This window comes from Quercus suber, unplaced genomic scaffold (assembly GCF_002906115.3).
Source record: "Quercus suber isolate HL8 unplaced genomic scaffold, Cork oak 2.0 scaffold_1022, whole genome shotgun sequence".
Classification (NCBI taxonomy): domain Eukaryota; kingdom Viridiplantae; phylum Streptophyta; class Magnoliopsida; order Fagales; family Fagaceae; genus Quercus; species Quercus suber.
Window position 1 is genome coordinate 73540 of NW_027070433.1, and position 72089 is coordinate 145628.

General features: G+C 35.1%; 1 protein-coding gene and 1 pseudogene across 2 annotated transcripts; one reads left to right on the forward strand and one right to left on the reverse strand.

Annotated features, from left to right (window-relative positions):
- The first annotated feature begins 21483 nt into the window (after nucleotides 1–21483).
- Nucleotides 21484–23364, forward strand: LOC112033004 (protein NLP8-like; annotated as a pseudogene).
- A 9626-nt stretch (nucleotides 23365–32990) lies between these two features.
- LOC136065558 (uncharacterized) lies at nucleotides 32991–54852 on the reverse strand. 2 transcript variants are annotated; one of them, XM_065768911.1, is made up of 8 exons: nucleotides 54622–54852; nucleotides 53723–53840; nucleotides 51063–52882; nucleotides 50874–50964; nucleotides 50649–50789; nucleotides 50467–50565; nucleotides 50302–50383; nucleotides 32991–33727 (listed from the first exon to the last, which is right to left on the reverse strand). In XM_065768911.1, the coding sequence occupies exons 5-8, from the start codon at nucleotides 50763–50765 to the stop codon at nucleotides 33168–33170; spliced, it is 858 nt and encodes a 285-aa protein (XP_065624983.1). In that variant the 5' UTR covers nucleotides 50766–50789; nucleotides 50874–50964; nucleotides 51063–52882; nucleotides 53723–53840; nucleotides 54622–54852; the 3' UTR covers nucleotides 32991–33167. Both variants share the same exon structure in this region; 1 of them encodes a protein (XP_065624983.1).
- Between the last annotated feature and the right edge of the window lie 17237 nt (nucleotides 54853–72089).

Genomic DNA, 72089 nt, shown 5'->3' on the forward strand with positions numbered 1-72089 from the left:
ATATTCTTATTAAAAATTATGCCCAATTAAAACAAAAACAGTGACCAAAAAAAAAGTGACCAGAAAGCAAAAAAGAAAAAAAAAAAAAAAAAAAAAAAAAAGGAAAGAAGGGGCAACAAGGGAAGAAAAAAAAGAGGCAACGCCTAGAAGGAAGGAAAAAAAAAGGTGGCAATGATGTCCAGGAGGAAGGAAAAAAAAAAGTGAAGAAGAGCAATGTACAAACAAAGCCCATGTGCAAGTGCATAAGGGTATTTTTGTCCTTTAAGTAGCCTCATTTTCTCCCTTCAGTTTTCTCTTCATTTTGGAAAGAAAACTTTTTGGTGGACCTGAAGAGAAAGCACTTGAGTCCCACCATTTATTTTTCTTCCTCCTCATCCAACCAAACACAATCCAAAAAAATTTCCCTTCCCATTTTTTCTCCAAAGTTTTCCATCCATCCTATTTCATCTCCAAAAAATCACACCCTATATGATTGCCCATTTGACATGTGGTTTGAAATCACGCTATTTCAAAGTATGACATTTTTAGCTACAGTTTTTTCAAACGTACTCTTTTGAAAAAAAAAAAAAATTACCATTTTATAACCTGGTTATTCTTTTTTGGGTGATGGTAATTCGTACATTTATTCAATATATTGTTTCAATGATTCCGATCATATGCTTATCACATTAGTAGTAAGTTTTTTATAGAAAAATTTATAGTAACTCTAACATTTTCCTTCCTTTTTTCCGTCAATCTTTTCCTCCGGAGAATGAGTCTTGAAAATAATTTCAGGACTTGCCCAATGTGTTTAAACTTTTCCCACTAAAGAAAACATATAAACCCTAATTGTACTAGGTCAATGATTCAATCTCATTCCCACCGCACCTACTTAATAATTACCATCAAGTAAAGTACAGATATTACCTAGATATAATGATGTAAATTAGACTCATTTTCTAGTGACTATATATACTTTGAGGTTTTGCCCACTTTTAGGTCTAAATATTGACTTTAGGGTTAGAAAGCTGCTTGCTTTGGTCATGATAGACAATGCCTATTATGTGAATTTTTTTTTTCTTTTTATTTTGTCTATCAAAATTCAAAACTATTGGTTAAAATTGGTAGTTGCCCCAAAATTAAATATATAAAAAATTCTTGATAGACATAAATTTGGAAAAAAATTTCATCTTCATTTGAAATGGATCGATTTTATTATTAAAATTAAATTTTACAAATTTAACTATGTGCAGGTTGTTAGATCATTTAAAATTTCAAAATTCTACGCAATTAATTTGTACATTGTTAAATCTAGAAAATAAAATCAAAATCACCCTAATATATTATTAAAGCTTTTTTTTTTTTTAACTTTAATCCAAAGTCTCCATCTATTCAAAGCTTTTAGGGTTTCAATTATAGAGAAAACATCATAACAGAGTTTCTACTCAAAAGATACACATGCATGGCAAATGAGAAAGTATATGTGCAGATACACTTTGCCTCAATTTTACACCAATATATATGGTTTGCTCCTAAATTTTCTGACACTACCCCCCATAATTTGGACTAAGATGTGATAATTAAGTTTTCAATTAAATTTGATGAAAATTGTTGTTAATTAGCTTCTCGAAATTTGTTCAAGTGCCCGTTTGGTTGGGCGTTTTGAGCCCACTTTTACTATTTATGCGCATTTGCAAAATGCTGAGACAATTTTTGCGTTTGGCTCAGCCCAAAACGCAACTTTTTAAAAAAAGTTGCGTTTTGGGCCAAGGCAAAAAATAGTCCAGGAACGCGCAACAAATATGTAGCATCAGAGCTCCATTTTGGAAAACGCCCGTGCACATTTAAAAGCTATCCGTTGGACTCACAATACAATTACCAAATTATCCTTTCACATCATTCCTCATTTCTCTCATCTCTCTGCTCTGCATTTTTTTTTTTTTTTTTTTTTTTTTTGGCCGCACTTGCTGACTTTGGAGACAAAATTTACTGTTCATGTACTGTGCTGCACTGTTCATGTACTGTTTATGCACTATTCATGCAATATTTAATATTAAAAGTGGGTCCCACAATACTATTCACACATTTAAAAATTATTTTGCTACAGTGTTTTCAGCAACAATCAGTTTTTATCAACTTTCAGCAACAATAAGTGTTATCCAAACCGACCCTTTGCCTCAATTTTACACCAATATATATGGTTTGCTCCTAAATTTTGTGACACTACCCCCCATAATTTGGACTAAGATGTGATAATTAAGTTTTCAATTAAATTTGATGAAAATTGTTGTTAATTAGCTTCTCGAAATTTGTTCAAGTCCTTTTTGATGAATTGAGTAGTTGAGAAAAGCAATGCATTAATTATTGGGTAATAGGGTTACAGTGTGTTAACAAAAGCTATGGTGAAACGTACAATTTCAATTTCAACATGCATCAGGTTCCAAAAAAAGGACACATTCCTCGCACTATAGGATCAAGAGCTTCCTTACACTACTACAGGATCAAAATGCAAAAAAAAAAAGGAAAAGAACATATTTCTCGAATCTGAGGACTGATATTCCCATAGATGATAGACCAAAAGCTACATAATTTTTTATGACTATTAAACTTTGTGTTGAACTTTCATTTGTGTAGGGTTTAGTTTCCTTGGCTTTTGGAGAGTATAAGCTGAAGTAATGATTTTGAGTCTTTTAAGACTAGTCTTAGATTCTTTTGATATAGTGTTTTGTCTTCTAAAACTTAAATTATAGTTTACACGTTGATTTGAACTGGAAATCTTATTTAATCTTGTTCAATGAAATTGATGGACTAGACTATAAATCTTTTATTGCTATTGCTAATTCCTCTACTTGCCTTTGTGCAGCATCCTTGATGCTCCTTCTATGTTCTTGTATTAATTGTTGGAACTATATATATATATATATATATTACATCTTCTTTAGTGATTTTGCCGGAATTTTCTCCTCTACATATAAGGAACAGTGACCATTGGGATGGTTCTTCCTAGACAATTAAATTTGACATTTCTTTCCTTGTTTCTTTGTTGCAATTTATTGTGGCCTATAAGATTCTTTCCTAGTTTAGGTTCACATTTTTTACAGGCTAAGTGCTCTACATTTGTACCTTTTCTTCTATAATTTGATATCTTTTTATTCCCCAACCAATGTTCTGCTTTGGAGCAACTTAAAGGAAGAATGAACTTTGTAGGGATTAAAGGCATATTTGAATTCTTCTTTATAAATAGATTACTTAGTAGAGTTTTAGTATAAGCTTAGTGTTTAACACACTGGTGATAATGAAGCTTTTAACATGTTGGGCAACATATTCCTTGTATCAAACTTTTTTTTTAAAATTGGAACCATGATAGTAATATCAATGTATCAAATTTAGCTGAACTTTGGGCAATCTTGTGATTAGTTGTACAAGTAGTTGTTTCTTCTAGAAGATACGATATTGATGTATTTTTCTTTATACTTGTGCAGATATGAGGTTGGTGGCAAAGAGACAGTGTTTGTGGTGCTACTTGAAGTCAAATCACTTTTTGTAAAGTATGAGAAGACATCATTTATATATAAATGATTGTAATTACTTTGTGAACAACTTGATTCAATGGTTTTAAAAGTATAATGGTTCTTTATTTCCTTTGTAGATTGGATGATTTTTTTATGGATGTGGTTGGAAATGAATGGATGATTTGTTTATGGATGTGGTTGGAATTGTATGGATGATTTGTTTATGGAAGTGGTTGGAAATGAACAAGTTAATGTAATAGGTTAATGTAATGGCAAGTAACTATAAAGAACATTAATAAATAAAAATAAATTGGTGACCAAAATTTTTGTCATCAATATCTGACTATAAGCAGAAATTGGTGATGCCAAACTTCGTCACCTAATCTATTGAATTGGAAAAAAAATACATTTGGTGACGAACTATTTCGTCACCTATTATTTCTTATTGGTGGCAAAATATTTTCGCCACCTATCATATTTTTATTGGTGACGAAAATTCCAAGAAGTTTTGTGATGGGGCTTAGGTGTCGAATGTGGTTTCGTCACCATATATCTTTGGTGGCGAAATAAGGACATATGGTGACGAAACGTTTCGTCACCATAGCCCACTTTTGTTGTTGTGATAATATCTCTAACAAAATTAGTTTTTAGTACAATTTTAATGTCTTTTAAACTTTTTCCATTGTAATAGAAAAATATAAATGTGACATTCAAAAAACAAAAAGAAAAAATATATATAAGTGTGACAAAATTACTCTTTTTTATTTTATTTTTATAGTGAATGCAAGCTTTTCGATCTTTTATTAAAAGTAAATAAGTGATTTGACCCTGTAATTAAACCTCACTCATACAAATGTTTATATATATAAAAAAATATATATATATATATATATATGAGAGGATATACACTTGGATGGTGAAAATTATTATAAGAGAATTTGTCCAAAGCTCTTTTATATGTGAGATGTGAGAAAACATTAATAAATAAAAATAAATTGGTAACCAAAATTTTTGTCATCAATATCTGACTATAAGCAAAAATTGGTGATGCCAAACTTCGTCACCTAATCTATTGAATTGGAAAAAAAATACATTTGGTGACGAACTATTTCGTCACCTATTATTTCTTATTGGTGGCAAAATATTTTCGCCACCTATCATATTTTTATTGGTGACGAAAATTCCAAGACGTTTTGTGATGGGGCTTAGGTGTCGAATGCGGTTTCGTCAACATATATCTTTGGTGGCGAAATAAGGACATATGGTGACGAAACGTTTCGTCACCATAGCCCACTTTTGTTATAGTGATAATATCTCTAACAAAATTAGTTTTTAGTACAATTTTAATGTCTTTTAAACTTTTTCCATTGTAATAGAAAAATATAAATGTGACATTCAAAAAACAAAAAGAAAAAAAATATATAAGTGTGACAAAATTACTCTTTTTTATTTTATTTTTATAGTGAATGCAAGCTTTTCGATCTTTTATTAAAAGTAAATAAGTGACTTGACCCTGTAATTAAACCTCACTCATACAAATGTTTATATATATAAAAAATAAAAAATAAAAAAAAATATGAGAGGATATACACTTGAATGGTGAAAATTATTATAAGAGAATTTGTCCAAAGCTCTTTTATATGTGAGATGTGAGAATGTTGGGTTGTCCTCTATTAGTTTTTTGGCTTGAAAGTGGCTTTGATATTTTAGGGGGAAAAAAAATTCCCAATGTTTAAAGGATGCAAAGTAGGAAGAGGCTTAAAAGGAAAATAAGAAAAAGAAAAATGATGATAGGATGTTGTTAGGATTGAAAATGAAGAGAAGGTAGCAAGAAAAATATACAAAGATACACAAACTAGAAACTAATAAAAACGAGAAGATGGCGGCCGGTTCAATTTTGCTACACTAATTTTTACATTAAAAAAAAAAAAGAAAAAAGATTGTGTATAAAAAGGTCAGAGGTCTTTTATAAATTTTTTTTTAAAAAAAAAGACTTTTTTTTAAAAAAATAAATAAATACTTCACATGATATGAAAATACACTATCAAAGAGACTATAATAAACAGTTTTAATAATTTTAAAATTGGATTCCACATCTAAACTCTAACACTGTACGACTCCCCAAATTAAAATAATTAACTAATTAAGTACACTTTACTTGATAGCTGAAATTTGACTCTTGTAAGGAGAATCAAAAAGAACTTCATCAGGGGATCTTAAGGTAAAGACAATCGTATCAACTTCCAGCTGTGCTGTCATCCCACTTAGGCCACGTCTTCCCTACGTACTCTTGTTTTGATCATGACATCAATCTATAAAAAAAAAATTATTTAAATTGATATGAAAAAAATTTTGTTCTAACAAGTAATTACGTACTAATTAATCCCATATTACTACAAATACAATTTTCTTTTAAATTAGTTTTGAAAGAATCTCTTCCAATTTATTACATGACGATTATTAAAAACATTCATATATATATATATATATATATATTTTTAGTCACATGAATATATGATTTATTAATAATTCAAAAAAAAAAAAAAAAGATTGTGCATAAAAAGATCAGAGGTGTTTTATAATTTTTTTTTTTTTTAAAAAAAGACTTTTAAAAAAAAAAATAAATAAATACTTCACATGATATGAAAATACACTATCAAAGAGACTATAATAAACAGTTTTAATAATTTTAAAATTGGATTCCACATCTAAACTCTAACACTGTACGACTCCCCAAATTAAAATAATTAAGTACACTTTACTTGATAGCTGAAATTTGACTCTTGTAAGGAGAATCAAAAAGAATCCAAGTTTCTTATCAAAAAAAAAAGAACTTTAGGGGATCTTAAGGTAAAGACAATCGTATCAACTTCCAGCTGTGCTGTCATCCCACTTAGGCCACGTCTTCCCTACGTACTCTTGTTTTGATCATGACATCAATCTATAAAAAAAAAAATTATTTAAATTGATATGAAAAAGATTTTGTTCTAACAAGTAATTTCGTACTAATTAATCCCATATTACTACAAATACAATTTTCTTTTAAATTAGTTTTGAAAGAATCTCTTCCAATTTATTACATGACGATTATTGAAAACATTCATATATATATTTTTAGTCACATGAATATATGATTTATTAATAATTCATCATGTGATTTGTTTAAATAATACAAGTACATGGTTATCTAGGGAAAGTTTGGTTCCAAACTGGTATGAAGATATCTTCTTCCAATTTACTATATGGTAATTAAAAAGACTATTTATTTGTAATTTTAGTAATATTAATTTTTTTAATGAGAAATGTGATTTGCTTAAGTAATACACATAAATGATCTTATAATTCGCCATGTAATGAATTGAAAAAATAAATAAATAAATAAACTGATTTAGAGCCAAACTTTAACCTTATCAACCAACACCTAGTGAGTTGGAGGAATTTTCTTCCAAAATAATTTGAATGTAAACTTTTTAAATTGTTGGATTAGATATTCACTTAAAGTATAACTTTTTAAAATCTCACTTATATACTTTCAATAAAATTTATTTAAACCCCACCCACTAAAGTGAGTTTCACTTTTAAAAAAAAAAAAAAAATCAAATAAACCATAAAAGTTTACCTAAAAAGACCATAAAATGTAAGATTTATCAAATAGGCACTAAAAACATATTATTTTATTAAGTGTATTTTGGGGATAGTTTATTTTTATTTAAAAAATAATTTAGGTAAAAGTAAAATTATATATTTCAAAAAATGAGGCTTTGAAAAGTTGCATCTAGGATTACTTTAAAAAAATCAGCATATAAACTATATCAAAGAGGCCCTTAACCAACCAAAAAATTAATTGAAAAATAAAAATTAAAAAGAACAAAAATATTAGGACATATAAAAATATTAAGAATCTTACAAAATAAATGTGTGAGGATAGATTCTTGGGGGGTTTCAAGACTTCAAGAAATGAGGAGATCTTAGAGTCGTAGATTTTATCTTATAAATCAATATCGTATAAATTAATGAAAATTCAAATAATTTTTTGTTTCATCTAATTAATGATCATAACAATTATCCTTACAAAACATTCACACTCAACTTTCCTTTTTTTTTTTCTTTTTTTTTAATACTAAGTATTTTAACACACATATGGAGAGAGTGAAGAAAATTTTAAAGAAACTAACAGTGATATATATCCAAAAGGGTCTAACTCTTAGATATACAGTACAAACTTTAAACTTTTTTAACTCACAGTTATTTTCTGATATGGGATTAACCCATTGTTTTTCCTTTTGAGAATATTAAGTATTTTAACACAAACACACACGAAGAGAGAGGAAAATGTCTTAAAAAAACTGACAGTAGTGTATATCCAAAAGTGTCTAACTCTTAGATACACAACATAAACTAACTTCCCCTTTTATTTAAGTACAGATGATTATAATTTAATTATTAAGTGCAAAAGTTGCATGAATTTGAATATTTTTTTGTAAGGAAAAAAAATATTAGTTGTTGATGATGCTAGAGAGAGATGCAAATGCTGAAGATGAAGGGAAGAAGTAGGGGACCACAAAATTTAAATATTTGATTCAAATTACTAACTTATGGAGAAAGTTAGATTCCGAATAGATTTGAAGTTATTTTCTTCAACCCACTATGTAACGATTGAAGATGTCATCCATGTATAGTTTTAATCACAACTTCCCCTCTTATTTAAGTACAAAAGATTATAATTTAATTATTAAGTGCAAAAGTTGCATGAATTTGATATCAATATTTTTTTGTAAGGAAAAAAAATATTAGTTGTTGATGATGCTAGAGAGAGATGCAAATACTAAAGATGAAGAGAAGAAGTGGGGGACCACAAAATTTAAATATTTGATTCAAATTACTAACTTATGGAGAAAGTTAGATTCCAAATAGATTTGGAGTTATTTTCTTCAACCCACTATGTAACGATTGAAGATGTCATCCATGTATAGTTTTAAACACATTACTTTTTTAATTAGTCATATAATTTGTTTAAGGGTCATTCTACGGTACCCCCTATTTTTTTTAGGGGTTATGGTACCCACACAAATCATGACCATATATTTGGTGGAGTTTTAATCCTGACGGTTCATTTTATTTTAATGGGTTACAGGTTACTGGTAGGGTAGGTCAGATATATAAACCTAAAATAAAATTCAGATTGTTCCTTTCATGCCGCTCTCTATCCTTCTCTGAGTTTCTTGCCGATTGCTTCTTCAGTTCTTCTCAAAAAACCAAATTGCTTCTTCTTGCATTCTTTCTGTCATTCCCCTTTAGCACCGCTTCGACTTACTATCCAGTGAAGGTTTCTTGAGATGATCATAATCTCTTTGATATTGTTAAAGGTAAGGATCCAACGATGAAACCTAGTTTCATTGCCATTGTTTTGTATCCCTTTTTCTTTGTTGGTTTTTCAAGGCTACCCATTTGAAAAGGTAGATATATGCAATTATTTTAAAGGATTAATGTCGATTTTTCTATGGGTATTAGATATGGGGTGGGTTAGGGGGGGATTTTTTTTTTCTTTAAAAATTAGCACGCACTAAACCCAGCAGTTTACACATTTTTAAAATCCTAAATTTTAGCTTCTTAAAAACTCCTTCACATGTAACCTCACTAACAATAGAAAATATCACATCAAATTTACATTAAACTTAAAATAAAAAAGAGTCTCATTGCATGTGCAAAGCACGTGTGATGATATATCTATACTATATATAAGAAGATTTCTCTCTTTGAACTAAACTTTTATATGGTTCAAAAATACCTTTGTTAATGAAGGGTAATTTCTTTTAGAAATATGGTCATAAATGTCAAATAATAAATTTCATTTTAAAATAAAAAGAGAACTCCTAAAATTTAGAATTTTTTTCCTTCATGTTCATCTTTTTATTTCCTAAAATTTAGCTTCTTCTTCTTCTTCTTCTTATTTTTTATTTTATTTTTATTTTTTTAATTTATCTTTCTTTTCCATAATAGATACCCAAATTATTACTAACTTTTACTCAAAAAAAAAAAATAGAAAAACTTCTAAGTATGCGCGTTACGCGTGTTTAGAGGCTAGTAAACTATTAATATGGTGAGTAATTATTTATTAATAAGTAAAAAAGTAATGTTAGCAATGAGTTTAGATTAGAACTAGTATGAATTTGTCACATCAATAGTTTGTAAAAAAATGTTGTAAAATAATTTGTGAATATAACCTTCTTTGATGGAATTATCGCGTAAAAGACCATGCGTTACACGTGTCGGGTCGAGAGTATTTGAGTGGCCATAGGTGGCACTATGTGGGAGAATTTAGAATTTAGAAATTGCTAGAAAGAGAGAGAGAGGGAAAGAGGAGAGAGAAAATATGAATGTATTTGTTCAATCTCCAAAGGCAAAAGCATCGTTAGCGTATGGTTGCCGCTATCGTGCGCACCCATCTTCTCCTCTAAAACGCTTAACCTTCACCACTCTTCTTCTCCTGCTTCCCCAATCCCAAAATCGCTGTTACTCTCTCTCTCCTTCTCTGTTCTTATCACGCGCTACCAAAAATCTTCATCACTCTCTCTCTCCTCACTTCCCAAACCCTAATTTCCTCACGGGCAACTCTTTCTTCTTCCCCATGGAGGTACTCTCTTTCTCTCTCTATAAACAGTTTCTTGTTTGATTTTACTGTTTGGTTTCTGAGAAAACCCTGAGAAAAAAATTTTAACTTGCGCGAACATTTTGATTAAGAATTTTTTTTTTTTTTTTTTACTTTTGGGGTTGGAATCTTATCATTATCATATACATTGCGATTTTCCAATTATTTTAGGTGTGATATAGTATTTCAACTCTCTTTTTTTGGATTCTCTGCAATTGTCATATTACAGTCGTTAAACACGTATCACACCAATCTTCTTATTAGTCAACAATTGATTTTCTTTGTGCATGTCAAATTACTTCATTCATGTCCTTTTTGTTTCCTTACTTAACTTATTTGATCATTTGTAATATAATTAGAATGTTTAAATTAGTTTGTTTTTACTAGTGTTAAGGTCCAAACTAAGTTTGTTAACCATAGAAATCTAGAGGGAAATTGTATATATATTTTTATTGCCATTTTAAGCTTCAATAAAATTGAAACTACCCCCATTTTCAACTCTCATTCTCGTTTAGAAAAAAGCAAACAAACAAACAAATCAGGTTGGGTCGGGTGCCCATTACCCAACGGGACTGGAAGAGAAAAATTGTTGTTGAAGTGGTTTAGGTATGAGTGTAGATATTAAAATCGGGTGCAATGGGTTTGTGCTGGTGGGGTAGCGATGTGGCACGCTACCACTAATCATCGTTTGAGAAACACCAAAATTGGTCTTTACTCTTTAGAACCTCTGAGCTAAATAATTTGCCCCAAAGCGAGATTTTACTTAAAGAAATTCTATTGATTTTTTTTTTAAAAATCCTCGAAGCAATATTGTTATCTAAATTTTGTGAGCACAATCATCACATTTTAGAAAGAACTTGAAGAAATGAACCTACTGTCTGCTGCTCAAATCTCTCTTCGTTAAAAGGCTGGTTTGTTTTCCTTTTCCCCCATTCTTTTATTAGTTTCTTCCATGTTCTACTTGCTTCATGGGTTTTTGGAATATAATTGAATTAACTTTTCTCATGTTTGTCTCTATGTCTTATTCTCAACATAAATCTTCTTCTTCTTTGGGTAATATAAATGTATGATATTGACTCACTCAATAAATATGTGAGAATTGTAGGTTGCATTTTCTAACTTGGAGAATCTACACATCGATGACGTATATAAGCTAAAGATGCTGTGGCACAATCAACTCGATCCAGATTCTTTTTGCAAGCTAAAACAATTGCGTGTTGATGACTGTGAAAATCTAATAAACATTTTTCAGCCTAATATCTTGAGAAGACTCCAAAATCTTGAAGATTTGCAGATAAGAAATTGCAATTTAGTAGAAGAGGTATTCGAAGTTCAAGGGAAAAATGGTGATGAAATATGTGATATGGTGGTATCCACTCAGTTCAAAGTCTTGAAGTTAATCAATCTACCGAATCTTAAGCATGTATGGTCTTCGGATCCCCAAGCAATTTTAACATTTCAAAATCTGCATGAAGTTGAAGTTTCTAACTGTAAAAGTATGAAAAGTCTCTTTCCAGCTTCGGTGGCCAAAAGTCTTAAACAACTTAAGGAGCTAAAAATACACGATTGTGGATTGGAGGAAATTGTTGCTATGGAAGAAGGATTGGAAACAGTGACTAAGTTTGTGTTCCCAAAACTAGTCTCTCTAAGTCTTGAATTGATGCCTGACCTCAAGTGTTTCTATCCAGGAAAACACACTATAGAGTGGCCATCACTGAAGCAGTTGATGATACACAAATGCGAAAAAGTGAAAATTGTTGCTTTGAATGAATTAAGCTTCCCAAATACAGATGGGTTGGGCCATGATGTTCCGATTCAGCTGCCCTTTTTCCAGATGGAAAAGGTATGGACTTGTACTTGTTTCTTTGTTGACATGGATATAAAAAGTTTGCATTGTATAGCTTTTATACTTGATGGACATTGTTCGGTTGACATTTTTTTTCCGTTAAAATGATCTCCACTTTTTTTTTAATGGGAAAATGATTTCCACTTAGGCTGTGTTTGTTTTGGGTGAAAAGCATTTCCGGAAATGCTTTTCTGAATTTACGGGTGTTTGGTTGCATTGAAAAATCGATTTTCCGGAAATTAATTTCCGTTGACTGTCGGTCAAAGGTGAAAATGGATTCCGTTCCTATTTTCACTTCAAATCATATTTTCCGGAAAACCAAAAAAACGGAGAGCACGAAGCGGGAGAGGGAGAAAGAAACAGAGAGCACGAAGAGGGAGAGGGAGAAAGAAAGAGAGAGCCCAGCGCCATCGTCGATCCAAGCCCAGCGCCCATCGCCGGCGGCCACGAACCGCCGATCCAAGCCGAGAGACCATCGCCGACGACCACGAACCCACGATCGCGCCTTCGATCCAGTCGCACCTTCGATCGCGCCGCGCCGTCGCCGTCGATCGTCGATCGTCGATCCTTCGAACCCAGCGCTCTTCGCACCGGCAAGTCGCACCGCGCCGCGCCGCGCCGTGCCGTCGTCTTCCTCGATCTCTCCGTTTTTTTTTTTTAAGTTTGATTGTTGTTTTTGTTTTTTTTTTTTGATGAACTGATTGTTGTTGTGGTTGTTGTGTTGTGGTTGTTGTGTTGTTGTTGCCAGAATTTGGTGTTGTTGTTGTTGTTATTGTTGCGTTGTTGCCGGAATTTGTTGCCGGAATTTGTTGTGTTGTTGAGAAAATGTGAAAAATTTTCCGGAAAATAGCATTTTTAGAATACATCCAAACACATGAAAATATTTTCCACAACAATTTTCATAATTCAACCAAACGCTTAAAAATATTTTTCTTTTCCGGAAAATAACATTTTCGGAAAATATGTATTTTCCGGAAAACGTTTTACACGAAACAAACACAGCCTTAATGCTTCATATAAATCTAAATGGAGCTCTGCCGTTTCACCTCTACAAAACTGAATGAAGTTAGTAAAACTGTTTTTTTTTTTTTTTTTTTTTTAGATATTGGTGGGAAAAAAAAAAAAAAAATTGGAGCAGTACAAAAGCACCCACCACCCCCACCCCCCCCANATATGTTGAGAAGACTCCAGAATCTTGAAGAATTGGAGATACGGGATTGCATTTCTGTAGAAGAGGTATTTGAAATTAGAGGGGCAAACGTTGATGAAATTTGTGATACGGTATCCACTCAGTTAAGAGTCCTGAGGTTATCCTATCTTCCGAAGCTTAAGCATGTGTGGAGTTTGGATCTCCAAGCAATTTTGACATTGCAAAATCTACGTACTGTTGAACAACTTGAGAGTCTAACAATAGACAATTGTGGATTGGAGAAAATTGTTGCCCTGGAAGGAGTGGAAACAACAATTAAGTTTGTGTTCCCACAAATAACCTCTCTATATCTTGAATCGCTGCCTGAACTCAAGTATTTTTATCCAGGAAAACACACTTTAGAGTGGCCATCGTTGAAAAGGATGAGTATAAAGAATTGTGACAAAGTGAAGATTATTACTTCGAATGAGTTAAGCTTCCAAGAAAGAGATGAGTTGGGGCATCATGTTCAGATTCAGCAGCCCCTCTTTCCAATTGAAAAGGTATGGATTTGTACTTGTCTCTTTGTTAACATGTATATGACACTAGCTAGTGTAATTATCATAAAATAATAAAAAAACTAAATTTAATAACAAGTTTTTAATACTAAAATGACTAGTGGGAATACATATAAATAGTTTGATTAGGTCATCTATACAAAACTTAAAAAAAGAAAAAGAAAAAAAGTAGTAGTAGGATTAGGAGCCCAGTTTCCAGCTGTACCGTAGCTGTGTTGAAGTTATACGAACTAACAAGTAAATGTTCAGAATAAGAAATTAGATACATTGGATAGGTTCATGACTACCTTAACGATATTTTTCAGATTTATTTTTTGGAAAATGAAGGGCATAATTGAGATATCCAACTGACTAAAACCTTATATGAAATCATCTTCTTTAAAACTAATTAGGGTATCTTTTTTGTGTTTGATAATTTATATAGAGAAGCCTTTCATTTTACTAGTCAATAGATAATTTTCAAATTAATTATGGTTGGTAGGTCGGATTCCATATTATTGTTTAATTTTCTAAACTTTTATTTGAGTTTGGATCTAAAATAATTTCAGAATTTTGGGTTTGACTAATATGTTTTGCTGATCTCGTGATAGTTTCAAATTTTTTGTTTCAGTTTATTAAAAGAGTTTTTTTTTTTTTTTTTTTGAGAAAGATATTAAAAAAGTTGTTGACGCATATGAATTAGGGAACAATTTTGATGGGTATCTCGACCCATTCTAACATAATTTTGCATATGATTTGTCACATGTTGGGTTTAGAGTACTCTTTAGACCACTGTCAGATATGATTATTAATCACATTTAAGGCCAAATTGATTATTAGATTTATTATGAATAGCCTTTAAAGATAAGATAAACATCAATAGCATGCATAGAGTGGAAAAGTAATTAAAAAAAAAAAAAACATACGATATTATGATCAAGGAAAAAATCTGTAAAACAAACTAATTACACAAGAAATTTTTTGAAGGACTTGACCTTATCACTCACGAGGTGAACAAGTCCACTATTAAATAAATGATCACAGACTGGATAACTCTATTCTTTGTAAACTTAACTATAGTTATCAAACTAAATTCTGAGATCCTCAGACATCTCTAATAGCAATGCGCTGCAAAGTGAACCTCTAATCCTCGAATGCAATATTCCCTTGAAGATTAGATTCAGCATCTTTGATGACTGATTTGTAGCAACTTCAGATTCATTGATTTTGATTGTATGAGAATGAATACTATTAGTGACTTTGGAAGCAGTAGACATCAGTGGCGGCTCTAGGATTTTTTTTTTTCTATAGGGTTTAGTAAGAAGATAAATCTTGAGTAGGAGAAGAACCTTGCGGTCCACATGGTTTCCTTATTACGAATTTGTTCATAGTACTAGCAAGATTATAAAAGATAAACTATAAGTTCATTTGGTATATTATTTCTCAATATAATGAACATATTAATTATAGAAGGAAGTTGGAAGGTGCGAGTAAGAGCCAGGTTCAAGTCTCTAAAAAGAAGCTTAACACGCATATATACTCAGATTACTAGAATAGGATTTCAATCTAAGATTAAAATATTAATTATTGTTGTTAAGTGAACTTTAATTATTATTGCTTATAATATTTTTATCTATTAGTTTATATGTTTACTCTTTACAATTCTTTTATTTAACAATTCAACTTAATTTTGACAACTATTTGTCTTTGTAATTATATTAAGAAAATTTTTGTTGTGTTAACTTTTGCTTTTGTCTTCACTCAATCACTCCCCTGTCGTATGCCACTTGTCTAATGTTTTTATATTTATTTTTTTAGAATCACTCGTCTAATTGTTTAATTGTCTTTTAGTATTAACATTTGCTAATCACTGATGAATTGACTAGCCCAGGCCTCAATCCCCATTAAACAAACAACAAATTAAAAGCACATTCAAAATTAGCTATTCCATTCACAAATTTAGTCAGAATTAAAAATTAATTGCAACTTTTATTTGCAAGAATAGACTGTTAATAGGATCACATTCAAACTAATTTCAGTTGGACTTAAAAAAAAATTTAAGGTGAAGGAATTGAGTAATGCTATTTTCATGACATTTTCACAATAAATTCTAGGTGGTAGGTTGTTACAATTCTAATTTTAATCCACCACTAAAATTACTATTTTGCCCACTTTTGTAACAACCATTAACAACCTGTTACTTAGAATTTGTTGTGAAAATGTTATGTACATATCATTTCTCTAGGGACTTAGGGTGTTCAAAATTTTATTTAAGAAGGTCAAACAAAAGAAAAATTAAAATTATTTCTTTTCTTTTCTTTGCCAGCTTTTGGAGTTCATTTGAACACCCTAGACTAAAGCAAATGCCACCCCTAGTAGGCACAAAATCTTTTAGATCTCAAATGAGTAGCTCCAAAGTTCTTAAAAATGTTTCTTAAGGTTTTCTTTATATATTGAGTAAAATAGATTTGAAACCATAATCACTTGACCGCTAAGCTAAAAATTCTTTTAGTGAAAACGCATTTCAATTGATCAAAACTACAAGTTTTTGATTAGTCGAATGAATCGAATTTTCATTCTTGCACATTGAGAAACAAAACCTTGAGCACCTGTCTTAACATACCTATACACTCTAAAGACTACAAGAAGACAAATTTTGATTCACATGTTTGCTCATACAAACTAAGATATTTAAATCCTAACATCATATTTTGTTGGTTATTTTTGTCTTTGGCTTACAATTTTTCTAGTAGCTTCCAACTACATTAACTGATGAAATCTATTATTTAAAAAAAAAAAGAAAAAAAAAAAGATCTAGGTTAAAATTCCACATACACAAAAAATCAGTAGGTGTCTTGACCTGATAATAAGGAACTATAATAATGCAATCAATACTATAAATTGAAATCTATCATATTTAAAAATTAAAAAAAAGGGTAAAAAATTCAACTTTTAAACAAACCTCTAAAACCACAAGTGGCAAATTCTAGTTGAATTGGATCTTTTTTACTTTTTATATTTCCTTAACACCTTGTGCATGCTTGTACTCAAACTGCGCGAGTGATCTTGTTTGAAACCAAACCTCTCAAGTTGTATACTATGCCTCTCTCACATACAGATTAGTATTTCATTTTTGGGGTTTACTCCAGTGTGAGATGGTGTTATATGCAATCATTACACAAGATAATCAATCATGACATATTTTCTGATGTTAGAAAATCATATATAAGCAATTGCCCCACGACCTCCCCAAAATCATATATAATATTATCTGATGTTAAATTGCCCCTAATAACACATACATAAAGCCCCTTTACTCGAAGAAAGAAACAAGTACCATCATACCAGTTTTTGTCTTTCCATAGTGGGCGCACTCCTGTCTGGTTAGAGTATTGGTGTTTTTTGTTTTCAAAACAATGTGAAAACAGTCATCAAAAAAGTAAAATCAAAATTTGTCTTCCAATTCTCATAATACAAAAGTGTGTTTGTCACCATGTTTTCGGGTTAGTTTTTTAAGTACTGAAAACACAAAAATTGTGTTTGGAAATATAACTCAATTTTTTAGAATAAAGTGAACTTTTTCTGACAAAGAGTTATGAAGAGAGAGAAATCTCGCAATACCCAAATGGATTCATGAACACACCTAGCACCATCTATTATTTGGACACGCCTAAACCAAAACCACCCCTCTTATCTTAATGAAATCACTTTCTACCTAATTAGATTTTAGTTAATCTCTAAGAGACCAATGAGACACTGCCTCCTCACCACCTTCTCTCTTTTGTTCCCTTTTAATTTTAACTCATATCAAAATCCTGAACCCACTTTACACATGTTCAAGCATAAAAGACAGAATATCCTTTGACCCTGCGACATTCGCACCGAACTCATCGAGTCAAACGATGACTCTAGAAGTACGCCGACATAGACTTTGCTTGTCGACGGACTCTCTTACAATCACAATATCATAGAGATTTGTATGACAATAACATATCATATTATTGTGTACCTATTTTGTTATTCATACCCATTATTATTTTTCCAATTGAATTATACTTTCAATTTTGTCATTTAATCTTCCCCCAATTGAGTTGATATCCTAACTTCACCACTGGTTAGATATATTCAATCCCTACTTGAAATAGTTGGGAATATTATCCTAAACTTGCTTAGAGAACACTAACTTTTCCTTTCTTTTGTTCATCTTTTGTGAAATAAAGATCCCATTAGCTGATTGTACTACTTCAATGCCAAGGAAGTAATGCAACATACCAAGATCAGACATTTCAAATTCAACCATCATAGATTTCTTAAAGCTTTCAAACATGGCTGTATTATTTCCAGTATAGATTAGATCATCTACATATAAGCAAACAATGAGCATCTTTCCTCCATCTTCAATTTTTATAAAAAGTGTATATTCATAAGGACATTTTTGAAATCCTTCCTTCAAAAAATAAGTCTCTATACGATTATACCAAGCCCGTGGAGCTTGTTTTAATACATATAGAGCTTTCTTTAACTTATACACTTTATGCTCATTGTCAAGTTTTACATAACCAGGAGTTTGATCGATAAATACCTCTTCTTTCAAATCTCCATGGAGGAATGCTGATTTCACGTCCAACTGGAAGATAGGCCATGAGTTTTGAGCTGCCATAGCAATCACCAATCTGATTGTATCATGCCTTGCAACCGGAGCAAAAACTTCTTTATAATCAACACCAAACTCCTGCTTGTAGCCCTTAGCTACCAAACGTGCCTTGTGCTTGTCAACCTCACCATTCTCCTTCAGTTTTGTCTTATAAACCCACTTTACACCAATTGTTTTCTGCCCTTTTGGAAGATCAGTCAGCTCTCAAGTATCATTTTTTTCAATGGTTGTAATTTCAGCATCCATAGCCTTTCTCCATTTTGGTTCTGTGACAACCGCTTCAAAATTGGTAGGATCACAATCTGAAAACAGAGCAAAGTGAATGAGTGGATCTTCAGATTGATCAATTCCAGTTACATCATAATCATACATCCATGCTGGTCTTTTTCAAACACGTTGAGGCCTTTGTGATTCAGCTGCAAGTGGGCTTTGATCAGCTATTGAACATTTTGAGTGGCTTCCTCTTCTTGCTCATTCTCCATAGGCTGCTGCCCTTTCTCTTCATCATCAAAATCTGCTAGAATACTTTCTTTAACACCAGTTTGATTCCATAACCAAGTGCCTTCTTCATCAAACACGACATCACGGCTGATGACAATTTTCATGGTGCTAGGATTGTATAGTTTATAAGCTTTTGACTTATCACTAACACTAAGAAAAATGCATTTTTCTCCCTTGTTATCTAGCTTCCTCCTCTTCTCATCTGGAATATGGGCATAGGCAATACAGCCAAAAATCCGAAAATGATCTACAGCAGGTTTCCTTCCGCTCCATGCTTCCTCTGGTGTCATATTTTGAACAGCAAATGTAGGACTTCTATTCAAAATGTGAATACTCCAATTTACAGCTTCAGGCCAAAAGGATTTTGGAATTCTCCCTCTTGTCAACAAGCTTCTCACCATATTAAGGATGGTTCTGTTTTTCCTCTTTGATACACCATTTTGTTGTGGTGTATAAGCAGCTGTCAGCTCTCTTCGAATGCCATGATCTTCACAAAAAACTTCAAATTCGGTTAAGCAATATTCTCCACCACGATCTATTCGGAGGGTCTTAATGGTGTTTCCAGTTTCATTTTCCACACAAGCCTTGAAGCTTTTAAATGCACAAAAAGCTTCTGATTTTGCCTGTAAAAAATAAACCCAAGTTTTTCGAGTATAATCATCAATGAAGGTAATTAAGTATCTTTTACCTCCATTAGAACATGGTGTTATTGGGCCGCATATATCGGAATGAATTAGCCCCAAAGCTACTTTTGCTCGCCATGACTTCCCTTTGGGAAATTGAGAACGATGTTGTTTGCCAACAACACATTCCTCACAAACTTGGGAAGGAATACTAATCTGAGGAAGACCTGCCACCATATTTTTCTGTTGGAGGGTCTTTAATCCACCAAAGCTCAAGTGGCCATAACGAAAATGCCACAACCAAGAAGAATCTTTTACTTCAGCTACCAAATAAGATTGCACACTTGTAATCTTCAATGGAAACAACCTGTTTGTACTCATTTGCACAACAGCAATGGCTCCTCTAGTAGGATCATAAATCTCACAAACACCCTTTTGAATAGTGATTATATAACCCTTTTCTTGCAATTGACCAGCACTTAACAAATTGCTTTTCTAGTCAGGAACGTAAAAGACATTAGAAATTGTTTCTACAAAACCATTCTTGGTTCTTATCTCTATATCACCCTTTCCCATCACTTTCACAGTAGAACAATCACCAAAACGTTAGATAGAATGAAAGCATTCATTTAAATAAGAAAAAGAAGACTTACTTCCACACATGTGGTTACTGCAGCCCGTATCCACATACCAAACATTAGATTCAGGTTCTTGATTAGCTTGAACAGCCATTAACAAAGTTTCTACTTCCTTCTTTTCAGCAAAATTCGATTGTGGTTCCTTTTCTTTGTCTTTAGGCAGCCTAGTATAACATTCAGAACGATAATGACCAAATTTATGACATCTAAAGCACTCTACCTTGGATTTGTCAAAATGTTGATCTCGTCCTCTGCCTTTGCCCTGAAATTGTCCATCATCGGCTTTGAAATGCCTGCTGCCATCTCTATTGCCTCGATCTCCCCTTCCTCTAGAGTTTGAGAAATGAGTAGAGATAGAAGCCTTTAGAGCTTACTCCTCTGAAGTTGAACTTCGGTTCATCTTCTGTTCATGGACCAACAAGGAACTCTGCAGTTCATCAAGAGAAAATGCATCTATGTCTTTCGATTCTTCAATGGAACACAACATAATCAAACTTTGGGGTCAGAGAACGCAATATCTTTTCAACAATGGTGACATCTTCCATCTTCTCACCATGAAAGCGCATTTTGTTGCTAATCTCCATAGTCCTGGCACAATAGCTAGTGATAGATTCTCCATCCTTCATTTGTAGAGTCTCAAAATCTCTTCTCAAAGCTTGAAGCTGTGCACGCTTCACTCTAGCAGAGCCTTCATATTCTTCTTCATGGAATCCCAAATATCTTTGGAAGTTTCTTTGCTAAGAATTGTTTCCAAGATGGGACGATCAATTGCTTGGAAAAGATAAGTTTTTGCCTTTAAATCTTTGAGCTTTCTCCCTTCCAACTCTGTTTTCTGAGCATCTGTCAAGACTGTATTTGGTGTTGGTGCTTGAATTCCAGGTTCAACAATTGGCCAATACTCTTTGGACCGTAGGAAATTCTCCATCAGCATACTCCAATGGTCATGGTGACCATCAAAACGTGGGATTGCCGCCTGCACAAAATTTGAATCTGAAGTCATCAATACTGTTTGGGGACTCTCTCTCTCTTGCTTTTCTCACTGGCTCTGATACCACTGATACAGAGTTAACAAAAAACAAACTGATACAAAGTTAACAAAAAACAAAAGAGACGTGTTGAATGGTAAAGCTCAATGAATTTTATTGATAAGGAAAAGGGCCTATAAATAGGCAATACATCAGAATGCTTTATTTGGCATTAACCATAACTTCTATAAAATAGGAAAGCACTATCCACAACTCCTACAAACTAGGATAGCAACGTGAGGCACTTTCTCAGCATGAAATCTGGCTGAGATCAAATAACAAAATATCTAAATTAAGACTTGGTCAAACTACCAAATATCTAAAGATACTTCCAATAAATATTATAAAATAAAACATTTAAATCTTAACAAATGGCTTGGCAACTGAACAAAATAATTGTTCTTTTCCTCAAAATAGCGTCTTTGATATGGGAAATTGTATGATACCTAGGCCACTTAGTATGTCAGTTGATGAGAAGATGCTTAAGGCATTGTCTTTGTTCAAAGCTTCTTCTGGTGGGGGTATTTTGGCACAAGTTTTGGGTTCCCATGAGGCTGATCAGCACATATTAAGCACTTGTGAGCAACCCTATTTGCTTGATGAAATGCTTGCAGGGTATCGTGAAATTTCAAGATCGTTTGTTTTTCCTACTGAAAGGAGATCAGGTTCATTCCTTGGGCTTCCTGGTTGTGTGTTTATCTCCAAAGTTCAAGAATGGACTTCAAATGTTAGTTATTACAATAAGATTGAGTATCTGCAGGCAGATCAGGCAGCTTAGCATGAAGTCCATGGATCTATTGCTGTGCCAGTTTTTGATTCTCCTGAGATGGCATGCTGTGCTGTGTTGGAACTTGTCACTCCCAAAGAGAGGTCCAATTTTAATGCAGAGTTGGAAACTGTTTGCAATGCATTCCAGGTTAGTATCCCTTTTCCTTTTCTTTACTGCTAGAATTTTCTTTTAATCTTTTTGTTTGTTATCCTGTGATAAATCCTTTGGCCATGTTCAAAACCGCATAAATTACACCATTAGATCATCAGTGGAAAGTTCTGCTTCAATGCTATGAAGCAGCTCCTGTATTATTTCTTGTAGGTGCATTTCCAGAAAATATACTACAAAATAAATTACTTGTATTCTTTGCATGAAATAGTATTAAATTAGAAAGGGTTTCAAAATTATTATTAGATCTGCTCTGATTGCGACACTCTGCAGGCTGTGAATTTAAGGACTACCGAACCTCCTCATCTTCGTCCCCAGGTACAAATCATTTGTCTTCCCTGCCCTCTTCCCTGCATATACCTGTTTTAGTATCTATTAAGTACAGTACAATTTTGGTGCTTCTAATAAGTAATTATGTTATTTGCAGTGCCTGTCAAAGAACCAAAGAGCTGCCTTAGTAGAGATAATTGATGTTTTACGAGCTGTGTGTCATGCACATAGATTGCCACTGGCTCGGACATGTATACCTTGTTATTACACTGAGGGAGCTGGTGATGAAATGACAAGAGTACTGGTTAGAGAGGGCAACACAAATTCTAATGAGAAATGTATACTGTGCATTAAGGAAACAGCTTGTTATGTGAATGATAGAACGATGGAAGGTTTTGTACATGCATGCTTGGAACATCATCTTGAGGAGGGCAAGGTATATCTGGGAAAGCACTTCAATCAAATCATCCCTTTTTCTACGCGGATGTGAAGAATTATGACTTAAGTGAGTATCCACTTGTCCATCATGTGTGCAAATTTGGTTTGAATGCTGCAGTCTTAATCAGGCTAAGGAGCACCTACACTGGTGAAGATGATTATATATTAGAGTTATTTCTCCCTGTCAATATGAGGGGGAGTGCAGAACAGCAGCTCTTGTTGAACAACTTATCGGGTACCATGCAGAGAATATGTAAGAGTTTGAGGACAGTTTCAGATGCAGAATTATTAGGGGTGGAAGTCTCTAAAGCTGCATTTCAGAAGGAAGAAAAACGAAACTTTCCCCTGATGGCTATGCCTGGGGAAAACCCTCAGTTGACATTATCAGATAATGATGTGAATTCGACCGAGAAGATGCCATTGGAAGTGTCTAACACAAGAAATGATGGAATTGAACCAGATAGTCTTCATAAGCAAGTAATGTTCTTAGTCACATCCGCCTTTCTTTTCTTTTTTTGGGGGGTGGGTGGGGTTGGTGGGGACGCGTGTTCTAACCCTTCTGAAACTGAAAAGAGCATGCCTTGGTTAATGGCTAGTTATGTGTAACATTCTAGCATTAATTGTTCCAAGGAACTCTATGGTTCCTAAAATATTGCCGTTGTACCAGTGGGATGTGGGTTTATCCTTGTATTACTAGGTTAACTATGGATGAAAGTAGTAGGATACTTCATACTTGTTGCTTTTATACTGAGGAGCAATTTATTTTTTATTGGGTTCTGTAGAATTTGATAGATAACAAACTTCTTCTTTATCCCTTTGTTGATACCCTCTAATGATATGCATCAGACCAATAGATTGTCTGATTGAAACTTAAGCATATACTACTCTCCCTAGGATATACTTTTTAGCTAATATAGCTGTAGCAATGTTGCATTAGGTTTCTCTCTCGCTTGAGATAGGTGGGTTCCATCTTCTCCAGTGGGTGTAGAATAGTGGTCCCTTCTTTGAAGGTGCTTTTGTCCCTCTCAGTGACAAGTTCACCTGGAGGCTAGTGGGGTTGTTTTTTTCTTGGGTCACTGGGAAACAGAGCCTCTCCATTCATCTTCTCCTTTCTATTTTTCTTTCTTCGTTAGCTCTCTTATCACGTTTTTTTCTTTTTTCCTTGAACTATCTCGTTAACACACAAATGGAAGACCTCACAAATACATGGAGCAAGCTCAACCTATCAGACTGTGAAGGGTCTAACGTGAGATTATCGAAAACATTAGCGGTGTCAGAGTGGGGATTAGCAGCTAAGTTTTTCACCAGACGAGCTCTCAACTTAGAGGCGATTGAGTATGACGGATCCAAAGAGGTAAGAGACATGAACTTTGAGCTGGCTACTTTTTGGGTTCAAGTGCATGACCTCCCACTTAGGTTCAGAAGTAGATGCGTAGCAGAACAACTCTGTGAAGCCATAGGAACGGTAAAAAATACAGAGGAAAACTCGGCCATGGAAGGTGCTAGGTTTGTAAGAGTTAGGGTAACCTTGAATATCTCTAAGCCCCTGTGTAGGGGGAGGGTGATTACTTTAGATGATGGAAAGGACCTGTGGATTCCGTTCAAATACGAACGGCTCCCAAACCTCTGTTTCTGGTGTGGTTGCCTAACCCATGATGACCGAAGTTGTGATTTAAAAAAAAAAAAAAAAAAAACAAAACAAAACAAAACAAAACAAAAAACAAAAAACAAAAAAACTACCAAATAGGTTGATAACTTTTAGGAACTCAAAACAGTACTTTAGCTATTTTAATGCTCTACTTTATAGTACAAACAACATCAAAAGTTTTTGGGTAAATTTCATTAACCTCTCTTGAGGTTTGGGCAAATACTACTCAGGTCCAAAACATTTCAAAATCGACCAATTAAGTCCCTAAACGATATATTACTATTAGTCCCTAACACCCTTAACACTGTTACCCTTCTGTCAATTTTCTTTCCCTCACTCAGAACTCTCTCTAGTCTCTTCTCTCTGGTTCCTCTCCCTCTTTCCATACCAGCCAAAGCCATAGCAAAAAAACTCAAATCCATTTTTTTTTTAAAAAAAAATCCTCAGCCAAATCCACAACAACAAAACTCAAATCTTACATCAAAACTTAAATCCAAAAAATTCAAAAAAAAAAAAAAAAAATCCCAGCCAAACCCACGAAAAAGCCCAAATCTGAAATTTGAAGGAAGTCCATTTAAAAAGTCCAAGTAAACAAAGGAACAAAGTCGGAAGGTGCAGAAAAGTATCTTGTCCAGTGCTGGTATTTATAAATGGTGGGTATATGGTTTGCTTTGTTGAACTGTAAGACACCCAGAGAAATGGTTGTGCAATTAATTAATGCGAATTACTTTCCTACTTCTGCCGACATATGGACTCCTTGCAGAAGCAGTACCATCTATGGGAAAACCTAACTGTGAAAGTAGCTGTGGAAATCTTGAAATTCCATACCCGTTTGGAATTGGACCTAATTGCTACATGGACAAGTGGTACGTACAAGACTTCACCTTTACCTATTTTGATAATTGATGGGTATTGGATAAAGACTAAAAAGAAATTAGGATTGATCGAGGAATCCTTGACCTCTACAAATTACTTTGCATAAATAATTCTTATCTGATGATTTTATTCAAATACACCACTGCTCCTTTTATACAAGATAAGCCCTACATGGTCGTTTAACCTATGCCATATACTAAACAGGGTTTCTCTCTCGCTTGAGATAGGTGGGTTCCATCTTCTCCAGTGGGTGTAGAATAGTGGTCCTTTCTTTGAAGGTGCTTTTGTCCCTCTTAGTGACAAGTTCACCTAGAGGCTAGTGGGGTTGTTTTTTTCTTGGGTCACTGGGAAACAGAGCCTCTCCATTCATCTTCTCCTTTCTATTTTTCTTTCTTCGTTAGCTCTCTTATCACGTTTTTTTCTTTTTTCCTTGAACTATCTCGTTAACACACAAATGGAAGACCTCACAAATACATGGAGCAAGCTCAACCTATCAGACTGTGAAGGGTCTAACGTGAGATTATCGGAAACATTAGCGGTGTCAGAGTGGGGATTAGCAGCTAAGTTTTTCACCAGACGAGCTCTCAACTTAGAGGTGATTGCAAGAACTTTCTCCCCCCTGTGAAGAACCTCAAAGGGTTTTAAAGTCAGGTTGGAAGACGACCATATTGTGCTCTTCACTTTTGAAGACAAAACAGAGATGCAGCGGGTCCTAGCAGGGGAACCATGGACCTTTGATAAACACATGGTGATTTTACTAGAGTATGACGGATCCAAAGAGGTAAGAGACATGAACTTTAAGCTGGCTACTTTTTGGGTTCAAGTGCATGACCTCCCACTTAGGTTCAGAAGTAGATGCGTAGCAGAACAACTCTGTGAAGCCATAGGAACGGTAAAAAATACAGAGGAAAACTCGGCCATGGAAGGTGCTAGGTTTGTAAGAGTTAGGGTAACCTTGAATATCTCTAAGCCCCTGTGTAGGGGGAGGGTGATTACTTTAGATGATGGAAAGGACCTGTGGATTCCGTTCAAATACGAACGGCTCCCAAACCTCTGTTTCTGGTGTGGTTGCCTAACCCATGATGACCGAAGTTGTGATTTATGGATGGAAAGTGAGGGTAATCTGAGTAAAGATAAGCAGCAATATGGCCCCTGGATTAAAGCTCCGCCTTTTGTACCATCAAGAACCAAGATTATCACGGTTCCGGGAATATTTGAAAAAAATAAGAAAGATTACTATCCACTAAACCAGGATCAAGGTTGCAAAAGGCCTGTAGTGGTGCTCCGAACAGACAAACCTTCACCTGAGGTAGTGTGGCCGGAAAAGCAGGTAGAGTTTCAAAACCCAACTGACATGATGGATCCAAATTTTCAGTAGACAAACCCGGCGAATCCAGAGGAGAGTCAGGTTGACAAGACAGATGGAGGTAATGTGTACGCCAGTTCAGTGGGATTGGAAGTAGCATCTGAGGCAGGAAAGAATTTCGAAGTGACTTTAGATGAGCTGGACAAGGAGATTGCCATGTTCGACGGCCCCACTGTAAGCTATGATGAAATATTAAACCCATTGGGCCCTCTCATCTCAGGCCCATCAGATTCCATTCCCCTGCCGAACTCAGTAGGCCTACTTGCCAATATTTCTAACTTAAGCCCTTCCCATGATAACCCAGTACCAAAAACTTCTTCGCAATGGGCCAGGATTAAAAGACAAGTGGGCATAAGTGATGAATCAGAAGCTCTCAACGTTACACTAGGTAAGAGAATTTCTCTCCTTCCTCACAGTGACGAAAAACCACCAAAACGCAGAGTAAATCATGTCTCTGCTCAGAAAGAAAACATCATCCCAACAGTGGAGGCTGGTTCCCAGCCCCGCCGAGAGCAATGAGTTGCATGTGTTGGAATGTGCGGGGGCTTGGGAACCACCATACGATTCGAGAGCTTGCTAACATTGTGCGAGCACAAGACCCCTCTGTCCTGTTCCTAGCCGAGACTTGGGCAGATAATGCTAGGCTTGATAAACTGTGTGATGAACTAAATTTTGAAGAGAAGTGGGTGGTGGAAAGAGTTACAAGAGCTGGTGGTTTGGCTCTTCTTTGGAAAAATTCAATAAGTATCAAAGTTGTGGATTCTTCTCCTAATTTTATTGATGCGATTGTGAATGCTGGACAAGTTGATTCCTGGAGGTTCACTGGCATTTATGGCTTCCCAGATTCAAGGAGGAAGGTGGAGACTTGGACTCTTTTACGTAATCTGAATAGTAAGTACAATATCCCCTGGGTATGTGCAGGGGACTTTAATGAGATTCTAAGAGGCCATGAGAAACTTGGTGGCTTGGCAAGGGGGGATGCTGAGATGGAAGCTTTTAGGGATGTGGTGGATGAACTCAGTTTTGTTGATCTTGGGTTCTCAGGTAGAAAATACACTTGGAAAGGTAAAAGGGGGAATTCAATGATTTTAGAGAGGCTGGATCATGCCTTTGCTACTCCTTCTTGGCTGGAGTTTTTCCCAGCAACACGGGTACAGCACCTGCACACTAATGCTTCAGACCACGACCCCATAATCATCAAACCGGAAGGTATAGTGCCCTGTCCCAAGAAACCATTTCGTTTTGAGAGCATGTGGATAAAAGAAGAGGGTTGTAGGAATACAATTGTAGATGCTTGGGGAGTGCCTTCTTTTGCGAGCAACATGCTACTGGCCTCGTCAAAAATAGTACATTGTGGGGAAAAACTGACTGTGTGGAGCCGGTCATCCTTTGGCAGCATTAAAAGGCAATTAGCTGAGGCTTCAAAAAGGTTGGTGGTGGCTGAGGAGGCAGCAGCTAGGGGTGGCTCATATGATCAGGTCCGTATTCTGAAGTTAAGCATTAATGATCTTCTTGACAAGGAAAGCATGATGTGGATTCAAAGGGCACGGTCCCTGTACTTGCAAACGGGAGATAGCAACACCCGTTACTTTCACAATAGAGCATCTCAGAGATATAAGCGAAATCGAATCCATGGGCTGCGGAATGACCAGCATACTTGGTGCACTGCTGAGCACCAAATAAAGGGGATTGCTACTGCCTTCTTTCAGGATCTTTTCACCACTAGTTCTCCCGAAGAGGGCCATCCCATTTTTGAGTCGATACTACCAGTGGTTACTTTGGATATGAACAGAGACTTAACCCGTAGCTTCTCAAGAGACGAGGTGGAAGCAACTCTCAAATCTATGGAGCCTCTCTCGGCACCTGGTCCGGATGGTATGCCTCCTACTTTTTTCCAATCTTATTGGTCTATTGTTGGTGATGATGTTTCCTCTGCTGTTCTAAACTGCATTAATAATTGTTCATTGCCCGCTGAAATTAACCATACCTTTATTACACTCATTCTTAAAGTTAAGAGCCCTGAAAAAATTTCTGAATTTAGACCTATTAGTTTATGTAATGTTATTTATAAATTAGTGTCTAAAGTGCTAGCCAATAGACTCCAGGGAATACTTCCTGGCATAATATCAGAAAATCAAAGTGCTTTTCAGGCTGGGCGGCTCATAACAGATAACATTTTGATGGCGTACGAAACCCTCCATTATATGAAGCACCAACCCGGGAAAGCTAGATTTATGGCTCTTAAACTTGATATAAGTACAGCCTACGACCGGGTTGAGTGGTCTTTCCTTAATCAGATAATGTTACGAATGGGATTCCATAAAAAATGGGTGGATTTGATGATGATGTGCATCACTACGGTTTCTTATTCCCTTTTGATCAATGGAGAACCATCGGAAAAAATAGTGCCTTTTAGGGGAATTAGGCAAGGCGACCCAATCTCACCCTATTTATTCCTCCTTTGCTCCGAAGGTTTACATGCTCTTATTGTGAAAGCAGCCAATGATGGACTTATCCGGGGTATCTCATTATGTAGAAACGGTCCTCGCTTAACCCATCTATTTTTTGCAGATGATAGTCTTCTCTTCTGCAGGGCTTCAATTCAGGAGTGCAACCACATTCAAGCAATCCTTGTTGATTATGAGGTAGCCTCAGGCCAAAAGCTTAATAGAGACAAAACCACCCTCTTTTTCAGCAAGGCTACCTCCTCAGAGACTCAGGAAAATATCATGAATATGCTTGGTGTTCCAGAGATAAAACAGTACGAGAAGTACCTGGGTCTCCCGTCTTTTGTGGGAAGGGGAAAGAGGGCTAGTTTTGCTTACATAAAGGAGCGGGTGTGGTCCAAATTGAAGGGTTGGAAGGAGAAGCTCCTTTCCCAGGCTGGCCGGGAAATCCTCATTAAAGCTGTTATCCAAGCCCTTCCGTCTTTCGCGATGAGCTGCTTTAAACTTCCCTCTACTCTCTGTCATGATATTGAGGTTATGATTCGCAAATTTTGGTGAGGCCAAAGGGGTGGCCGGCGTAAGGTGCATTGGGTGAAATGGCACTCGCTATGTCGGTCGAAGCTAGAAGGTGGCATGGGTTTCCGAGAGCTCCAGAAGTTTAATGATGCCTTACTGGCAAAACAAGTGTGAAGGCTAACCACCAATCAAGACTCTCTATTTTATAGATTTTTTAAGGAAAAATTCTTCCTTCACAGCTCAATCTTTGAGGCTCAGAACAACCGGGGGTCCTTTGCTTGGAAAAGCATCCTTAAGGGCAGAGACACCATCCTTTTGGGTGTGAAGTGGCGGGTTGGTAACGGTCGGTCTATTAAGGTGTTCAAGGACCATTGGCTGCCTGGTGTGGGCTCGGGTAAAGTTCTATCTCCCACCCTTGATCATGACCCGGACATGTTGGTGGCGGACTTAATTGACCATGAGCTGCACTGCTGGAAACGGAGCCTAGTTGATGTTATCTTCCTCCCTTGTGAGGCAAAAATGGTTAGTGCTATCCCTTTGAGTCTTGCGGACTCTCCGGATTGGTTGTTTTGGCCAAAAACCAGCAGTGGGACTTACTCAGTCAAATCTGGATACAAGCTGCTTCGTGAGGTTAATGATATTGAGACGCCGAGTGCCTCCGACCTTTCTAGAAACAGGGATGTGTGGAAGCAAATATGGAAGCTCCATGTTCCAAATCGCATTTGCACTCTCCTCTGGCGTGCTTGCTGCGAGTCCCTCCCTTCAAAGGCGAACCTAGTGCGTAGAAAGCTCCTCATTGATGCCACCTGCCCCAACTGTTCTCTTGAACCAGAGACCATAACCCATGCATTATGGTCGTGCAAAAAACTTGACTCGGTCTGGCTCCCACAGTTCACTATCCTCAAGGATGCTACTTCGCCCAATACATCCTTTTTGGAGTTAATGCACTTAGCATTCAAAGACCCCAGCTGCATTGAGACTTTTGCCAATACCATGTCTTTGCTCTGGATGTATAGAAATAGAGTTGCTTTCGGTGAAGGCGGGTTGTGCCTTGAAAAAATTCCAGACCAGGCCAGGGCGTTGGTGCAAGAGTTCAATCACCTACGCCCCATCCACTCTAAGATTCCTCGTACAGCTCGCTCGGTTCGGTGGAAACCTCCCCCGCCTGGTTTGGTGAAAGTTAACTTCGACGGCGCTTTATTCTCGACCCAATCTTCAGTTGGCCTTGGCTTGGTTGTTCGGGACTCGGCTGGATTGGTTTTGGCTACCCTTTCACAAGAGATTCCCCTGCCTACTTCGGTAGAGACAGTGGAAGTGATAGCAGCACGTAGGGCCCTATTATTTGCTAAAGAACTTGGTTTTGAGCGAGTAATGATTGAAGGAGATTCTGAAATTATTATCAACGCAATCAGGGAGCAAACTCTCCTTGCCTCGGACCTGGGTCATATATTAGAAGACATCCATGTTTTGTCTCGCTCCTTCTGCAGCATTTCTTTTCACCACGTTAAGCGTTTGGGTAATTGTGTTGCTCACCGCTTAGCACGGAGATCATTTTGTAATCCTCTGTTAGTATCGATGGAGGAAGTCCCTCCTGACATTGTGGATGTTTACAACCATGATCTCAGTTTCATTCATGAATAAATTTCGGTCCTCACTTGGGGGCTGGTTTCTCAAAAAAAAAAAAAAGGATTTAAACATACTGAGCAGTCTGAGCTGATATTAGCTTTGCGGAGCCCACTAGGTTCAGCTTTGGTTTGTTAAACTTCTGAAGAGCCCAGCTTGGGCTTGTTTTGTATTATATGACCTTGTGCTGGTTCTTGGTCTCAGCTTAGCTTTTCACTTAAGAGGTTCATTTGGGAATGTCAATAAATATTTTAGGGAAATGAACTTAGAACATGAAAAAACCAGGTGAGTATATGAATGCCTGATTTTCTTTTGCCTGATGCATATTATTGGGTTCTGTGGAACATGATGAAAATAAAAGTACATTGCTTACTCTAGAATGCGATAGCAAGGGCAGAGGTTCATTTAGCACATATTAGGATGTGGTAAAACTGGATAATGTGTTTTCGTTCTAGCTCTCATTAGTTCATTCTGGAAAACCAAACATGGAGCATAATCTTTGACCCCAAATTATCATTTGTGATAGACTTTAAAATTGAGCAATCAACACCTATATTTTTACAATAAACGCCAATAGCCACATACCCTTTAAAACTGGTGTGAAAATTGATATTTCTTTAACATTTGAGTATCATGTTACTCTATATCAAATTAAAAAAAAAAAAAAAATGTATTAAATTAAAAAAAACTGCCATATAACTTTGACAATCACATGCTAGAAATGCCCAATTAACCTCAATTTTCAACAGCATGGGGCTATGCGTATTTTGGGTTTAACTTCGGAGGCTAATTGCTTGATTTTGAAGTTATCACATGCTGAAAATGCCCAATCATTTTCAACAGCAAGGGGCTATGTGTATTTTGAGTTTAACTTCGGAGGTTAATTGCTTGATTTTGAAGTTTAGGGAGACACCACAAATCATCTGATACTTCAGTATGGAGAAATTCAGTTTGCGCAAAATAAAGAGAGAGAATGTTAGAAAATATACACAAGACAGGCACAAACCCACACATGGTATTATCAAAGCCATGTTTGACTATGTGGATGTAGGTTCAACTCTTATTAGTTTTACAATTTCTTCTAAGCTTCCAAATTTCTTCTCTTCTACTTGCAGGTATTGGTTGCATTTTATGTTTTAGCCTGTTCTTTCTTGGGCTACATTCCTAAGAGATTAAACTTTTGGGATGATTGTTTTCCTATTTTTTTTTTATTTTTAGTAAGTTACACAGATGTGTCTGTTGGTCTCACCCATGATCTTACCCTCCATCATGTTCTTGAGGTGGATGAAAAAGTCAATGTTTTGACTAATCCCCGTTAGGTTTAGTCAACATTGATCAAACTTAGTCAAAAATGGAAAGTTTGAGATTTTTAACTATTGAATCATTGGACTGATTGATTCAAGGCCTGATCGGATTAAAAAGACTTCAATTTGTTTATATATTTCCCTATTTTCTTACATTTTAAGGCACAATTTTCATTTTTTAGGGTTTGATCCAACATTTTGGCATGCTAACCGAGGCCAAACAAAATACAATATCAACAACAAAGACCAAATTGAATGCTACCAAAATGTAGAGATCAAATTAACTGTGATACCAAAATGATATTTTCACCATAAATAAATGAATAGTATTTGGCTAAATGTGATAAACAAGAAAAGAGATACTGGGTAAGTTGTAAAATTATATGTTAAAACTTAAAATAAATAAAATAGTTGCTAAAAACTAAAAGATTTAATAACTAGGATACGAATGCTCTAAGAGTTCTCTTTTGCGCTTGTGTAATAGTTTTTATCCGAAAATATTATGAAGCTAACCGAACAACAATGACAAAAAAATTTATTTGATCCCCTTCTAAACACTCAGAAACACAATATCTATGCATACAATCAATCTTTACAAAGACATCCTTAGATCACTCTCCAGCATACTGTCAAACACAGCTAGGGCCAATAAAGGAATCCCCTTTAAACCAACCAATGGGCAAGATTCCAGAGAACCCATTTCTAGAGGCCCATTTAATACAATCATAAACCAAAGAATTACAACTTTTGTGTACGCAAGAGAAATCCACAGTCGTATCAGTAAGAGTATCCAGCGTAGTAAATACTTCTTGAACAGTACCCTTAATTTCCAACTGTGCGTCTGTTTTCCTGTTCAAAGCATTAACTACTAACGGTGCATCTCCTTCTATGATGGCTTTTCGCACTGAATATTGTTTGATTAAATGCACCCCACATTGGAAAGCAAGAGCGTCTGCCTCTAGTGAGCTAGTTACATTACCAATTGCTGTTTCTGCATTAACGACATTACCTGCTTCATCTCTCACTACCGCTGCTAAAAAAGCGGAGTAGTGCACTTCGGCACCTACATTGAATTTGAGCCATGAGCTTGGGGGAGGAGACCAAGAATATTCCTGAGATCTCATGCTATTATGCTGTAATCCCTGGGCCTCATTTCTTCCAAGAATTTCCCCCACTTCAGGCGCGGTACCTTTGAAGATTTTGTCATTAGCCTTTTGGGTCAACAATTAAATGCTAAAACATTAATGTAATGTATGGTTTGGGTGTCCAATATGTGCCTCCTAGTCCCACATCCAAATGATCCGGAATGTAGTAATGTGTAGGAACCTAAATGCTCAAGAATGTAGATATGTCCATGTTTAGTTTGATAAAGAATCTAACAAGATTCTCATACACATCGGGTTCTCATGTTTGATTTATCTTATAGGAATTATTTAGTGTTACTAAAATATTTTTATTTTTATTTTCGATAATTCAATAATTGGGAGAGAAATACAAACCCTGAATATTTTTGTAAAAAAAATTCGAGTGCTAACTAAGCTCCTGGCAAAGTATTCTTAGATTTTAAATGTAATGTAAGTATTATTCACCACCTTTTTGAAGGACTCTACAAATAAACAATAAGAAAAATAATGAATCACAAATCAAGTCAAATGTCTAAAAATAATAGTCTAAAACTAACACATATAAGACCAATTTTATTCTATTTTTCAATTGTCAGGACATCACGTACGGCGTATCAATTAAAATTATTTTCTTAACTAAAACAATTCCAAATTGGAGATAAAAAATCAAAGTTAAAAATAATCCTTAAATCTTAATATAACCAAAATATCAACAAAAAAAGTTACTTTATTAGAAAAAAGTTTTATTTTGGGTAATCAAACGATATTAAATTGACAACATAAACTTTTCCACAGGATGGGAACATGGATACTAACCTTTTAGAAAGAAAATCCACATTCCTCAATCTATTTGCAACCAAACATTTTAGTAATACCGATCAACCAAACAGATCATTAAATTTCTTCTTCAAAACATCTGGATTTGGATCAGTCCCTAACCCTTCTCTCTATACCACCCTCAAATGTGTTCTTTATAATTTATTTAATTTTGTCATTTAATTCCCGTTTCTCTCTCTTGAACTCCTCTTCGCCAGGGCTAAGAATGCAATAGTCGCCACTACTATGTTGTCTAGTTTTAGAGGAACTAGTAAGTTACCCTGCGATGCTTGGATAATATTGTAATATTTTATGTAAGATGATATTGGAGAATGTTGCATATGTATTATAACATAACTATTATAAAAATTTATTAGTAATGAGTTCATCATAAAAGGTAACAATTATAAATTGCACACACATATCCATTATAAGTATTCAATTGAACTAATGAGAAATAAAATAAAAAAATAAAAAAAATAACTTTGAAGGAAAATTATAGAATAAAAGTTTATATAGAATGTGTTTTTCTCTTTTTCCTTAATTCTAAAACAAAATACATATTCCAAACACTCACAATCAATCACATCATTTACAAAACCCATAAATCCACGTCTGACCTTAACACAAAATCGTAATTGTCATTGTCACTCAATATAAAATGCAAGTCCCTCTTCCTTGGTTGTAGCTAATTTATACGGGTTAAGATTAGATGAGACAATAATGTTAAAGTTAGGTAGGTGTCGCCGAAAAATTGAAGATAAATGAAATTGTCTTTGGTCTGTGTGTATTTAAAAAGGGATGGCATGAAGGACGATGGCATGAAGGACTATGATTAGGTATATATAAAGGGGTAGAAGTGCAAGAAGTGAAAATGATGAATTAAAATGCAAAAAGTTTTGTATGTATCTATGAGAAACATTGAATCAAAGGATACAAAGAATATTTATTTTTCAATTAAAAAAGTCTTGAAACATTGAACAAAATGAAACAAAAAGTCAATATTTAATTTGTTCTTATCTCCGATGTGGCACTTGAGAATATTTTAATTCTTTTTGCATAGAATGCGTCACTTGGCAGAATCTCATACTTTCCCACATGAGGTCTCTGCTTTTATATATATATATATATATATTTGATTTGAGGTTTGGATCTCTTTCACTCAGGAACCGTATATGTGTGTATGAAAAATGTCTCTCCAAACTTTCTCTCCAAATTAGTTTGGAGAGAAACCCTTCAACTCCTATTATATCTTTTTATTGTATGTAAATTTTGAAAACACTTCAAACTAGCCTTGGCAACTATTGCATTTGGAATAACATAATATATTATTATTATTATTATTATTATTATTATTGTAGGGACACGATTTGCGGCCCAAGCCCATGATGTATGGGATCTTGGTCCAATAAGACCAGTACAATAAATTTGTAGGGAGTGGGTCAAAGAACTAGGCCCTAATAAGCTGGACAATGGCTAGTATTGGATTAAATGACAATCAAACACAAATAAGAGGTTCTGATATCAATAGACTTTCAGTCCGAGGAGGTCACACTTATATAAATTGATCACAATTGAATACAAGAACCATTTAGATTGCTACAATGTTCTCTCTCTCCTTTTTTTTTTCCCCTCTTGGAAGGTCTCTTACATTATATAGCTCTCTTTGGACCATCTTGATCCTACACTTATTGATCATTTGAACTCTTACTTGAGTACCTATCCCATTAGACACCCTCTTTGGCTTTCTGTGAGTTATGGTAGCCAAGACAGCACTGTTCAAAGGTCTTCTCCACATAAATGCGGCCAGAAAAGTAGCTACAGTGCATTTAATACGGTGGTAGCAGCTTTTCCTTAGATATTTTTGGGTTCCCTTCCTTCTCATATATTCATGAGGCACGTCCATATCATTGGAGCTTCCTGGAGGGTCATTCTAATTGCTAGAATGGATACTTGAGTTGCATTCATCATATCTAAGGAGGAGTTCCTCCTCGGACCACCTTCCATTTGTTCCTTACTCATGAGACTTCAAATTGAAACCCCTAATAATTATTTGTTCCTCCTGGGACAATTCAACGTCCTCGGAAGAAGCCCAAGGCCCAATATATGATCTTGGGCCTTCATCCCTAAAATAGCCCCTCAAAATTCCGGTTTTTCCGTCTCATCCAAGGAGAAAAAGTGGGGTTTTGACTTTTAAGAGATAAAACCAACTGATTCCTTGATTCACTCGTGTGGAAGTGCGGTTTTATGCGCCTCATAATTTCTACTGATGCTTTGTAGCCCACGAGGCATCATTAATTGCTCCAGGCAGCATTATGTTTCCCACATCCAACGGTGAGGTGCCAATCCAACCGCATATGTTTTTCCCAGGATTTTGAGCAGGAGTATTCCCACTCATTTTCTTCCCCTATATAAAGCATACAGGGAAATCATTTCCTCATTTCACAAATCTTCAAGCTTTCCAGAGATATCTAACACTCAAATTCTTAAAACTTTCCAAGTCACCAGACTTTTCTCACCCGTTCCTCAAGAAATCTTTTGAAAACCTTTCTAAAGGTATCAGGGATTAGCACACGCTTTAGTTCCTATAAGTTTATATTCTTTCAAACATTTCTTTTTCTACTCAGCCAATCTCCTCGGCCATCCAGTTCTTATTTCTTCACTTACAAATTCCAGTTGCTTTTTCTTAGGTTGTCCAAATGGGTAGATTCACGAGCCTAGTAGACTCCCCTATCTTTAAAGATAAGTACCACATACCCCAGGAAGTTGGCTTACGATATTGTTCTCTAGAACAAATCGTGTCACACAGAAGGGAAAGGGAGGTCATCATCCCCATAATAGGTTTTATTGAGGGAGGGATGACTCTTCCCATGGGTAGGATAACATGAGACTACCTCTTTAACCATAGCTTATGCCATCACCAATGTGCACCTAATATGTTTAGGATCTTAGACTGTGTCGATGCTCTTAACAAGCATCTCCAATTGGGACTTACTTGGCACGATGTGGTCCACCTATATGAATGCCATTCACAATCCAACTGAGGGTTTTACCTCAAGTCTCGATTTCCCATCGTCAGGCTTATCTCGTGCCTCCTTAAATCTAACAAAGGGATGAAGGACGATTACCTCATCGCTTTAGGGGCGTGGCATGATGGTCTTCATTGCCCAGTCCGAGAGGGAATGCCAAGTGGGATACCTTAGGTTTCCTAGCAAGAGACTTAGATTCTCTAACCCTAACCATATCATTATCTCTATGTCATTCTACTGTCTTTTGATGAAAGAATTCGATTTTCTAACTGTGTTTTGCTTCTCGGCTATGTTTGAGATAAGAATCACGTTGCTCCTCGCTTAGCTTTACCAACGTTGTAGCTCTTAATTACTTACTCAAATTGGAAATATCTATAAGCGAGGATGGACAGCTACAAGCCATCCACCTGATTCTAGAGTTTGAACCCATATCGAAGATATTCCAAGAGATCGAACACGCCATTAGAGCAGGTGACCCACGATTGGCTAGTATCGATGTATCAAAACCGGACTTCCTTACTCGGTGCGACCTTCCTCCAATCGTACTACCGCCCTGACAAAATCCTCCACTGTTCGGAATACCACTCCAACAGATTCCGCCTCAAGCAACTGTAGTAGAAGAAGAGATAGTATCTTCTCGTTTATCTCTTGAGGAAAAGATGGACAAATTATGTTTTGAAGAGGAAGGAGGAGCGCAGGAAAGGCCCGTACAGCTCTCGGATTCTGAAACCGAGTCTGATAGATTTTCTATAGCTCATCCTCCGAGAATAATTGTTGCCCAAGTCACCACTAGCTCAAAGGAAGAAGAAGAAGGCATGGACCTGAAGCAAAGGACCGGCTTAAGGGGTTTAATGGCTAACAGGAACAAGGGATCAACTTCGAAAGAAGTCCCTAAGACCCAAGTTCCTCCCAATCTCCCTCCTCCTCCCCGGCTCCCTACTGACCTCGGACTGCAAGCCAACTCGAATCTAAAGAAGAAAATGCCAGTTGAGGACCTAGAGGAAGGTGAGGTTGCCCCTAAAAAGGGGGCTAAACAACAGAAGAAGGCTAAGGACCCCTAGGACAAAAGAGCCAAGTCTGTGGAGAGTCGGGACGAGGCAGAAATGCGCCAAGGGCCGCGAACCTAGGCCCTTCAACTGGAGATGGAGGGCGCTCCCATCCCTTGGGATGCAACGATTTGGGAGTCTCAGAAGGGGCACACCACCTACCTTGCCGAGGCTTTGAAGCAACCACTTCGTCTCTCCCGAGACATGGAGGGTCTCAGGCATACTAAGTAACCGGACCTCTTCATGTCATTGAAGAGGGACCTTGCAATGGTAAGCCAACCAACATCTCTTTTCACTAAAATACTAAGGTACATGTTCATTCCTATATGTATTTATTTTTATAACCCTTTTGCCACTTCTATGCAGGTTACCCAACAAATTTATGTAGACGAGGAGTGGGTTAGGAACACCCGTAACGAGGTTAAGGCTGAGGCCCACTCCCACCTTGAAGCTGAGAAGGCTCTTGGAGCCGTTAAACAAGAACAGACGCAGTTTTCTAAGAAGCTTAAGGAAGCTATCTAGGCTCGCCAGAGTGCCGAGGTGGGTCTAAAGACCATGGAAAGGCAGGCAGAGGACATGCGCCAAAAACTGCACATAACAAAGATAAACCTGGCCACCGAAAAACAATCTGTTTTGGACCTTAAGGCGAAGTTGCAGAAAGCCAAGGATACAGCTCGAGTGGCCAGGGAAGTAGCTGAGGCTACGGTGAAGGCATCCTACTAACGTGGGGTGTGGGATATGGAGACCCGGCTGGCAGAGGAGGTGGCCGTAGTATGTAGGGACTACTGCACCGAGTTATGGAGAATAGCGATGGACCGGGCGGGAGTCCCTGCAAACTCCGAGCTAAGGAAGGCCAAGAATATTTTCTTTCCGGAGGATATTCGAGAAATTCTAGAGTCGGACTCTTCTCCTGAGTAGCTCCTTACCAGCCAAGCTCCGCTTCCTGTTGCTAAAGTTTCTAAAGAAGCTAGAGTGGGTAAGGAGGCTCAATCACCAATGAAGGCCAAGCCCTCCGAGGATGCCCTCACTATTAGGGATGTGGTCTCTCAGGCCAAGGATGCTGAGGCTAAGTCTAAAGTTAGTGATGTCCACTCCGAGGCTACTGATCCCAAGAAAGACCCTCCCCAAGCCAAGGCCTAGAATCCTGGATATAGGATTTTCTTTTGTAGTTTTTATTCATTTATTATTATTATTATTATTATTTGTATAACTTTTTGTGATGGCATTCTACCCTCAGACAGTATATTCCCTTTTTTGTTTAATGAAAAATGTTTTTCTTTTTATCTTTCATACCTTTACTTTTGTGTGCTTCGAAGCTTATGACTGTCATAAATAGTATTGAAATGTTGCTGCTCTAACTTTAATAAAAACTGGAAACAATTATGTATCAGTAACAAAGTGATTTAATCCATACTTGCACTATAAAATGACCCTTCTGCAATGAAGGCTGGATCTACTAAGGATAAGTAACGGACTTTGAAAGAAAGAATGGAAGGGGGAGATATTCTCGATTCTGCCCAACACTTGTATAAATAATCAAGGTCATTTAACTTATTCAAAGCCATCAGTCCGAGGAGTTGGTTATAACCTCGAATCTACTTAAATACTCAGATAGATGTCATAGTGTGTTAATTTTTAAAAGCATCTGGTCCGAGGACCCAAACATGACTAAAGTTCTATTTAAACACTTATAAAGATGTCATAGTGTGTTAATTTCCTCAAAGCATCTGGTCCGAGGACTCAGGCATGACTAATGTTCTGTTTAAACACTTATAAAGATGCCATAGTGTGTTAATTTTCCTAAAGCATCTGGTCCGAAGACCAAAGCATGACTAAAGTTCAGTTTAGACACTTATAAAGATGTCATTGAGTGTTAATTTCACCCAAGTATGTGGTCCGAGAAACCTGACATAACTTAGGATCTGTTTAACACTTATAAAGATTGAACAATAGGAAGTATAATGCCTTTATACAACAAATGAACATATTGACAAAGGAAACTTTCATTAATAATAATACATTTTCATGTTGATTACATTCCAAGGGCGCGGTATTACATGCTCATCTAAGTCTTCTAGAAAATATGCCCTCTATACCAGCCACTGAGATGATGCGATATGATCCTTCCCAATTGGGCCCTACCTTTCCCCATGCTGGGTTCTTTGCAGTGCCCAAAACTTTCCTCAATACCAAGTCGCCGGGCACTAATTGCCTTAGCTTTACATTGGCATCATAACCTTGCTTGAGTTTGTGTTTGTAGTATGTCAATTGGACCATTGCACTTTCTCTTCTTTCTTCAATAAAGTCTAAGCTCTTTTCTAGCAACTCATTGTTACTGCTCGGACTAAATGAGCTAGTCTTTAGCGTTGGGAAGCCCGTTTTTAAAGGAATAACACCTTGGCACCATAAGTCATTGAAAATAGAGTCTCCCCTGTTGATCTGTGAGGTGTGGTTTGATATGTCCATAGGACATGTGGCAGTTCTTCCACCCACTTTCCCTTCGCATCATCCAACCTCTTCTTGAGTCCATTCACTATGACCTTGTTAACAGCCTCGGTTTGTCCATTCCCCTAGGGATAAGCTGGGGTAGAATATCTATTCGTAATTCCCAATTCACATCAATATCTTCTGAAGAACTTACTATCAAACTAAAGGCCATTGTCCGAGATGATGGTGTGAAGGACCCCGAACCGGGTGACAATGTTTTTCTAGACAAACTTCTTGGCATCCACATCTCTGATGTACCAGCAGATACCTCTTATTCCCTGCTTCCGTGGGGAAATGGCCAACTATATCTAAGCCCCATTGAGCAAATGGCCAAGGGCTGAATAGGGGGTTAAGGACTTCTCTTGGCTGATGTATATTTGGTGCAAATCTTTGTCATTGATCACACTTCTTCATATATTCTGGCGCTTCTCTCTGCATATTTGGCCACCAGTAGCCCTGAGTGATGGCTCTGTGAGATAAAGATCTGCCTCTTGTGTAGCTTCCACAAATCCCTTCATGTAACTCTTCAACAAGTACCTTTGACGCCTCAGGGTGAATGCAAAGTAGATATGGTCCAGAAAAAGAGCGTTTGTATAATTTTTGCTCCTCGAACAGCCAAAAACGAGGCGCCTTTCTTCTTATCTTATCAGCTTCTGATTTGTCTTCCGACAAAATGTCCTCTCTCAGGAATAGTACTATAGGATCCATCCAATTAGGCCCTACTCTGACTTGGTGAACATGGACCACCTTTCCCGTTACCTCTGTGGGTTTGCACAAGTCTTCTATAAGAATAACCTATAAGAATAACCCGAGGTAAGCTTTGCGCCGAAGAGGTTGCAAGTGTGGCTAGGGAATCGGCATGTGTGTTTCCACTTCTAGGGATGTGCAATAGGCTAAAGGATTCAAATCCTTATTGCAAATGCCTAACCTGACTTAAATACCCTTGCATTCTCTTATCTCTTGCTTCTAGTTTACCTTTCACCTGGCCGACGACTAGTCTTGAGTCCAAGGACATCATTCCTGTCGTTCCTCCAATTCTTTGAACCATGGATATTCCCTCCAGCAAAGCTTCATATTCAGCCTCATTATTCGTGGCTGAGAAGCCCAATTTTAACAATTTCTCAATGGTAAGCTTTTCAGGTGAAATCAGAACTAGCCCCACTCTAGAGCCCCTTTGATTTGCACACCATCAACGTTTACCTTCCAGAGTAAAGGTTCTTGTAGGGAGATTGTGCCAACCGATTTTCCATCCATGTGTTATGTCACTGCTACTTCTTCTAATAGGGGTTCAGCGAACTCAGCCACTAGGCACTACGAGGCATGTACTTGATGTCAAAAGCCCCTAGAACTATGCCCCATTTAGCAATCCTCCCCGTGTATTCAGCACTTCGAAGTATGACCCTGAGTGGAAGTTGAGTTAGGACGACGACTGTATGTGCTTGGAAGTAATGGGGAAGCTTTCGTGTACCATGCACCACTGCTAGGATGGTTTTCTCTAATGGTAGGTAGCGAACCTCGGCCTCATGTACTGACTTACTCACGTAGTAAACTGGCATTGTATGCCACTGTCAACTCGTATCAACACCAAACTCACAGCATGAAGGGCCACAGCAATATAAGCAAATAGAATTTCATCCATCTTAGGGCTGGACATGATAGATGGATGAGAGAGATATTCCTTAAGTTGCTAGAAGGCCAAAGAACACTCCTCGGTCCACTTAAATCCCTTCCATTTATTCATCAACAGGAAGAAGAGTCTGCATCTATCCGCTGACCGAGAGATAAACCGGTTCAAGGCAACAGTCATTCTGGTTAGTTTCTGAACTTCCTTGAGATTCTGAGGTGGTTGTAAACTGTTTATTGCCTTAATCTGGTCGGGATTAACCTCGATTCCCCGGTAAGTCACCATATAGCCCAGAAACTTTCTTGATCCCACACTAAATGAGCACTTGGAAGCGTTAAGGCGTAGCTTGTGTTTCCACAAAATTTCAAAAATGTTTCTGAGGTCTCCCATATGCTCAGACACCACCTTGCTCTTCACCACCATGTCGTCTATATAGAATTCAATACTCTTACCAAACTGTGGTTCAAACATCTTAGTCAACATCCTTTGATAGGTGGATCCTACATTTTTCAAGTCAAATGACATCACTTTGTAATGGTAATTTCTTGTGGGAGTTGTGGGAGTGACAAAGGCTGTCTTCTCCTGATCATCCAGAGCTAGTGGTATTTGATGGTATCCTTGAAAGTCATCTAAGAAGCTCATCTGAGGATGGCCTACAGTAGCATCTACTAGCTGGTCTATTCGAGGCATAGGGAAGGGATCTTTTGGGTAAGCCTTGTTTAAATCCGTGAAATCTACACATACTCGCCATTTCCCATTCTTTTTCTTTACTACGTGATCTTTTGGGCCAGCCATTCAAGGTAGAAAACTTCCCTGATAGCCCCTGCCCGCTTAAGCTTCATCACCTCATCTTTGACGGCATCGGAATGGTCTTTAGATGAGCGTCGAGGAGGTTGTTTCTTGGGGGTAACAGATGAATTAACATTCAAATGGTGGAAAATGAAGTTGGGTCCACCCCTGAAGCTTCATAAGCACTCCATGCGAACACATCAACATTTTTTCTAAGGAACTCAATTAGCTCTTCCCCTTCTTAGAGAGGTAGCCGGAGCCGACTTGAAAGAACCTCTTCGAATCGTCGCCAACAACAACCTTTTCTTGATCTTCACATTTCACTTCCTTGGTTGATCCATTGTCAGGCAGCACCAGAGTTTTTGATTACTATAAGCCACATTCAGCAGAAGCCGAGGACTCAGCTTCGGGTCAATGTAAGATGGCAGCCACCATGCATTGCCTAGCCATAGACTGACTCCCCACAATCTCTTTAACCTGGCCCTCTAATGGATATTTCATCTTCTAGTGCAGGGTAGAAGAAACAGCTCCTAAGGCATGAAGCTAAGGCCTAGCCACAATAGCTGTGTAGGGTGAATAAGCGTCCACCACAATGAAATCCACCTCCACCATGTCCAAAACGGTCTGTATGGGCAATCTAATCTGACCTCTTGGAGTAACAGTCTTCCGCTCGAAACTTACTAGAGGGGAATCGTACGCCGTTAGGTCCTCGGGTTTTAAATTCAGCCCCTTGTACAGGTCGAGGTATATTATCTCGACAGCACTGCCTTGGTCTACCAACACTTTCTTCACATCATACCCCCTATCCTAAGTGGGACCACCAGAGCATCGTCATAGGGTTGGATGGTTCCGATCTTATCTTCATCCGATAAGCCCAAAACCTGTGGGACTTCTTTTTCGGCTCTTTTTGGCTCCGAATTGTTGTCCTTAGTGGATATCCAAACCACTAACATCACTCTAGAGGGACAAGAATCGGTCCTACCAGGAGCAGCAAAGATGACATTAATCGTTCCCAAAAAAGGTCTTGAAGAAGCGTCTCCCTAGGGATCCGAAACTATTTGCTCCGCCCGGCTACTAGAATGGTGCAACAGCTGCTTCAACTTTCCTTCTCGGACTAGCTGGTCCAGATGGTCCCACAAATTCCTACAATCTTCCGTAGTGTATCCCTGATCCTGATGGTATTAGCAATAAAGACTCTGGTTACGCCTCATGGGGTTTCTAGCAATCTTGTTCGACCATTTGAAGAATGGCTCATTCTTAATCTTCTCTAGAACCTGATGTGCCGGTTCTCGTAATACTGTATTAACCGTCTGGGTGTTGGCAGACCCTGATTGTCTAGTGAAATCTCTCCGAGGTCGGTTATTATTGTATTAGTCCGCCCTGAAGTCTCTCTTCTACTGAGAGATAACCTTAGCCTTTCCTTTACCCAGTTGCTGGTCTTCCTCAACCCTTTTATACTTGTCAATCTGGTCCATAAGTTGGTGCAGGCTGGTGACAGGTTTTCTTGTTAGGGATTTTCTTAAACCATGCTCGGTTGGAAGGCCATTCTTGAAAGTACTAATGGTGACATCATCAAAGTCACCATCTATCTCATTGTACATCTCCTACTACCTATCCGAGTATGTTTTTAGGGTCTCCCCTTCTCGCATGAATAAAGATAGTAGGGAGTCTAAGGGCTGAAGGACCCTGGTACATGTAATAAAACGAGAGCCAAATGCCCGAGTAAGCTCCTTGAAGGAATCTATGGAATCTGCCCTTAGGCCGTCGAACCATCTCATCGCCACGGGTCATAGACTGGATGGAAACACCTTGCACATCAAGGTTTCGTCCTTAGAATGGACAACCATTCTTTGACTGAAATAGCGCATATGCTTTACCGGGTCCGTTCGCCCATTGTAGATAGTGAATGTTGGCTAATGGAAACACCGAGGAAAAGTTACCCCTTTAATCCTATACGTGAAGGGCTACTTGGATATCTGGTTCAAAACTTTACTCATAGCATCGTTTCCCAGCCCTCTGTGAGTTGGGCTCTGGCATTTGTGTTCATGGTGGTACTCCTCTTCATATGAGAAAGATTCACTAGGAGGAGTCCTTGACCTATGTCGATAACTGCTATCCTTCTCATTGTCGAAAGAGGAATTAGATGGGGAGGGAGTTCATCTTCGTTGTGCATGGTGTAACTTCCTCTTTAGATGGTCGATCTCCCCCTGCTTGGCTCTTTCATTCTGCTCTTAAAAGACATGACTCCCAAGCCGAGAATGACCTTTACTAGCATGTGTGGTATGTGCACTACCTTCTTGATCTCGCTTGCGTTCAAGGTTAAGGAAGTCATCCTGTCGCCTAGAACCCATGGATTCTTCTCGATGAGGACCTGATCCTACCATAGTTAGACGTCGAACTCACTATCACACAAGTTCTTCTCACAGAAGACGCCAATTGTAGGGACACAATTTGCGGCCCAAGTCCAAGATGTATGGGATCTTGGTCCAATGAGCCTAGTACAATAAATTTGTAAAGAGTGGGTCAAAGAACTAGGCTCTAATGAGCTGGACAGCGACTAGTACTAGATTAAATGACAATCAAACACAAATAAGAGGTTCTGATATCAATAGACTTTTAGTCCTAGGAGGTCACACTTATATAAATTGATCACAATTGAATATAAGAACCATTTAGATTGCTACAGTGTTCTCTCTCTCATCTTTTTTTTTTTTCTTCTCCTAGAAGGTCTCTTACATTATATAGCTCATTTTGGACCATCTTGATTCTACACTTGTTGATCATTTTAGCCCTTACTTGAGTACATATCTCATCAGACACCCTCTTTGGCTTTCTGTGAGTTATGGTAGCCAAGGTAGCACTGTTCAAAGGTCTTCTCCACATAAATGTGGTCAGAAAAGTAGCTGCAGTTCATTTAATGCGATGGTAGCAGTTTTTTCTTATATATTTTTGGGTTTCCTTCCTTCTCGTATGTTCATGAGGCACGTCCATATCATTGGAGCTTCCTGGAGGATCATTCTAATTGCTGGAATGGATACTTGAGCTGCATTCATCATATCCGAGGAAGAGTTCCTCCTCGGACCACCTTCCATTCGTTCCTTACTCCTGAGACTTCAAATTGAAACCTCTAATAACTATTTGTTCCTCCTCAGGCCATTCAACTCCCAAGGCCCAATATATGATCTTAAGCCCTTATTCCTACAATTATTATTATTATTATTATTATTATTAGAGAGCATTATCATATTTATTTTGTGTTCATTTATGAATTTTATATTTAATTTTGAATAATTAAATTTACGCTTAAAATTAATTTTAATGTATAAATAAGTTTTTTGTAGAAGACTGGAATTAATTCTAGAAAAAATTATCAATAAAAGGCACTAATGGATTTGTGTAAAGAAGACGGCTAATAGCTAATTTTTATAATGGCCCTAATGAATTTAAAATTTAACCCAATTAAATTTGATTCCAATTGAAAGGAAGGAATCCAAAAGAAATTTGAAATTTCGATCAGAATTTCAACCTCCGCAAGCTTTAGTATTTTGGGTATAACTTTCGGCTCAAATATCGAATTGTGATGATTCAAGTAGGAGAGCTACTTTAGAGGGATACAACTTTGTAGTTTATGGAAACTCCAAATTCTAAGGGTTGATGGGCCAAAAAATTTGGTTTAGTAAAGGCTAAAATCATAGGTTTTTTATAGACAAGAATTCTATTTGTGATAGAATTTCTTGGCCTATTAAAGGCTGTTTAGGTCAAGATTCAAAGGGTGGCAGCCTTAGAACTAAAATTAGGCTTTCTTTTAAAGTTTCATTTCAATTTGTAGAGTTTTCTTTGGTGTAATGACTTGCTAGATGTCTTACTAAGGTAAAGGGGAAAACCCGACTTTTTATTGGTATGTTCTTAACAATACTTTGACGATTTTGGTGCTTATGTTTTTGTGTTTTTTATTGATTTAATTTTCTAGAAATGGGTTTAGTTTTGTATAACTCTTTAATTTAACATTGACTTTGGGCATGTTAAATGCTTAGGATTCCCTATAAATTAAAACATTAGTTTTTTCTTGTCTAAAATCAATTAATTCATAGAGCTACCTTTAGACAATTATTAAATATGTTCTTATTACTAAATCATTCTATTGAAGTAATCTTTGCATTAATTTTAGTTGAGTTATATAATAAAAATTGTTATGTGTTATGTGTATCTCTAAGGAGGCATTTGTTATGGGCTAATATTTTAGGATTCCCATGAATGTTGAAAGATTCTATAATACTTTCATGTTAAGTTGCAAATCACTTAAGGAAATCAGATGTCTAGGGGCATTTGGATTCCCACACAATGCCCTTTTTGTGGGGATGCAAATTTCCTTTGAAAAGGGTTATCCACATTCCTATTCTTAGAAAAATTTACATTTTTTTTATTTATAAAAAAAAAAATTTACCCATTTGCCCTACTCTTTAAATAATAGAAATCAAATTAAAAAATTGCTATTATAAATATTGACAATTTAATAATTATTTTTGTCATACGTTATACTATAGTTTTATTGAATTTGCCATGATTTATAATTTAAATTTTGTTTCTCATAATTTATTTGAAGGAAGATAAAAAAATTTTAAAAAAAAATTAAAAAGAAACTTGATATTGTGTTTACTAATAAAATGATATTTTAGGAAAATAAATAATTCTCATAAGATTTCTAGAAATAAATCAAATATAAGAATGTTATATTCCAAGAATTCTTGTTAGATTTCTAATCATAACAAATATAAAAATAGTTACATTCTCAAATCTTTAGATTGTCAGACATTACATTCCTAGATATTCGGATACTAATGGTAATGCAAATTCCCCCAAACCAAACACCTCTTGAGTTTTTAAAATATTGTTTTTTACCCCTATTTAATTTTTCTTTATCAACCCATCATAATTTCTCTTCAAATAAATTTCATTGTTATAATTTTATTTTATTTTGTGAATTGCTAGTCAACTTCATTTCCTTCTGAATTTAACTTTAGCCTCATTGAGTTATCATTTCACGACAATCTTGCACTTGGGAGCAATATTGAAGTCACATCACTATCAGATCTCATTCTCTTAACCACATCAAGGTTGCCCCTCAATACCATTAGTGTCCTCGCACAAAAAGCCAAAAACTGGGAGCAAAAAGCTAGAGGCACTTATTCCTCACATAAGTCACCTCACCAAATCATATTTTACCTATATAGAGGCCAAACTCTTCTAATTATTTGTGCATTTATTTTGCTTTAAAAAAAATTATAACTTGATAGGTTGGGTTGAAAGGGCATGTTTGGTACATGTGTTTAAACAATATTTTTCAATTTTTTTGAAAATACGTGTGGATAAAAAAATATGTAGAAATGTGTGTAATGTTGTTTAAAAACTGAAAACATATATTTAAATAAGTCTACCAAACAACCCCTTAATTCTCCTTATAAATGATAAAAGACAATAACATCCAACTACAAGGCTCATGACAACTATATGTACAATTCTAATTTACTTGCATTCAAATAATTTATAGTAAAAGAGATTGCTGGTATGGGGCGTCTAGACAATAACATCCAACTAAGAGGCTCATGACAGCTATATGTACAATTCTAATTTACTTGCATTCAAATAATTTATAGTAAAAGAGATTGCTGGTATGGGACGTCTAAACACCTTGATATGACAAAATAAAAGTAAAAATTATAAACTTTGAGTTTTGAATATGTTTCGTTTAAACATCAAAGTTTATTAAAATAAATTTATTTATAACATCTATCACAAAATTTGTTAACCTCTCATTAAGCATCATGTGACCATCTGGTTTAATTGAAGTTTATTTCAAATTTGGTGGTTTAAAGGAAACATTTTGAAATTAAGTATAAGATTTAAATGAAACATGTCAAAAACTTTAATTAAGGTCTAAATAAAACTATATGAAACGATTAGGTTTAATAATAACTATTTGAAATTATATGGTTTAAATGAAATTATTTGAAATCATTAGGTTTAAATAAAAATTACCTTTCTTCTAAAATAGAAAAAATGAAAATTACCTGAAGCTTGTCAAATAAATGGGTGTGCTGAAAAGTGAAAACTATATAAGGGGAGTGTCCAATATATCAGAGATCTACTCTATGATTTGCAATAGGGAGAATACGTTATGTGTTATATTATTGTCTTGTTCTTTTAATTATGATAAATGTGATTTTCTTTTCATTTTTCTTTCCTCATAATATATATTTTTTAGTTTTTCTACAATAAATTAAGAAGAAAAATTGTGGATGTGAAAGATGTTGAGAAAGAAATAATGCCCATAAATGATATAAGGTTTTAATACCACAATTCAACCTTTTTTTTTTTTTTTTAACAAAGTTTGGCAACGAACTTGGAGCTACAATTTTATACAATATCTTTTTAATGGATGTAAATTTTGACAAGTTCACTATTAGATTACATTTTCTTTTTATATATTCTTTACTTACAAAATTTCTAGAATATTAAAAATCAATAATTATATCATCATTTAAATGTTTAAATTTCAAGTTTTTATAGTATAAATCATGCATAAAAAATAAGTTTATAGATAGAATATTGAATAATATCTGATTAATATGAAATTTAACTTGTGTATTAAGAACAAAAAGAACATACAATTTAATGGTTAAATTTTCAAAAAATGTAATCATATTAATTTTTTTTAGTAGAAGTTGTAACCTTAAGCTAATTTCAGATAATTTTATTTAAAGTTTATAAGCCCGTGTAATATAATATATATATATATATATATATATATATTTTGTATCTAAACCTTAAATGAAAAGAATGAAACTCACCATCTGGAAATGGCTCAGGACCCGAAGTTGAACCAATATTTTCTAACAGGGGTCTCGTGTTTGCATTAGGGGAATTATGTTTCTGCAAGTGGAAGCAGTGTCAACACATATCATTTCTTAAAAGAAATGTAGATAGTAAGAGAAATGATAAGATTGAGATTGTGCCTGTTGAGATTCCAAAACAAATGCAAGTGGCGCAGGGCCCGAAATTGAACCACCATTTTCAAGCATGGGTTCTGCGTTGGCAGTAGAGGAATTATGTTTCTGCAAGTGAAAGCAATGTCAACACAAACATCATTTCTTAGAAGAAGTGTAAAGAGTAAACAAATAATAGATGGAGATTGTGCCTCTTGAGGTTGAGGTTCCAAGCTTAAAGAACTGCTCGACAAATCCAAGAAACTATCACGAGCTGGAGGTGGCTCAGGACCCGAAGTTGAAACAGGATTTCCAAGCCTGAGTAACATGTCGGCAGTAAAGGGAGCATGCTTCTGCAAGTGAAAGCAATGTCAACACAAACATCAATTCTCAAAAGAAATGTAGATAATCAAATAAATGATAGTCTGAGATTATGCCTCCTGAGTTTCCAAGCTAGAATAAGTCCCCGCAAAAACCGATGGAGAATAAGTAGGTTCAGGAGAGTGGTCATTGTCCTTGCTAGGTGTGCTGAAGTAAATAGAATGAAAAGGGATAAGGATTAAGGAATGCATAAATGGCATATATAAAAGGAATTTAAATTCTTTATGAATGAAAATCGTACTTACATCCTTATAGGATTGTCCAACCAGTCCCCCCACACGTCGAGGCCTCTATGATATCCGGATCCAATCCATTAAAGATTGAATTGATTGTCATAGGTTCAATAAAGAAAGCAGAATTTGATATAGAAGTTGACATTGGAATTGCCAAGATATCACGAGCCATCCTCCAAAGAGTTGGAAATTCTTTACCATTGGTATGCCACCAACCCAATACGTCAAGCTCTTCACTACGAGAAGTAGGCGCTTCTAAATATCGACCGAGCTCTTCCCTTTGTAAATCTCTTTTCGACTCGTACCACGCCCCAAGCACATCACAATCATTATTTCCATATGAGGAAGAACTACGATACGGCTGACTGCTAAAGTCTTCTGCATATCCATCAAAAATTCGGAAAAAATCATCTTTAATCTTTGTGCATAGCGTAGTACCTTCACCATATACTTTTTTGAGCGAGAAAAGCACGAAGTCCAATTTTGACCGGGGTCAAAAACTGCTGCAATTGCCGAAACACGAATAAAATCGCGACAGTAGTTGTCAAATCTCGCTTTCATTTTGTTTGCAATCAAGCGAATGAGTTCTTGTTCACTTTTTTGCCACTTAAGCAAAATCTTACTAATATAACAAATTTTCCAAAAATACATATATGTAATAAAACATTTGCTTCCCAAAAAACGTTGAACGACATCATAGAAATCTTTCAAACATTCGACTATGGCTTTTGCCGAATTCCATTCCTCCATAGATATATTTACAGGGAAGTCATAATCACGACTCTGTAGGTAAGAAAAAGTTTCCTCGTACTTCAATGCACTCTGAAGCATGAAAAAAATAGAATCCCACCTTTGAGAAGTTAGATCAACCTCGTGAAACTTTTGTGCCCCATCTGCTGTTTCACTATAGTATATGATAGCCTTCCTTATCTTATGAAGAATTAGAACTATCTCATCCAATCCATCCTGAACAAGGAGATTTATAATATGTGTAATGCAAGGGATGTGAAATAATGTCCGTTTGTGAGGAGGGTAACCTTGAAGATCAAGCCATGTGTCTAAGTTATGAACCATTTTCTTATTTGAGGAAGAATGTTCTACTGTTATAGAGCACAATTTCTTGTTAATCTTCCATTCTCGAAGCAGACCTTTTACCATCTCACAAAGAGTTTCTCCTGTACAGTTCTCTAGACTTTTTAGGGCAAGAATCTTCTTCTTCAGTTTCAGACCATCTTCACTAAATTGCAAAGTAAAACAACAATACCTGTTCTTTTTATCATGACATGTCAAAAAATTAAGTATTAAATGGAAGCGACAAGAGAGCATTTCAAAATATTTCCGGAGTTTCTCCCTTTCTTCTCTATAGACACGAAGAATGTCAGCCTTTAAAGTGTCTAGTGAAGGAAGTTTGAACCTTGGTTGCAAATTTTCCACAAAAATTGAAAAGCGCTCATGCTCAATCATATTCAATGGATACCCATGCTTAATAATCATTCTTACCACATCCAAGCTACTCTTTTCTTCATCAAACATAGAATTCCTATCAATGACAATTGGATTTTTTAAATCACCTGTTTGGCTTGGAAAGACCATCTCTTTACGCGATTCTTCACTTTTTACAGCCGAACATCTCTTCAAGTGATTTTTCAAGTGTGTAGTCCCACTTTTGCTTGACCCTGAAAGGTCCTTTCGACAATGTTTACATATGGCCCGGTGCTCCCCATTAGTTCTTTCATACCTCTCGAAGTCGTTCCAAATCTCAGATGTTAACTGCCTTCTTCGTTTTGAAGGTGGGGCTGCTGAGTTCTCTGGACGTTGCATTTGTTTACCTCCTATCAACACACATACGAAAGTAATAACTAATAAGACAAATGGTGAGACATATTTAAACCAATTTAAGCTCTTTATATATATATATATATATATATTTTTTTAAGTCATAAAGTTGTCTGAGCCCGACCTGGTTTGAACCGGGGAACTCTAGTGTGTGAGACTAGTGTAATAAATTATCCAAAATGTTGGTTTGGTTTAAACCAACTTTTAAGCTTAAAAGATGGAAATAAAATGTCCAAAATGTGTTTGCATGTCACAATAATGAAGGACAAGCTAAAGAGCGTGAGGCAGACGGGAAGAAAAATCATAGTTAAATTTAATAATTGCACTAATAATCATTATCATGTCTTCATGGGCAAATCTCTTTCTTGTATATATACAAAATATGCACTGAATAACCAAAGAACGCAGAACACAATAATGCAAAACTCTCGGTCTACAAAGTACAAAATATCAACAACAAAAAAAGAAAGAAAAAAGAAACTGAGAGAGCGAAAAATATTAAAGTTACTATCATTTTTATTATTTTTATTTTTATTTTTATTATATTATTATTATTATTATTTTATCAGACTATCATTTTTATTATAAAAACTTACATGTTGACAAACTAATAAATAATAACTGTAATTAGTGCTACATCAATAAGATAATAAATAAATTATTTAATATCTATTTATTGGCTGCTTAAAATTAGAAGACGCCTTTATGCTTAATATATAATAAAATTTGTAATATTGGGAGACAAAATACAAAACCGAAAATGGAAAAAAAAAAAAAAATGCAGTTGAAAAGAAAGAAAAGCAATGGAAATAGTCATCAAATAACTAAATACTCACTGTGAAAAGAGAGGTGGAGGCCGGAGGGAGCGATTTTGACTTAGGAGACTTTGGGCACGGATGTGCTGAATTCACCAGGCAATACCCCTCAAAATACCAATTAGGCAATTAAATGTACCTAATATCGCAACATTGTAAAATAGTAAAATACAGGCAAATAAATAAATTTATAAAATCTTTGAAATAGAAGAATACATTATTTCATGTCCATAATCTACTAAAAATAATCCTCTATTAAATAGTTTAAAATTTTCTACTTATCATTAAAAAATAATTCTACTTAACAAATAAGAACAGAGGCGTTTTATATATGCCTGTCTCATACACGTTAACCAAAAAAATAAATAAATAAAAATACAAACTAATTCAAATATTCAGTTACCTAATTCAAAAATATATATAATTAAAATTGTTATACACTTGGACCTAAGTTCTGGAATTTAAGGTATGTATATCCTGTGGATAGAATGTCAAAGTTTAAAATATCTAGCCTCCCAAATCCAATTCCTTATCTTGTCTTGTAATTGGGTCGTTGGAGAAGTTAATGAGGGAGCTCACTTTTTTGCTAAATGGTGTTTGCTGTGTAAATTTTTCGGTTCTTTTGACCTTAGCCCCTCTTGTTTTGTTGATGTTATCAGAAGGGAGGCTGGGTGCCTTCTTGTTTTATAGTTGTTTTCTTCTTGAATAAAATTCTTTCATTCATAAAAAAGGAAAGGAATTCAAACTCCAAAACTTACTACACTGTCAAAGCACAATTTATAATTTATAATCCTTTCTAACTGTCAATATAAAGATTACTAAGTTTATGATGCGCTTAAAAATTGTTTGAGAAACTGTCTACTATTGTTTTCTGCATTTTTATATGTATAAAGATACAACGAAAAAACAAACAAACTTACATTAATTTAGTCACATAATGCAAGAACTTGTTTGAGCTCCATATATATATATATATATAGTTGAGAGCCACACACAGCCCACCACCAATACCACGGCCGCTCTTCAGTAGACAGTCATTGTGGTGCTCCCACCTCGACTCCGCCACCAGTAACCTCCCAATCCGCCACCAACACCACCACTATTCAGAAAACAGGCGTTGAGTTCTAGTTTTTGCTCTGCTACTGTGTTACGTATGTAGTTTAAGAACATAAGTAATAAATAAGACAATAGTCAACCCTAAGCCTAGTAGCCGTCTTGGGCTTGTTGAATGATAGTTGGCCGACTGCCAGATCTAAATTGATCTTGACCGTCCAATAGACTTGTAAAAGAAATAAGGAGGTGAAAGGACTGCTGATACCGAANTGGTAGATGCTAAGGACGTTGGTTTTAGCTTAAAAAGAGTGCAATATAGTTTTCAATGTTTATACAATAATAACACTTTTAACACTTATTTTTAAACATTCAAATATATATTTCACAACACTGAAAACTGAACAACAATACTTAAACACTACTATCCTTAGTATTCATTTTCAGTTTTCTATGTGACCCAACACAAAAAAATGGTTTAGTTCCATTTTCAATATCCCAAAGGTTGGATTTAAATACAAAAAATGAAAACAACTTTTCAGCATTTTCATTTATAAGAATATGAATGCAGTGGCTTATTCGTGAATATTATGAAATATAAAGTTATTTTTTTTTAGTGATGTGAGTGTGTGTAAGTGAGAAATTTACTTTTAAAAAATAAATAAAAAACAATGACCAAATTTGAATATGATGTATTCTATTCCCAAATTATATATTCAAAACTTACCAAACACTATCAAATATGAAAATAAGTATTTTTTTTTATATTCAAATTCAGGATTTGAATATAGAATAAAGAAAATGAAAAGTGGATATACCACTTTTTGAAACCAAACAGGTCCTAAAGTTCATATTTATCATTGTCTATGTAGTATTACTCAAATTAAATCTAACTATACCTGATATAGTTGAAGCAAATACGCATGAAATGTCAATTTTAGACTACAACCAATTTGCAACTCTAACACATTAATAATAATTAACACAATTAGATATATATTAAATTGTAACTTACACCCCCTAAAAATTTGGAATAATTTTGATTTTACCCTCTTAAATTTGATATGCACCTCGAACATTACCTATATTTTGAAAAAGACAACCCATAAGCTTATGCAATGTCGCTTACAAAATTATCTCCAAGCTACTATTGTCTAAAATCAGACATTTCCTCCACAAGTTAATTCACCCAACCGATTAGCCTTCACACCAGGGAGATGGCTAGCTGAAAACCAAGGCGTGGTTTAAGAGATGCTACTAGGAAAATTTAAAGCTGGAACAATGACAATAAAACTTGATCTCCAAAAACCCTATGACAGAACTTTATAAATATATATATATATATATATAACTAATTAAATTAAAAATATATATAAATATATTAATATAATTATAATAAAAATTAAAAAAACATATATATATATATATATATTTTTTATTGATTTATGCTAATGAACACTTTCTGATGTTTCTAAAGAAGGTGTTTAATGTTCGAATTCATCATCTTCGTTGTCATAACTGAGTCCAAATCTTTTTTCCCACTCTTTTTGTTCCACTATATACTCCACAAATAAAAACATGTCACATCTCCATCTATTTTATTAAATGTTAAATTTATGTCTTTTAGTATTTCAATTACTTAAATATGATGGGTTATTTATTTATTTATTTTAGGAAATTGAAATAATAGAAGTCATAAATTTAGCATTTAATAAAATAGATGGACATGTGGCATATTTTTATTTGTGAAGTATATAGTAGAACAGAAAAAGTGTGATAAAAGATTTGAACTCGTCATATATATCAACTTTTGAAAAGTATTAATAAAAAAAAAAATTGTATGTTTTTTTTTATATATAATTTTAGAAAAACTGAAATATTTACTAGTTTTAGAATAAATAGATTTAGTTTCCAATTCAATACCAAATTTTATATCTCTCCTTATTTAGCTAACTTTGCATAGTACATTTAAAATAAATAAACTCAAATTTTATCAATTTAGCCAAAAGACTATGATTGACTGCAATGGGACATTAGGCATTAAACAATACAGGACGACATGTGTGAAAACTAAAAGAATACAACACATCTTTAACTGAACTATGGTTCACCAGGATGACTATTACTAGTTTCAGCCCTTGAATAGGATTAAGGAAGAGTTAATGAAGAGAAATTGATGAGAATGTGGGAGCAGAGCACCGAGTAATTGAAAGGTTTTCCATTTTTGAGCGGCTGAAAATAGGTGGTGTAAAGTGTTTTGGAAAAGCTCAACTAATCTAGTAAACACTAAATAGTAAGGGCGGCTTACGTGTTGGAAGGGTACGGAGAAAGACTAAAAGTTTAAAGGTCATAACGTGTGGGGCCGGGGGGGCGGCGAGGGCAACTTTTAAAAATGCTGGTTTGGGCAAAAATTTTACCTAGTCTACATTTTATTTTATTTTATTTTTAATATTTGGAGGGCATGGCCCCGTAATGATAAACGTGGTTCCACCCCGTATGAGAGGTGCTTATTTGATAAACGTGCGAATCAAATTAGACAAGTTATAATTTTAAAAATGGTATGAAATTTAGGAAATTAATATTGAAAAAAAAAATGTTATATCCACAATATTTTCACAATACTTTAATAACAAATCTTAGATGGCAAATTGTTACTTATAGTTATATATAGGCAAAAAAGTAACTTAAGTTGTGATTTCAAATTAGAACTAATAACAATTTACTACAAAAAAAAAAAGTCTGAACAGTAATACAAAAGAACAAGCCTGAATAGTAAAAATAAGCACCAAAAGTCTCCATTCTTTATGAATAACCAGGAAAGAAGAGTCCGATAAGAGCAGAAGTTATCCAGGTGGATACCTAAATAGTAAGAAGAAACCCTAGAAGACTCCGTTCTTGATGAATAACCAAAAAGGGAGAGCCCAATAAGATCAGAAGTTATCCAGGTAGATGCCTAAATAGTAAGAAGAAACCCTAGAAGACTCCGTTCTTGATGAATAACCAAAAAGGGAGAGCCCAATAAGATCAGAAGTTATCCAGGTGGATAAGGATGAAATACGAAAAAGAAGGAAATGGCTCATATAAAAGAGAAGAAAGAATAAGAAAGAGAAGAAACAATACAGAATAAACAAAAAAGAGAGATACAGAGAGCATGAATGTTCTTGAGAATTATCCTTGTAACAGAACATAAAAAAGTAAATAAAGAGGAGCTCAATTCCCTGCATTGAGTTAATGTAGTGCTTCACTTGTTCTTGTCTAAATTTCTCATTATGGATCAATATTAACCCATAACACAAATTAATTGTAACATATATCTTGCTTAGTATCCCAAATTGCTGAATTGAGGTTTATGCACGTACGCTACACAAATTAAAACTTTGTTACAAAAAATTTAATGAAATGTAAAAGATACACATTTCATTATTTAATTTTAAATTATTTTACTTATTTACCATATTTTTTTTTTTTGATTGATTGGTTTTATATAATATATTTCAGTAATGTAAATCGTACTAATTTTTTTGGAATCTATTTTATTGTTCAAATCTTGAGAATTATCCTTGTAACAGAACATAAAAAAGTAAATAAAGAGGAGCTCAATTCCCTGCATTGAGTTAATGTAGTGCTTCACTTGTTCTTGTCTAAATTTCTCATTATGGATCAATATTAACCCATAACACAAATTAATTGTAACATATATCTTGCTTAGTATCCCAAATTGCTGAATTGAGGTTTATGCACGTACGCTACACAAATTAAAACTTTGTTACAAAAAATTTAATGAAATGTAAAAGATACACATTTCATTATTTAATTTTAAATTATTTTACTTATTTACCATATTTTTTTTTTTTGATTGATTGGTTTTATATAATATATTTCAGTAATGTAAATCGTACTAATTTTTTTGGAATCTATTTTATTGTTCAATTCAATTTGAATATAAATTTTTTATTTAATTTATAGGCAAAACTCTTTTTTGGTTACTATATTTGGAAGTACTTTAAATTTGGTCCTTATGTTTCGAAATCTTTCAGTTTGGTCCTTGAGTTTTCAAAAAAAAATATTATTTTGGACATAAATGTCATCTCAATTATGGAAGCTACTTAAGTCACTAATAGTTTGCACATTTGGGAGGCTTAAAGATTCCGTGACTTATAAAAAAATTAAATAATGAAAAAAAAAAGAGTTAAAAAAATAATAAATAAACCCTCAGAGATGATAAATTGAGTTTTGAAACCTATAAGAAAATGAGAGAAAGATTCGAAGGAGATTTTTTTTTTTTTTTTGAGAAACAAACACACATAAAAGAGAGAGGGAAAGATATTCTAACATAAATGTACACCACAACTTCACTCAAAAGTCATGGTGAGATTTTTTTTTGTTGTGTATTTAGTTGCTAAGAAAGTGAGAGAAAAGAATGTGCAAATTGAGTTTTTTTTTTCCCTCCTTCTTTCCCTTTTTTTTTTTTTATTTCATTATTTCATTTTGCTTACGTTATTTAAAATTGAGGAATTAATACTTGTGTTTTCTTTTTCTCACATGTAGTTTTTCATTCATTCAATGCTGATGTGCTTTTTCTTTTTTAAATTAATTTTTTATTATTATTTTATTAGTCATGTCACTTTTTATTGTGTCAATTGTGTAAACCACCAACCATATAAGCAATTTCTACTATTGAAAGGACAAAAAGGACCGTGACATATATATTTATTGTTGAAAAAATCAATGACCAAATTAAAATTATCAAAACAAAATGCGACCAAAATGAAAATGCCCTGAAAAATAGAGACTAAAATAATGTTGTTTGCCTCGTTTATACAGTGATTTTTAACTTTTAATTAACCTTGGAAGGCATTGCTTGTAATTTATTATTATATAGTATTTTTTTTTTTTTTTTATAATAGTGTCTCTTCTTCTCCCAGTTAAAAATTAACCAAGAGCCTTATACATTGTATCTTAACTAGTTGGCACTTTCTAATATTATCAAGATATCTAAGATTCAAATTTCTCAAATTTCGTTGTAACTATATAAAGACAAATGCCGTTTTACAAACTTTAAAAAGAAAAAAGTAAAAAAAAAGAGTAGTTAATAAAGAGAAGATAAAATTACAAACTTTTTCAAATTTTGTAATGTTAGAGTCACAAATCATTTAATTTGCAAACTTTTTATATATAGTTAACGGTTGTCTTTAGAGCACTTATTCATTGGAGTAATTATTTTAGAAAATTTTTTATACTATTTTTATAAGAAATATATAATTAAAAACTATAAAAAAAAAATCAGTTGAATTTTTTCTTTGTCATAAATTTTTTTTAAAAATTGTTTATTAACAAATTCCTTTAGGGTCCGTTTAATTGGAGGTGGAAAAGTAGAAATATAGAAAATGTGGAAGGAATGGAAAAGTTGAGGGAATATAAGAGGTTATTTGGATGCAAATTTTTCATCACTTAATTTTCGTCACTCATCACTTATTACGCATTACTCATCACTCATTACTCATCACTTAAAATACCCTACCTGTTTGGCACCATCACTCACTTGTCATCATTTAGTATTTTTCACACTATTTGTGGGTCTCATACCTGTCACTCGGTTCAGGGTTTTTTTTTTTTTTTTCCCAGTACCTAAACTCACCATCAATTTGTTCCTAAAACAAAAAATTGTAGCCCAATCACAATCTTCTATCATCATCCAAGGCACTTTCACAAATGCAAGAGCAAGAAGTGATGACCAGTTCACCACACAGCACAAAGGGGATGTAATAAGATCCTGCTTCAATTATATTTCACGGGTCCATACTTGAACGGATAGGGTGAAAGCGGATCTAGTGGGATCCGATAACAGCTGTACATTTCAAAGTTTACAAACATTACCTGGGAAACTCTTTTTAACATTGGAATTCAATTCAATGTTATTATTCATTTGGCACCTAATATCCTCGTGATGCGTCATTGTTGTTTTGTTTTGTTTGTCTACCGGTTAGGAACTTAAGATAGAAACATTTGTTTTTCACAACATCAAGGTCCGGGGTCTTTTTTTTGTTTGTTTCTGTTTAGGAGAAGCAATTTTAACTTTATCCATAAACCCGCACATTACCCACCTAATTGATAAATTTTAACTCACCCTATTTTAATATTTAAGTTAAATAAACAACAAAAATCTAAATACCTAGAAAATGACCGAAATATCTCCGAAACCTAAAAAATGACCAAAATACCTCTGAAACCTTAAAAAAAAAAAAAAAAAAAAAAAAAAAAAAAAAAAAAAAAAAAAAAAAAAAAAACCCCGAAACTTTAAAATTACCAAAATACCTCCTAAACTTACAAAATGACCGAAATATCCCCAAAACCTATAAATTACCAAAATACCCCTAAATCTAAGAAAATGACCAAAATATCCCATAAACCTAAAAAAATGACCAAAATACCTCCAAACCTAAAAATGACTGAAATACCCCCAAAACCTAAATTACCAAATAACTCCAAATCTAAAAATTACCGAAATACCCCTAAAACCTAAAAAATGACAAAAATGCCCCCGTAACTTAAAGAAAATGACTGAAATACCTTAGATCTAAAATTTAACCAAAATACCCCAAAATCTAAAAAATTACTGAATTCCCCAAACCTCTATTTTGGTAATTTTAGATGTTTTAGTGTATTTTGGTCATCTTACAGGTTTAGGTGTATTTTGGACATTTTAAAGGTTTCAAGGTTATTTTGGTCATTTTTAGGTTTTAGAGGTATTTTGGTCGTTTTATAGGTTTTTGGGTATTTTGGTAATTTTTTAGATTTTAGGGGTATTTGATAGTTTTTAAGTTTTAGGGGTATTTCAATCATTTCTTAGGTTTGGAGGGTATTTCAGTCATTTTTTAGATTTTGGGGGTATTTCAGTTATTTTTTAGGTTTCAGAAGGTATTTCGGTCATTTTTTAGGTTTAGAAGGTATTTTGGTCATTTTAGGTTTAGGGGTATTTTGGTCATTTTCTAAGTTACGAGGATTTTGGTCATTTTAGAGGTTTTGGGGGTATTTTGCTCATTTTAGAGATTTTGGGTATTTGATCATTTTAGTGGTTTTGAGCATATTTGGTAATTTTAGAGGTTTTGGGGTATTTTAATTGAGAATCTAATGCATTGCACAAGAAATTGTACTTAGGTTTTGCCCTAAAAATAAATACTACTAGGCACAGGCATGACCACTCTAGCTAGACCTAAAGCTCCCTTGCTTCAAAAATTGAAAAGGGTCCTAAGGCCCTCAATTACATTAACAAATGGCCCCAAAAATTGTAGAATGATAAATGATATTTTTCCAAAGGAGAAATATAAATAAGTTTTACATTTTCTCCCTCATCTTCAAAAAGGTCCCAAAGATTGAGTCAATAGTCTAGATGAAACCTTAAATTTTTTTTTTTTTTTTTTTAAAAAATTATGGGTGTGCCGAAGAAGAATATGATCAATATGTCATTAGAAAATTAAATGTTTATCAATTGAAAATGATATGTTAATAAAACCTAAATACGAAGTTATTATTTCTGAAATATTTAATAATTTTCTTGTGGAATGGGCCGGCTTGCTTTTCACACGGTGCTCCCCGTGTGCAAACTACACCTTCGAATGAGATGAGTCTAAACTCTAAAAGCTGAGTCAGAGATAAATCTGGTTTGGGGTTTGAAAAACCGTATGGAGAACAAGTCCCACCAACACCAAGAGCATGGACATGGTTGGACTTATTAGAAATTGTAAAGCCGAAGAAGGTGGGTAAGAGGGTTATGTTACCATCCACAGACCCACACCCACATGACAATATTTCTCAACACTCATCAATTAGCGAAATGGGACCCAACCCCGTTCACTTCTTCAATTTTCCTGTCCATTTATGGACTCCAATTTCATGACCCTCAACAGTATAATATTTTCACAACAAAAGAGAAATGTTATTTCTATAATATTTTCACAACAAAATAATATGTAGTAGGTTGTTATGGGTTATTATTAGTGAACAAAAAAATAATTTCAATTATAAGTTTAAATTAAAACTGATAATAACTTCTTCTTTTTTATAGGTAAACCGATAATAACTTACTACTAATAATTTGTTGTAAATTATAAAAATATTACAGACATAGTACTTATCTCGCAAAAGACAAGAAAAGACAAATCCTACGCTTTGACTACGTGAAGTATTCAGCCTAAGAAAAAAAAAAAAAAAAAAAAAACGTGAACTTAAACGGATCTTACATGATTTGAGTCTCAATAGTGGATTAAATTAGTACGTGAAGTTTTCAGCCAAAGAAAAAAAAAAAACTACGTGAACTTAATCGGATCTTACAAGATCCGAGTCTCAATAGCCGATTAATTGTAAAGCTAAAAACAAAAAAACAAAAAAGACTATAAATGCGTTGTTTTGCGGTTATTTGCATTTCGAGCGGATTAAATCCGAGAACCAATCTCAAGACTTTTGTCTACTGCACGTAAAATTAACCGGACTCATAGCGGATCCTAGATTCGGTCGATCCTGTCTACAAGACAGAACCTAGGATCCGAGTTGTAAGTTGTAACCCATAGGAGAATTCCTACTAGGTAGGTAGTCACCAAAGAAAGTGTATATATATATATATATATACATTTTTTTTTTTTTGAGGTGGGTACTTTATTAAATTATTTGTCGGTAAACAGTATAAAAAGCACACACGTTAATGTGGCAGTTGATCACCTCGCATCCTTGGTACGATGGTCACTCCACAAGTATAAATGCTTGCAGGGTGTAGAGGATAAGGGCTGAGGTTCACGTATCTAGAAAAGAGCTTCACACATATACACTTAGATTAAGTTAAAGTATAAATTCTATTTTGTATTTAAAAAAAAAAATGTGGCAGCTGAAATAGAGTCACACACTCACTACCTCTAAAAAACCATTGAAAATTTAAAATAATAATATAAGTGGTGAGGTATTTGGTCCCAAGTGGATCCAAAAAAAAAAAAAAAAAACCCTTCAATTATTTTTCACGAGTTCATACTTGAACCAATACGATAGGGTCAAAGCGGATGTAATGAGATTCGATAACAAGTGTACATTTCAAAGTTTATGATTAACATTACTTCAAGATTGTCATACCCGAACCAAACCAACCGGGTTAATCGGGAACGAATTGAAATCTGATTTTTTAAGCAAAAAACCAAATTTCAAAGAAATCCCTTGAACCGCTTGACCCACGGTTAGACCGCCTAGTTCAAGTAGAACCGGTAGGGGTTCAATCACGGTCCAACCTTACTTGATAAATTAGAAAAAATGAATGAAGTGCATTTACTAGGTTTAGAACTTTGGCTGAGAGGTGTTAGCTTTAAAGTCTAACGACTTGGCGATGCTGGAGTGTGGATGCTCTAAGTGGAAACCAAATATACTTGAAGTAAATTCAATAGAATTCATACCAATAAATTAAATAAACTTTCATTACTACTTTTATTTTATATTATAATAATATTCATAATATTTTTGTAAGGACTCAAATTGGTGAAGCCTTCGAAAATAAGAAGGATGACGATCCAATAAGCCCAAAAGAATACATTTTTAGAGAATGAGTTGAAGAACTAGTCCTAACAGATGGACAACGCCCAATCCAAGATCCATAATCATTGAAGGCTGTTGGGTCTAACTTCATTCCCTAAGGTCTCTCCTCGGCTCTCATCCGAGGAGATTCACAGTTATCATTTTCCTTTTTTCCTTTTTTCCCCCCTCCTCTGGCGTTCTATTGGTTTTTCTTATATAGCCTCTTCTTTTTCTCTCTTTCTTCCACCTGTTGATAATCCATGCGCTTTCCTTCTGACCATCCGTCCCATCAGCTGTATTATCAGTACTCAAGTGATTTACAGTGACCAAGGTTATCCAGTCCAGGAGTCACATCTCTATTAGTGTGGCAGGGGTTAGATGAACGCATTTAGTGTGGAAGTGACAGCCTATCCTAGGCGTGTCCCCCCCCCCCCCCACTACTTGGTGTTAGTCTCGGTCCGCCGAGAACAAATATATCCTCGGCGGGGATCTAAAAAGCTTAAACCTTTAAATATCGTCTTCGGACGATACCTCTTCCTCGGCATGGGCCTTGGGCCAGATGTAAAGTGAGCCGAAGCCACCAGGGCCACAGGCCCCACAATTTTATTATATTATATATTTTAATTAGCCATCTCTAAAAGGGAGTATAAATATATTCATACTTTTTTACTTCAAAAATTAATTATAACTTTTAATGTATTTTTTTTACTTCTATTAATTATAGCTTAATTAATCACATGGCACCTCTTGTATATATTAAAATCTTTTACATTAATGCTATATACTTTTTAAGATATTTTTAAATAAATTTTAAAAAAAAAATTCTTTAAATTTTTTTATAGTTGGAAATGAAATCTAAGATAGACAAAAACAAACATTGATATTTTTTAAATAATTTAAAATAAAAATTCATAAATATTTTTAAAAAAGTGAGGCATATGCAAAACATTTTATATTTCNTCACACAAACAACCCAGAAATTCCAAAAAATATTCATAGAAACCCCATAAACCCAAAAATCGTAGCAACCATAAACTTAGAAAATTTCATACCCATAAAGTCTTAAACCCAGAAATTTCATAGCCATAAACATGCAACCACGAAGCTAAAGAGAAACCAAAATTAGCCATCTTACCACCAATCAACCTCAACAAAAATTAATTAGCCACCATTGTTCCTCCACCATTGCAAATAAAACCATCAATGAATCTCGACGAAACTTCCAAAACCCACCAAAAGAAACCCATCTCCAGCTTGACCCAAAACAAATCTGCATCCATTCTTACTCGACACCTCCCTATCACACCAGAAAATCAAATGAGCCCAAGCTCTCCCAGACCTTGGTCACCTATGATGGAAAAGAGAAGCAGAGAGAACAAAGACAAGGTTAGAGAGAGAGAGAGAGAGAGACTCACCCAGTAAAAAAAAAAAAAAAAAAAAAAAAACAAACAAACCAAACTCACTAACCCAGTGAAAGAAGAAGAAGAAAAAAAAGAGAAAAAAAAAAAAAGAAAAGAAAAGAACTAAAGACCGAACCCAAGAGAAGAAAAAAAAAAAAAAGTAAATTGGTCAAAAGGTGCGGGAGTTATGGTTAATGGTCCCCCTGTGTGTTTAATTACAAAATTGTCATTGAGTTATGAGTTATGGAAACTAAAAATAGTTAAACAATTTTATTATATTATATATTTTAATTAGCCATCTCTAAAAGGGAGTATAAATATATTCATACTTTTTTACTTCAAAAATTAATTATAACTTTTAATGTATTTTTTTTACTTCTATTAATTATAGCTTAATTAATCACATGGCACCTCTTGTATATATTAAAATCTTTTACATTAATGCTATATACTTTTTAAGATATTTTTAAATAAATTTTAAAAAAAAAATTCTTTAAATTTTTTTATAGTTGGAAATGAAATCTAAGATAGACAAAAACAAACATTGATATTTTTTAAATAATTTAAAATAAAAATTCATAAATATTTTTAAAAAAGTGAGGCATATGCAAAACATTTTATATTTCTCGAGTCACTTCAAAATATTAGGGCTATTGTGGCGCTTCCAAAATGCCACTATATCTTCTAAAAGTGTTGCTATAGGTTCATCTAGGAGCACCTTCTAGCATTGGTATTCAACCGGCGCAGTAGACCCGGCTGGGCTATTGCGGCGTTTTAGAAAGCACTACTATAGATTATGGACCTATCTTGGCATTTCTAAAACCTATAGCAAGGCTTCCAAAATACTGCAATAGGTCCATAACCTATAGTGGCACTTTCTAAAACACCACAGTAGTCCCTTTTTTTCTTTTTCTTTTTTTAAATAGTATGTATCGAAGTTTTTAAAATCTAAGACATGCATTAATGGTCAAATCTTTTCAGTATGTTGTAAATGGGTCGTTTTTCATGATGTCCAACAAGTTTACTATCGTCAAACCATTATAAATTGTAACCTTTGTTGAGTTATGAGGTATATTTTCAATTCGAAGATGAAGACCCAAGTTTGGCTTAAAGAAAGAAGAGTTTTTGGGATCTCAACACATGGTTGATACCCTCAATCAATTGAGAATGTATATATGTCAATAGATCAAGAAAAGATGTTGGGAGATCAACATTGCACGAATTAGATTGTGAAAGGTCCATTAAGTCTTCTAGTTGAGCTCAAATTTGTGCCCTACTTGCTTATACAAGGACACTTTAGGGAGAGGGGAAGAGAGAGAGAGAGAGAGAGAGTACTTTACCACACTGGAGATCCAAAACCTATTTCTGTTTGTTTAACCATCATACCAAAAATCAAGAAGTAGATCTAAAGATGGTATTTTGAAGATTGACAATCAAGACTGAAGTCACAATGTTATCCTAGTGCTACTACTATGGAGTAAAGTTTGAAGAAGTTATTAGAGTTGGTTGTTGGTTCCATTTTTGAACATAGATGTGTCATTTGTGAAGGGATCCATATATTGAAGAGATTAGAGGTTCTAAAACAGTAGAAGGTTTCTGCTATAAGTTCATCTACAAGTTGTTGAGGTTTTATATTATATCAGAGATCAAAGCAGCCAGATTCAAAGCAGAAGGTAGAGCAAATCAGTGAGCAAAAGGCAGAGCAGACACTTGGCTAAGCTAAGCTACTTGTAGTTTTAGTTTTATGAATTTTATATAGCCTATACTGTATGTAGTTTAGTTAGTTTGTACATTGTTTAGTGAAGCACGTGACTGTGCACGTGTGAGCAATTAGTTAGTTTGTTAAGAATTTGTTACAGCTATTAAGTTAGATTAGTTAGAATCTGATTTGTATATAAGGATTACTCTCGTGTATCATTAAGAAACTAAATGAGAAATTCATTTTTAGCAAATATCTCATATGGTATCAGAGCATTAGTTTGCTATTCTCTCAAAATCCCCAAATTCTAGGGTTTCGTTCCTTGAAAGCTTGAAGCTTCTTCAATGGAGTCTGCGTTAAATTCTTCTTCGTCCACTTCCTCTGAGCAAGATCCAGCATTGGTTGAAGACATGTCGAATCCCCTGTATCTTCACCATGCTGAAAGTCCTGGAGCTATGCTCGTGTCTGAAGTTCTGACTGGTGAGAATTACCACGCCTGGGCTCGATCCATGAAGAAGGCTTTGATTGCAAAGAATAAATTTGGTTTTGTTGATGGCACTATTACTCTTTCATCTCCTTTGATAAAAACTCTAGCAGCCATTGATGCTTGGATTTGCTATGATAACATGGTTGGTTCTTGGTTGAATAAGGCAGTTTCACCTCAGATCAGAATCAACATCACCTACAGAAACACAGCACTGGAAATCTGGAATGATCTTAGGGATACACATTCTCAAGGAATGGACCTGGGATTTTTCAGTTGCAAAAGGATATTGCATCAATCAATCAAGGTGATTCTTCAATTACTACCTTTTTCACCCAATTAAAGGTGTATTGGGATCAACTCAAGATTTTCAGGCCTAATCCAACCTGTACTTGTGGGAAATGCACTTGCAATCTGTCCAAAAGAATTGAGAATCTTCACTTTCAAGATTCAATGATGCAATTCTTGATGAGGCTCAATGATTCTTATTCTCAAATCAAGGGACAAATTTTGTTAATGGAGCCACTTCCGTCTATTAAAAAAGTTTATTCCTTGTTGATTCAAGAAGAGAGGCAGAAGAATGTGGGAAATTCCAATGCTCATGTTGAGTCCACTGCTCTTGCTGTGAAAGGGTCTAATTCCAATCCTGTCTTTTTTGGAAGAAAGAATTCGAAGGGCAAGGATAGACCCATTTGCTCGCACTGTGGGAGACTTGGTCATACCATGGAGAAATGTTTTAAGTTACATGGCTTTCCTCCTGGTTTTAAGCCTAAAGGAAAGACTTTAATGGTGAATCAAGTGGGTGTTCAAGATGATCTTGTAGAGAATGGACAGTCATCCAATGATACTACTCAGTTCACTTTTACTTAGGAGCAATGCCAACAATTCTTGACTATGCTAGGCAATCAGATACAAGCTGCTGCTCACCTTTCTAAAGATGTTCATATGGCCAATAGTGTGATCAAGCATTAGTCAGGTCAACAAGCAACTTCTTCTACAACTGCTCCTAAGCCTAACAATGCTCTCACTATGTTAGGTATATCCTTCTTTGGGAATTCTGATTTAAGGCATTCTATTTTTTCTGCACATATAGTCAATAAAACAGCTTTTGATGGAGATACTTGGGTTATTGACACTGGGGCAACTGATCACATTGTGCACTCTGTTCATTTATTCACTGAATTCACTACTGTTAGTTGTGTGGTTGCACTTCCTAATGGTGAAACAGCTATAGTAACTCACATAGGTTCTATCACTCTTTCATCCACTCTTATCCTTCATAATATTCTCTGTGTTCCTTCCTTTTCTTTTAATCTTTTGTCAGTTAGTCAACTCACTAAGTCTTGTTTTTGTTGTCTTGTTTTCTTGTCCAATTTCTGTTTTATACAGGATCTTATGTGCTAGAGGACGATTGGTATGGGTGAAGTTCATGATGGGTTGTACTTGCTGCAACACAGCCCTTCAGATGCTTGTACCCTTTCAATCAACTCCAAGGTTCTTGAACCCTTTCAATCAGTCTTTAACTCTGTTTTCAAGACTTTTTTCAGTCAACCTCAATCTCATGTACTCAATAATACTGTTGTACCTTCTTCTATATGGCATCTTAGATTAGGTCATCCCTCAAATGATAAACTTTCTTCCTTAAAGAATGTACTTCATGATTCTATTTGAACCTTTAATAAAGATTGTGAGATTTGTCCCCTTGCAAAGCACAAGAGACTTCCTTTCCCTTTTCCTAATCACATATCAGATTCCCCTTTTGATATTGTTTATTGTGATATTGGGGTCCCCATAGTGTTCCTACTATTGATGGACATAAATATTTTCTTACTATTGTTGATGATTGTACTAGATCAACTTGGGTTTATCTCATGAAGTCCAAGTCTGATACTAGGTCCATTTTACAATCCTTTTATACTATGACTTAGTTCAATAAAGCCATTAAAATTTTTAGAACTGATAATGGCCTTGAATTACAAATGATTGAATTCTTTAAGACTTATGGCATTATCCATCAACATAGTTGTGTTGCCACTCCTCAACAAAATTCAGTTGTAGAGAGGAAACACCAACATCTTTTGTGTGTTGCAAAAGCTTTAAGAATTCAATCTAATGTTCCTATTGCCTATTGGGGTGACTGTATTCTCACTGCTGTGCGCCTTATCAATAGACTTCCATCACCTCTTCTTTATGATAAAACTCCTTTTGAATTGCTTTATGGCAGAGTTCCTGATTACAGCTCACTTAGAGTCTTCGGTTGTTTGTGTTATGCTTCTACATTGGCTCATAATAGACCTAAATTTGATCATAGAGCTATCAAATGTGTTTTCTTGGGCTATTCCTTTGCTGTTAAAGGTTACAAACTTCTTGATTTACATTCTAAAATAGTTTTTATATCGAGGGATGTTGTTTTTCATGAGTCCATTTTCCCTTTTCAATCTCTTCCTTCTTTCACTTTTCACTCTCCAACTAATCCTTTGTCCAACTTTGTATTCCCAATGCTCCACCCTTACCTATTGATGATTTACATTCTAAATCTGTTCCTACTGTTAATGGTCTTCCATCTGATCATGTTCCTGATCTTGCATCAAAACACACTGGTCATCCTACTTCTCAGCTTCTTGAAGATCACTTTTCTGATCTTCCTGAAGAATTATATGTGTTTTTGCCTAATGATATAGTTGATAATTCTCAATTACATCCTGATCCTATTCCATCCTTATCCAATCCTCCGATTCATCACTTAAAAGGTCCACTAGGGTGTCTAAACCTCTTGCCTATCTTCAATCCTATTAGTGTAACACACTTTCCACTAGGTATCCTATAGCTAATTTTGTTTCTTCTCACAAGTTATCACCTAGCTATTCTCATTTTTGCAATAGCATTTCTGCTCTTAAAGAACCTCAATTTTACCATCAAGCTGTTGGTGATCCTAATTGGGAAGCTGCCATGGCAGCTGAACTTGAAGCTTTAGAACAGAATCACACTTGGTCTATTGTCTCTTTACCTCCCAACAAAAACGCTGTTGGATGTAAGTGGGTTTTTCGCATCAAGTATAAAGCTGATGGTAGTATTGAAAGGTATAAGGCTAGGCTTGTGGCAAAGGGATATACTCAGCAACAGAGTTTAGACTATACTAAGACATTCTCCCCTGTGGCTAAAATGGTGACAATCAAGCTTTTCTTGGCTTTGGCTGCTGTGCATGGTTGGGTTCTTCAACAGTTGGATGTTAATAATGCTTTTCTAAATGGTGATTTGAATGAGGAGGTCTACATGTCTCTTCCTCCTGGTTTGCACAGCAAGAGGGAGTTGGATGGCAAGGGGGAGCTAGTTTGCAAGTTGCACAAGTCCTTATATGGACTTAAGCAAGCTTCAAGACAATGGTTCTCCAAGTTTTCAACTACCCTACTGCAGCTTGGTTTTGTACAGTCCAAGGCAGATTATTCATTGTTTGTTAAGCAGCATGGTAAGCTTTTTATAGCACTTCTAGTCTATGTTGATGACATACTTATTGCTAGTAATGATCTTAAAGCTGTGGAAGATCTCAAGTTGTCCTTGGATAAGCACTTCAAGTTGAAGGACTTAGGCAATTTGAGGTATTTCTTGGATTTGGAAGTTGCAAGATCACAAAAGGGTATTTCTTTTTGGCAAAGGAAGTATGCCCTTGAAATTGTTCATGATGTTGGGATGCTTAGCTGCAAACCTGCTAAAACTCCCATGGAAGTAAACTTGAAATTGAGCAAGGATGAGGGAGACTTATTGCATGATGCTGGGATGTATAGGAGGTTAATAGGTAGACTATTGTTCTTAACTATATCTAGGCCAAACATTACATACTCTGTTTAAGTCAATTTATGTCTAAGCCTAGACAACCTCATTTGAAGGCAACTTGTAGGATCATTCAATACATTAAATGGACTGCTGGTCAAGGGTTATTTTTTCCATCAAACACTTCATTGCACATCAAAGCCTTTGCAGATGCAGATTGGGTTACTTGCCCTGATTCTAGAAGGTCCATTACTAGTTTTTGCATCTTCCTAGGTAATTCCTTGATTTCCTGGAAATATAAGAAACAGAATACTGTTTCTAGATCCACTGCAGAAGCCGAGTATAGATCAATGGTTGTGGCTGTATGTGAAGTAACATGCATTCTCTATTTGCTAAAGGATTTGAGTATTCCACATGACAAGGCTGCTCTTTTGTTCA

Bases quoted from the DNA above. Each gene is read 5' to 3' on its own strand.
- LOC136065558 (XM_065768911.1), bottom strand. From the start codon at position 50,765: ATGTTACTCAGGCTTGGAAATCCTGTTTCAACTTCGGGTCCTGAGCCA. The intron at 50,384-50,466 runs GCACAATCTCAA...TTCCACTTGCAG, and splicing joins TTGTTTTGGAATCTCAACAG to AAACATAATTCCCCTAATGC. The intron at 33,728-50,301 runs GTGAGTTTCATT...AAATCTTCAAAG, and splicing joins TCCTGAGCCATTTCCAGATG to GTACCGCGCCTGAAGTGGGG.